This window comes from Ornithorhynchus anatinus, chromosome 17, assembly GCF_004115215.2.
Source record: "Ornithorhynchus anatinus isolate Pmale09 chromosome 17, mOrnAna1.pri.v4, whole genome shotgun sequence".
Classification (NCBI taxonomy): domain Eukaryota; kingdom Metazoa; phylum Chordata; class Mammalia; order Monotremata; family Ornithorhynchidae; genus Ornithorhynchus; species Ornithorhynchus anatinus.
The window spans coordinates 43,639,090-43,711,178 of record NC_041744.1 but is presented as its reverse complement, the minus strand read 5'-3'; the positions used below and the strand labels follow the sequence as shown (position 1 = coordinate 43,711,178).

Below are 72,089 nucleotides of genomic sequence, written 5' to 3'. Positions count from 1 at the left end.
CATTGATTCATTCAATTGTATTTATTGAGCACTTACTGTGTGCAGAACACTGTAGTAAGCGCTTGGAAAGTATATCTATGATTAATGATTAATGAATGAATGAATGAATCAGTCAATCGTATTTATAGAGCACTTACTGAGTGCAGAACACTGTACCAAGTGTTTGGTAGAGTATACCAAACTCTATTATAGAGTTGGTAGACACATCCTCTGCCTACAGTGAGCTTAAATTCTAGAAGGCTAGAAGACAAAAACAAATAAATTATGGATATGTACATAAATGTTGTGGGGCTGAGGGAGAGGTGAATAAAGGGAGCAAAATCCAAGGGCAAGCGTGAAACAGAACAGAGTGGGAGAAGAGGAAATGAGGGCTCAGTCAGGGAAGGCCTCTTGGAAGAGATGTACCTTCAATAAGGATCTGAAGGTGGGGAGACTGATCCCCTGTCAGATTTGAAGAGGAAGGATGTTTCAAGCCAGATGAAGAAGGTGGACGAGAAGTCGGCGGCGAGACAGACAAGATGGAGGTTAAGTTAGTAGACTGGCATTCGAGGAATGAACAGTGTGGGCTGAGTTGAAGTAAGAGAGCAGTGAGGTAAGGAAGGAGAGGGTAAGGTGATTGAGTGATTTCAAGCCAACTGTATGGTGATTCTGCTTGTAGTGGGTGCGGTTGGGCAACCACTGGAGGTGCTTGAGGGGTGGGGAGACGTACTGAATGCTTTTGTAGAAAAATGATCTGAGCAGCAGAATGAAGTATGGACAGGAGTGTGGAGAGACAAGGGGCAGGGAGGTCAGCGAGGAAGCAGGTGCAGTAGTCAATGCAGGATAGAATAAGTGCTTGGATTAACAAGAAAGTGGTTTGGATGGAGAGGAAAGGACAGATTTTAGCGATGTTGTGAAGTTGGAACTGAAAGGATTTCATGAGAGATTGAATATGTAGGTTGAACGAGGGAGATGAATAGAGGAAAATACCAAGGTTACATTTAAACTCCTACATTACAAATTCATTGAATAAATGAATGACAGTGATGATATTTGTTAAGCACTTAGTTTGTGCCAAGCACTGTTCTAAGCACTGGGGTAGATACAAGATAATCAGGTTGTCCCATGTGGGGCTCACAGTCGTAATCCCCATTTTACAGCTGAGGTAATTCAGGCACAGAGAAGTTAAATGACTTGCCCAAAGTCACACAGCCGGCAAGCGGCAGAGCAGGATTAGAACCCATGACCTCTGACTCTCAAGCCTGTGCTTTTCCCACTAAGCGACGCTGCCTAGCGCATAGAGATGACTACATTGATGCTTGGAAACTCTGAGGGTATTTTTAAATTCCTAATGAAGCCATGGTCAGTAGGAGTGGTAATCATATTTATTAAGTGTGCAGAGCACTGTTCTAAGCACTGGTCATGCAAAAGGATTGAGTCAAGGACAGCACGATGCAGCTAGAAACAGGTCACTGTGGCACAATCCATCCATCAGCTTTAGTATTTCCCACCTATCATAATGCTTAACCACTGCCTTCTGTCCATTTTTATACACTGTTCAGAATGTACTTTAAACAATAGAGAGGTTGTAAATGGAGAATTTAAGGTTTAGGAGGAGAGTAGACTCAAAATTAAAATCCAGGATTTGGTGACAACATAGAATGCACCCGGACACAACACGTACCTGTTCTATGATGGAGAGTCCAGCGATGGATGTGATGGATGGGTGAGATTGTGAAGGACACGGGTGCAGCTCAAAATCTCCGGATATTCCTTAAAAGGAATTCCCTGCCCAATCCTTTGTGAATCTCCAAGAGCAGGTAAATCCTGATGCCCACATCTATTTGCCCTCTGAACAGTTTGCAGGTTGAGCCATCAGTGGAAAAAAATTTATCACCCAGGAAACGATGACTTTGTTGCTGCTGTGACATCACTCCCCCTCCCAAGCACCATATCCTGGGGGAGCTTTGATCTCTCTGACTTTTAGGTGAAGTGTGAGGTGTCTGCTTATACATCTAAATGAGATGGTCTAAATGCAGATACTCGGGAAAGACAGGCTCTATTGGCCAAAACTCAACAAGAGAATGAGTCCACTGAGGACAGTCAATACAATTTCTCTCTCCAGGGGCATTTCTTCTTCTGTCTAGCCATGATCCCAGAGTTTCACTACCTGATCCTGGGCTGGGAGTAGGTTAGCCTTTCTTCTTTATGGTTCTAAGATGTCCACACTGGGGATGGAGTAGTGGATGTCATTTTTTTCCCAGAGAGTTCCCCATGTGGTGTCTATGGCACAGGCTTCTTGGTTCCTCACATATGACTGGAGGGAGCTAAAAGGGAATTGAACCTTTCCAAGATGAACATCACCAGCCTTGTCAAATCACAAGAAGCCAGACTGCATGACTGGCCATGGGGTTCTTCCCTTGGGAGCTGCCGAATTTTCATTTGGAGTGGAAAAGTGACAAGGGGACAGGGATTTTGTTGGGGGATGAGTATTGAGAGGGGACAGCCTTCAAAAGGGTAATGAGTCAGAAAGCCCCATTTTGCATGTTCGAGTCTTGGTTAAGGACTCTCAGATCTTATTAGAGACCTAGGATGAGCAAGTCTAGGAGCCTAGCTCAATCATTCCCATCTCCCCATGGATGGTTGCCTTTCATTCCCATCACACACACCCTCTTCACTAAAGGATTGGTTCTGACCACATTTGGGGGCTAGGGTGTGATTTGGGAGTATGGAGAGGAGAATTGGAGTTCCCTTCATCTCACAATGGCTCCACTAGGTCCTGTCCTGCAAGGGGGTCACCCCTTCATCTGGTGGTCCCTGAGAGAGCTGAGCTGGGCCTCAGGATAGCCTGGACATTCTGGTAAGCCATAGGGGAAGAGGTTGAGCTAGTCTGGGGACCCTTGAGAAGCACCAACCAACAAGATGGCTCAGGATAGTCTTTGGCTGGGAATAGCTGGGTTTCGGCTGCACCCCTCGAGATACTGTGGGAAGAAATGCCCAGCCCACTCCTCTGACCTATTACGTCAGACCACTTGGCCCCGCGACTGAGCTGGAGCAAGGGGTTGGCAGAAAGCGATGAGTCAATGACTTCCTCCCTACATTCAACTAAATGACAACTTTCCCATCAGTCCCTCTGTGTGCTCTGTTTCTCCCCCGTGGGAAAACAATTCTTAGAGAAGCACCTTGGCTAGTGGATAGAGTATAGGCCTGGAAGTCAGAAGGACCTGGGTTCTAATCCCGCCTTTGTCACTCACCTGCTGTGTAATCTTGGGCATGTCACTTAACTTCTCAATTCCTCAGTTGCTGCTCTGTAAAATGGGGATTAAGACTGAGAGTGCTGTGTGGGACAGAGACCTTGCTCAACCTAATTTGCACTTATTTACCCCAGGGCTTAGTACAGTATCGGGCACAGATTAAGAGTTCAAGAGATACCATAAATAAAACAAAATCTGCAGCTCAGCCAGTCAACAGGCATGTGAGTCACACAGTCTGAGACTTTTTTCACTGTACTAGATATAAGATGGAGCGGATGTCAGTGAACCACTGAACAACGAAAGCAGAAAGAAAGACGACATTAACTCCGAGGATATTCCTTCTTTATTATGGAATTATGTTCCAGAGGTACCAGAAGCTGAACCCGTACAGGAGCAAACAAACAATGCCACCATACAGCAGTTAAGATTGTAAGCTAACTGAAGACAGGACTGTCCCTACTTGCTGTATCATACTCTCCCAAGTGCTTAATACAGTGCTCTGCACACAGAAAACACCTAATAAAAACTATTAAAAATGAAATAGTTAAAAATTAAATCAAAACTAAGTAGTCTTATTGACAGATTGATTCAAGCATGGAGCAACTGGAGCAAATCTATGCTGCTGATGGAAGGATCTGAGGCAGTCAGAGAAAGAGCGATAGAGAGAGATCTTCCAGGCAGACCACAGATCTGCTATCACAGACAACTGCACCTGAAAGCCAGCAGCTGCTGGTTATGCTTTGGTTGCTTCTGTTTATGGGATGTGTTGCCAGGAGATCACTGTCCTTAGTTAGGGAGGTACAGACACTAAATCACTTGTAATTAACCCCACAACACAAAGATGTCCTGCAAATAAAGTTAGAATGTAGTGAACATTTCTCCCCGCACGTTTGGGCTGTATTACTGTGAATTTACTTTGCAGGAAGAAAACGTACACCTCACCAGTAAGGGATTCAGACTAAAGTGGTTGATAGAAAATATCAATTCTGGAGAATATGTGGGAAAAACCAGAGTGTAGAAGGAAATAGAACTTGTTTGCCCCAAAGTCTTCATTCCATTTCTGTACATCTCTGCTGATTGTCAGTTGCAGGTTCTCACGTAAAAGCGATGCAGACTGTCAGTACCTCAAGAGGTGGTAAGAGCTGAGCTCATGACCTGGCTGTTGCCGAACTGTTTTGTGGCTGGAAACAGCTAATTTAGTGGTGGGTGGGGGGTGTCAGTTTTGACTAATCTACAAATAGCTAGACGTACTACGTGCTTGATCAGCAACACAGAAAGCTCCCAAAGATCTCCCAACCTGAAGTTTAACATCTTTCCTGGAAACAAGGCGGAAATGAGCAATGGCAGGAACTTTCAGGATTCCCCCATGCTAAGCAGCAGCTTTACCAATCACAACTTTCTAACTACTGTACACAACCACAAAGCAGGCCTGGATAGCTAAGTGTGTCTGCCACGTATCCCCAACCCAAGATTATCCTGTGAGGCTGTTACATTAACTCAAGAGCCTAGAACTGTATTCACCAGATTCAGGGATACTCCCTACATACCTGAAATCATACCTGAAATCCAAACCCCTTAGGTCACCTTTTTAAAATGAAAAAAAATCCCTGTCGTCCATCCCCAACCTCGTTCCCATCCACAAATTGAACTCTATGGAATTCAACTATCAACTTTCTTGGCACAGGTTTGCTGACCCCAGGAGACTCTCTGGGTCCTCAGACCTTCACTGAGTCTGTGGTAATGTGGCTCTGTGCTATGGAGGCATCGGGGATAACTGTCATTATCCTTCTATAGCCTAGATCTATTTTTGCCTTAGGATGTTTTACGGGCGAAAGGAGAATCCCTAGCCATTTTCCCACAGCTGGCCGAGAAGTTGCTTTCTTTTTTAACCTCGGGGGAAATCATTTGATTTCCCCAGTAGATAACCATCTTAGGAAATAAGAGCTCCCAGAGAAGAATCCTTCTAGGGATCATGAGAGGAGGCAGTGACATTTAACCCACACCCTATTAGTGTAGCATAAGAGAAACTTGTTCACTGATAAGAGAGTTCAATTTCTCTGATTGTTATTTTCTGTACATTATGCATACCATCTGCTTGTCATTTAAGGGCTTCAGTCTACCTGACGTTTATCTTTTGCCTGTTCCCTGCATCCTGTGATTACAGCTGATATATTTCGAATCTGTCTCTCCATATTCATTTTGGAGAGATACGGATTTATATGGAGAGATATGTGTAAATATATATGATTCATTTTATTTATATGAATATTTATATAAATAAATAGAAAGCATAAACATGTAAATTAATATATAAATACATATAGAGTTTATAAATATATATTGATTATATATAGAATCTGTCTCCAAATTCAAGTATTTCTATATGTACGTGCATACATATATATATAATATATATATGTCTGTTTCTTGTTTATATTAAATGGGTATTCTAGAAGAGAATCGGGTGTTTTACATTCTACAGAGCCTCAGCACCCAGTGCTCAGGGGTAGGATCAGCTACCTGAACCCTAAATATTTACATGCCTTCTGAGGGTTCAGAATCTAAGTCATGTTGTGGGGGTGATAATAGTAGTGATGATAGTATTGGTTAAGTGCTTGTTATGTGCCAAACACTGTTCTAAGCACTGGGGTAGATACAAGATAATCAGGTTGTCCCACAAGGGGCTCACAGTCTTAATCCTCATTTTACAGAAGTAACTGAGGCACAAAGAAGTGAAGTGGCTTGCCCAGGGTCACACAACAGACATGTGGAGGAGCTGGGATTAGAACCCACGACTTCTGACTCTCAAACCCATGCTCTTTCCACTGAAACTCGTTGCTGTGGAGAAAATCTCAGAGCAAACAAGCCTGCACTTCCTATGAAGTACTGTTGTTGACAGTAAATAGGTCAGGTCGCTAGAACCCATGAGACTCCTGACAGTAAAATCCATTAAATTGGTAAAAGCTGGTGTCAGGTTCCAGCATGACTGGAGCATGGGACTGGGAGTCAGAAGGACCTGGGTTCTCATTTTACCTCCACCACTTGTCTGCTGTGTGGCCTTGGGAAAGTCACTTAGCTTCTCTGTGCCTCAGTTACCTCATCTGCAAAATGGGACTTAAGACTGTGAGCTTTAAATTGAATTCTGTTTATTTCTATTGATGCCATAGATGCCTGTTTACTTGTTTTGATATCTGTCTCCCAACCTTGTAGACTGTGAGCCCGCTGTGGGCAGGGATTGTCTCTCTTTGTCGCTGAATTGTCCTTTCCAAGCACATAGAACAGTGCTCACTAAGCGCTCAATAAATACCATTGAATGAATGAATGTGGGACAAGGACTGTGTCCAACCTGATTAGCTTGTATCTACCCCAATGCTTAGTACACTCTCTGACACATATTAAGTGCATAAATACCGTCAAAAATGCCATAGGGGACAGTGGAGACCCACTAACAGTCAACTCAGATGAGAGTCAGGAAATGACTACATGGACTGTAAACTTCTTGTAGGGCAGAAGAGCCCTCTCCAGGCACAGTGCTGTTCACCCAAACCAGTCAGCTGGTCACCCTCTGCAACACTAGGAAATAAATGAAGGAATCTCAGATTCCTGTTTCTGAAGCTGTTCTTACATGCTCAGACATTGACAACACTCTCAAGAAATGACCAGGGATCATGGCCAGAGAGAAATCACAAAATTGATGCTAACAGTCCTGAATGAGACAAAAATCTCTGAGTATCTTGGATCTACCCCAGTTCTTAATAGAGTGAATGGAACATTGCAAGTGGTTAAGAAATACCATCATCATCATCAATGATGACTTTGTTATTATTACCATGATTATTTTCCTTATTATGTAGCACACAGAATAAATTACTTATGTCCACAAATTTTTGGCCAGGAGGCCTCTTCCCTCTCCAAAACAAAACAGAAAAGATGTACTGAAGACCAATTGCCAAAATTGTTTCACAGGTGCTGCTGTTTGGGAGGCTGTGGAGTATGTCTGGCTGAGTCAGTGGAAAAGCCACAATCTTACCACATGGTGTCCATACAAAGAGTGTCTTTTCTTGTACTATCATATTTCTTGTGCTTCTGGTACATATCTTCACTTTTATCTCCTTTCATCATGACCTGTATGAAGTTTCCATTTGGAAAAATCTCCTCTTTTCTTGACCATAACACATCATTCTGATCCATTGGTGACAATTGTCTCCCAGGGTTCAGTTGAGATGCAGCATAATCTGAGGCTTGGTTCTCCATCTTCTCCTTGCTTTTAGTTTCCCAATCCTGCTCTCCATGGAGCAGTTGTTTAGATAGCCTTCTGTCATCCAGTCTCATCAAATGATTTGCCCAGGAGAGCCGTTCTGAAGTGAGCATATCTTCAATGCTGGTTGATTGATGTTTTTCCTAAGTGCCGGCCTTCTTGATTTGATTTTAATTATTTCTTATCATTGCATCATTAGCCAGAGGGTTGCCTCCGTAACATAATTCAGCTCTGTGTTTTAAGCGTAGATTCTTAATTTTATGTACAGCTTCTCTGGTGTGGACCACAGGGTTTTTTTTTTTTTTTTAGCTATATCATATGTCTGTATTGCTGGGCCGGTTTGGCTCCCGTGAATGGTAAGGGACTAAAAAAGTTGTCTGTCCATAGTTTCATGTATCCATGTTTGCTTTATGCATGCATTTTTGACCTCTCCAGTGATCAATTGCTTTACGATTGTCTCCCCATTAGAGTATACACTCCGTCCCTTGTGCCTGGTATAGGGAACTTGCACAGTGAAAGACAATTACCACCAATGTCTCTAGGACACAGTGTGTTATATAAAAACCGTCCTTTTACAACTTTTGATAATGCAGAGACAGTTGAATTGGAAGAGTTTACCAGAGGAGCAGAAAGACATTCTAACACCTGCATCCAAGACTCCTGCTGAATCCTCCAGCATGACTGCATAGAATAAATTCACACATACACAAGCAAGTGGAATTTGAAAAGAGAGACAGTGTCAGAAGGAATTAGAAAGAGAAAGAAATAAAGTGGAATTAAAAGAGAAACAAATGTACAAGCATGGAAGGGAGAATGTCAGGAACATAACATACCTTATTTTAGCTCTTTTTCTAGCACTTTCTGTCTTGATCTCTGTCCCTCCTTTAACATCTATTTTATTTTTCCTTTACTCCTATTTTTTTAAAAACATTAACTGCATTCCTAATAGCGCCAGAAACTATTTTAAGCTGCTCCTCGAAAACATCACTGTTGGAAATTTCTCCCATCAGTCCACCACCCATGTTCAGTCAATATCAGAAAAATCCATTTTCTTCTCTAACTCTATATTTTATCACAGTTCTTCCCTATCATCCTGTAACACATCAAACAATGCCCCATTTAACATCTTTCATGTTACTTCTCTAATCCGAATGTCCATTCCGTTAACAAGAGCAGCTATGGATGGAGGATACCCCTTCCGACAATGTGACATTCAAAAATGCTGTCTTCTCTGAACTTCCAATTTAATTCAGATAAAAATGATCCAATGAATGAGGAGTGGACCAGCTTGATATTAGCCTCCAGAGGACAGGAGTAGTTGCTTCTTCTTTCAGATGGCATTTTCTAACACTTATGTTTTGCCTGCAGTAGCTGGATGGACACAAGTAACACCATGAAGAGCACTCCCAGGGACACTGCAATGAGCTGCCAAGGGGAAAAAGGAGACTCTGAAAAGGAGAAAAACAAAGAACGATCCAGGCTGAGAGAAGTGTGGACATAGGCAGTGACCCAGCAGAATATGGGGAAACATGAAAGCTTTGTTCTCCCTTGGAAAGGCATTATCATCTAGTGGAAATGGCAGAGGACTAGGAATTGGGGACCTGCCCATGTCTCTTGTCAACTGTGTGTCCTTGGAGCAAGTCACCTAAGCTCTCTGTGCCCCAGAGTTTTTTATGTTTCCTCGTCTGTGAACTGGAGATGAAAAATCTGTTCTCAGTCCCCCTTAGATGCTTTGCTCCAAGAGGGACGAAGGACTGTGTAGATTTGATTATCTTTTAAATACCCCAGCTCTTATCCTAGTGTTCAGCACATAATAAATGCTTAAATAATGCTATTATCATTTATTTTCTTTGCAAGGTACCCCCATGAAGTGTGAGGACAGATTACCGAGATGTTGCAAGAAGCTAGCAGGATGATTTTGACTTCGAAGTCTTCATTCTTCCATCCATTTCAGTGGAGAAAAACATCAAACTCCAGCAGAAGGTCTCTGACTGCTTCACAAAAGCAGGGGGAGAATATGGGTAACTTAGACTGAAGGATTAGTACCTGGAGAACATATTTCTACAAAGTCCAGAATCCGAGATAAGTGGAAGCCAGTGACTCAGAGATGTGAGCTCCATGTAGATTTCTGCTCGTCCTCTCTCAATTGATTAATGATTTTTACTGAGCCCTTACTGTCTGCAGACCACTGTGCTAGACCTGGGAGAATACATTTTAACAGAGGTGGTAGACACATTCCCTGCACACCAGGAGCTTGCAATCTAGAGGGGGATCTCTTCTGCTATGGAATTGTATCATTGTGACCCTTTTTCCTCTGGATTTATCAGGTTGCTCCAACCATCATTTTCTCCACTATCCACCAATTCTCCCTTTTACATAGCTGCACTCTTCATTTCAGGCTCTCTTCTCCTCACAAGCTCACCTTCTTACCGTGCTCTGCATTCTCCTCTCCTGTCTCCAATCCATTCCTCATAACCTTTCTCCCGTTTAAATCACTTCAGATCTTCCAGAAAAAAAACTCTGCACAACTTCTAAGGCCTCCTGAAATTTCATATTATCTGAAATTGATTGCCCTCAATCCTACAATTCCAGATCAGGTCATCCCAACATCCACCTTAGCATTTACGCTCATGAAGCCATCCTTAGCTCTTGTGGATATATCCATCTAAATACTCTCCTTATCCATTCACTTTATTATTGCCCTTTGGCACCTTCATTATCCTTTATATCCAGTTGTATTTTTATCTTTCCTCTTACTCCCATTTACGGTTAATACTTTGTACCTCCACGTCTTCTCCATTAAACAGTCAACTCCTTGAGGTCATGCTGCGTCTTTTACCTCTGTTGTGCTGCTCAAATATTTACTACAATCTCTAGTTTACGGTAGTTTACAATATATAATGTTTACTGAACTGATTGACTGATAGAAATTCTGTCACAATTGGATTATGGAGGTTTCCAAATTTCTAAAAAGAACCTGTGGGGAAGGGACAGATACATGGAACTTTGAAGGTGAGAGAGGTCAGCAAGTGTTGGAAAGAATTAGGCTGAGATCAGGCAGACCGGAGGCTTTATATTTCATTTCCTAGGTGAGCGAGGTTCTAGGCTTGTGACCTCCTTGAAAAAGCATAGGTTTGGTAGTCAGAGGAAGTGGGTTCTAATTGTCTGCTATGTGATTTTGGGCGTGGCATTTAATTTCTCTGTAGCTCAATTCTCTCATCTGTAAAATAGAGGTTCTATTCGCCCATTGTGGGCAGAGATTGTCTCTCTTTTTGCTGAATTGTACTTTCCAAGTGCTTAGTACAATGCTCTGCACACAGTAAGCTCTCAATAAATGTGATTGAATGAATGAATGAATGAATGAATTCCCATTCTCCCTCCTACTTTTTGAGGCCCAGCTGGGACAGGGACTGTGACCAACCTGATAATCATGCGTTTTCTTCAGCGTTTAGTACAGAAGGTGGCACAAAGTAAGTGCTTAACAAATACCATATTTATTATGATTATTATTCTTTTGATCTTTATTAATTGGGGTTATTTATTCATTTATAGTAATGTCCATCTCCCCATTCTGGATTGTAAACTACATGTGGGCAGGGAACGTTTCTACAAACTCTGCTATACTGTACTCTCCAAGAGTGTAATACAGTACTCTGCACACAATAAGCGCTCAATAAATATGATTGACTGATTGGGTCTGAGCCAATGGCAATTTCCATAGAGTTAAAGAGCGACATTACAGTAGTTAAATTTCAATGCTAAGCAAACCTTTCTAGACAACAAATCGAGCACCAGCAAGTCTGCCAAGGGGTATCTGGAGCTTTGTTCTCTCTGAGAATCTGTCTGGCTCCCCAAATCTGCCTTAGAGGATGGCTAAGGCTGTAAGCTTCATTCTGGACTTCCAAAATCAGAGGGAACACAACTGTTTGCAAAGAGGTTGGAGAGCAGGAGGGTCTCCCTGGATATTCCTCTCCTATCAGCAGAAGTCTCCAATAAGTTTTTTTTAATCACTTTTTCAAGGCATTTTTTAAGCATTTACTATGTTCAGACATTGTACTAAACACTGGGGGAAGCTACATGCTAATCAGGTAGGACAGAGTCTACGTTCCTCATGGGGCTGACAGTCTAGATCCTCATTTTACAGCTGAGCTAACTGTAGCACAGAGAAGTGAAGTGACTTACGCAAGGTCACACAGCAGACAAGTGGCAGATCCAGGAGCAGAACACAGATTCTCTGACTCATAGGCCCGGGCTGGCTTAAGAGAGAGAGCACCGGCCTGGGAGTGTGAAGGTCATGGGTTCTAATCCCGGATCTGCCACCTGTCTGCTGTGTGACCTTGGGCAACTCACTTCACCTCTCTATGCCTCACTTCATCTGAAAATGGGGATTGAGACTGTGAACCTCATGTGAGACAGGAACTGAGTCCAATCCGATTTGCTTTTATCCTACCCAATGCTTAATACAGTGCTTCACACATAGTAAGCAATCAACAAATGCCAAAATTATCATCATTATTTATCCTCTAGGCAATGCTGCTTCCTGAGATTCAAACTGAGCATTTGGCAATTGGTTGAATCCAACATATTCCACAGAAGATTGCAGGAGGCTTACTCCCCCTGTTCCTAGAGCTCAAGCTTCATCACTTCCAACTCGTTGGACAACATTTCTTCTCATCATGATTCCCCTCCACTCAGAGACCCTAGGTGAGAAGCCGTATAGGCCAGTGGATAGAGCCGGGACCCTGGAGTCAGACGGCCCTGGTTTCTAATCCCAGTACTGCCACATGTCTGCAGTTTGTCCCTGGGCAAGTCACTTTATTTCTCCGGGCCTCAGTCCCCTCATCTATAAATTGGGGTTTAAGGCTGTGAAGCTCATGTGGGACACGGACTGCGTCCAACCTGATTAGCTTTCACTGTTTTCTTAATGGCATTTGTTAAGCTCTTACTCTGCGCCAGGCACTCTTTTAAGCACTTAACACCAAAAAAAAAACCTCATCCCACATGAGTAATAAATCTACGCTTTTTCTGCAATAGAGTGGGGAACTTTACCTTTGAACACCCTCATCACCCTGGCCTTTCAGTGAACTGCAGGGCTAAAGTATCGCAAGACATCATGGGAATTTCCTGTGTGGTTTCAACAAGGACATTGGGTAGTAAACACCTCATCTTCCCGGGACACATTTGCCCCATTTCTAAGAGTAATAGCAGTTTGTCTCTCTGTCTCTGGATTTACCAGGCCTTTCGAGACCCTCTCCAGAATGACGAGCCCTCTGAGTGAATATCCAAGCATCAGAACAGGTAAAGATGATTAAAGTGTCAGCACTGTCCATGGAAGAGTAGAAATTGGGTCTTTCATTGCTTTTGGCCAAAGATGCAGGAATTAATTAGAATCCCAGGACCCCAGGGCCAACTGTCATTAAGGGAAGGGATCAGGGAGTATTGCTGCAGGGGAAAACTATTTTGGCAAAGAGCAACAGGAATTGGAAAATGGTCAGTTTCCATTTTTTAATTGATAATCAATTCATATTGTCCTGAGAAAGTGCTCCTTGTGAGGAAGATTTAACATTAATTGAACTTTCTTCGTGTATTATTCAGGTTTTTGAAGTTTAAGATTAAGAGAAGCAGTTATCAGGTTATTGTTATTGTGCTCAGTGCCGGGAAACACTGCATTTCAAGACAGAGAGTTACTTTCTCTTAGGGTTGATAAGTGCTGAGAAAGAAGAAGCTGTTGATTTGGACCCCAGAGATACATTTCCAGTGTTTGAATTTAGCACAGAGTGGATCCAGGGCAGGTTCTGGAGGTGGGAGAGTAGGATTCAGGGACAATCTCAGAGGGTGACAGCTCAGATTCCCCGGGATGTCCAGTAACCAGGACCCAAGGGATGACTGTGATGAAGCTGGCTTGCCTGATAAATAAAGCCTGGAGAGATTCTTATTTCAGTCCACCAGAATTCAGGAAAAATGCCAGCAGCTCTTAAGTCCATGTATCTGTTCCTTCCCCACAGCTTTGTAGACCCCCAAAATCTAATTATGAAAGAACTGCCATCATTCAATCAATTAATGCACACTGTACGTACTGTATAACTACTATAAACTGAACACTATATTAAGTGTTTGAGCAAGTTCAGTAGTGGTAAAAGACACCAACCATGACCTCAAGGAGCTGACTGTCTAATGGAGAAGACATGGAGATGCACATTATTTACAGTAAATGGAAGGAAGCACTTCTTCTTCTAAAATACTACTGGTATACTGGTATAGTATAAAATACTACTGGTATATAAAGGTTAAGGAAGGTAGGAAGGGGTATAATATAATGAATAAATAAGGAGAATATTTAGACTGATAAATTACTTCATGATAAGGTTGTCTATGGATACATGTACCAGAACAACTTCATGACAGAAGATGTGACATTCTGAAGAAGACACGTCCATGGAGTCACTATGGGTTGAGAACGACTCAACGGCAATTGAAGAAGGATGTCTTCATGAGCATGAGAGATAAATTAATTGTTGGGGGTGACATGATCTGGGATTTTTTCACTAAATAATCTGTCAATTCCTGAGCATATTAAATTTCCAGAGAGTTTTGTAGTTGTGCAGAGGTTGTCTGTGGCAGATTGGAAGAGTTTCAGTCAGGGGAAAGAACATGAGGAAAGAGGTGGAGGCAGGAGATGGGAGTGTGGAGCACAGTGAGAAGGTGGACTTTGTGAGGACAGGAGATTCCTGAGGTGAGGAGCAGCTCTGTAAGAAGGGGAGGAATGCTGGAAAGCTTTGAAGCCGATCCATCAACCAATCAGTCACATTTGTAGAGTGCTTACTGTGTGCAGAACATTGCTTTAGGTCCTTGGGAGAATACAATATAACAGTATTACAGAGCTGGTGGACACATTCCTCGCCCACAGTGAATTTGGAGTTTAGAGGAATGGTCAGAAGTTTCTTCTGGTTGCAGAGGGAAATGGGTCATGATGGTACAAATCCATAGCAGGGAGTGGGGGCAAACAGAAATCTACACAGACCTCTGGGTCATGTTTTTTCTCCTCTTAGACTCTGTCTGGGATCTGCAGAAAGGACTTCTCTGGACACTAAACCTTCAGTCTAAGATTCCCCATATTCTCCATATATTGTTGCGAAGCAGTCAGTGAACCTTTGCCTGAGCCTGCTGCTTTCTCCCTGCCCAGAAACAGATGGAAGAAGGGAGGCTTTTATTATTACTATTATCATTATTACCATCATTATAATCTCAAAACTGTCTTGTTACCTTTTTGCAGCAGCTTGTTGTTCTCTGCCAACCTTCACTGGGGAAATCTTGAAAATTAAATCAATGATAATAAGGATAATAAATTATATTAGGGTCTTTTTTGTTGGTTTGCTTCTACTAAGCCCTGGCCTAAGCTCTGGTATATTTATAAGATAATTAGATCTGACACAGTTCCCTGTCCCTCACAATAATTATGGTATTGGTTAAGCAGCTACTCTGTGCCAAGCACTGTATTAAGTGCTGGGTGGATGCAAGCAACTAGGGTTGGATGCAGTCCCTGTCCCACGTAGGGCTCAGAATCAAATTCAGGTGAATGCCCTCTAAGGGGCACTGGTGAACGAATATTTAATCCTACCTTTACCACGACTATTATTGCCTCCACTAATAATAATAATAATTATATTAGTTAAGCGCTTGCTATGTGACAGGCACTTTACAAAGCACTGAGGTGGATACAAGCAAAGCATATGTAATGCCCATTTTACAATGAAGGAAACCCAGAAAACTCTGGGACACTGAGTAGTTAGGTGACTTGCCCCAAGTTCACCCAGAAGACAAGTGGTGCAGCCAGGATATCCAGGTTTCAAAATTCCCAGTCCTCTGCCCTTTCCACTAGATGCCACTACCTGTCCAAGAGGGATCAAGGGTTTCACGTGTCCCCACATTCTGCTGAGGCCCTGCCCTGTGTCAACATTTTACGCTGCCTGAATGACTCCCCATTTTCTTTCTCTCTCTTGTAGATTCTCCCCTGTTTCCGTGGCGGGTCATTGCGGTGACTCTGGGTGTGCTCTTTGTAATGCTACTTGTGTCCATCTGGCTACTGCAAGCAAAATGTAAGTGTTGGGAAAAACCATTAATAATCTGGAGCTTTTGATCATTCATCATTGGCTGAGGATTAATAAGGACAGTGAGCAAAACATTTGAAAGAAGAAGCAACAGCTCCTATCCTCTGGAGGTTAATGATAAACTGGTCCCTTTGACATTTTTTATGGTGCTGGTTAAGTGTTTATTATGTTCTAGGCACTGTTATAACCACTGGGTTAGATGCAAGATAATCAGGTTGGACATGTTCTCTGACTCACATGGGGATCACAGTTTTAATCCCTATTTCATGGCTGAGGTAACCAAAACACAGAGAAGTTAAGTGAGTTGCCCAGGGACACATAGCAAACAAATGGTTGAGCTGGGATTAGAATCCAGGTCCTCTGATTCCCAGGCCTAAGCTCTTTCCACTAGGACTCATTGATTCCCCAATTTTGGATCTCTTTCATCTTCTTTGAATTAGGGGCTCAGGAAAGACATCATTTTTGAGTGCACAGAAGATGGAAGGTGTACCCTCCACCCACAACTCCTAATCCATCAGTCAGAGGTATTCATTGAGTATGTACTGTGTGCAGAGTACTGTGCTAAGTGCTTGGAGAAGTATAATAAAATAGAATTGATAGATGGGATCCCAGCCCACAAGCCACTGCTCATGGGAAGGTTGTTTGGATTGGGAGGGGGACACGGTTGATCTGAGGGAAGTTAAGTGGTATATTGTTTGCTGCATAATGAGATGATAGGTAAGACCAGAAATGAGGTCCGGAATGTGAGGGGGAATTAAATTGTTCTGCTGTTGACTGAGCATGAGTTGGGGAGATTACCAACAGTGATTATTTTGAGGAGCAGTTTCAAACAACACCCAGGGCTAGCGAGAATGGCTTCAAGTATTAAGGAAATGAGAAAAAAGGGAAAGCAGGTGGTAGAGAGAGAAAGATTCCCAGAAACGAAGCACTGGAAAAAAGAATTAAAGCAAGGTATGTTTCAGGTTTTTCTATTCTCTCCTGCATCACTTATCTCTTTGTCTTTTAATTTCTGCTTTATTTTTCATTCCATCTCACTCTTTCTGACACTGTCTCTCCATTCTTAAGTGTATGTGAGTTTATTCATTGCAGTCATGCTGGAAGATGCAGCCAGAGACATGGGTGCAAATGTTACAATCTACTTCTGCTCCTCTAGTAAGCTCTTCCAACTCAACAGACATTGTACATTATCCAAAGTCCAAAAACAATTATTTTTATAAATGATAATAATAATGATAACTGTAGTAGTATTTGTTAAATGCTTACTATGTTCCAGGCACTGTACTGAGTACTGGGTTGGATACAAGCAAATTGGGTTGGACACTCAATCTCCCTGCCTCATGTGGGTTTCACAGTCTCAATATCTATTTCATCTCAATTTCCATTAACTGATGAGGTAACTGAGGTTTAGAGAACTGAAGTTCATTCATTCAGTCATATTTATTGAGCGCTTACTATATGCAAAACACTATACTCAGCACTTGAGAGAGTACAATAAAACAACAGACACATTTCAGCCCACAACGAGCTAACTACCTAGAAATGAGCTTAAAGTCTAGAGAAGTGAATCGCCCAAGGCCACGCAGCAGACAAGTGGTGTGTTGGGATTAGAACCCAGGACCTTCTAGCTCCCAGGCCTGTGCACTATCCACTGCTTCATGTTGCTTCCCCACAGAACTCTGACATAGTGATGTGGTGGCACTTGTCCTTCGAAGATGATGCTGCTCTTAGTGAGATTGCTCACAAGAGCGTGAGCATCTAGTAATAGTAATTTTAGTAATAGTAGTCATAACACTAGCAGTATAAATCAAATGCCTGCTTGTGCTGCTCCCTGTATTGGACACATGGGAAGTACAGAACAATGAAGGGACACCCTCCCTGCCCACAGGGAGTATATACTTTAATGGGAGAGAAACACAATGCTATTAACAACTATAAAGGAAAAAAATGCATGCAGAAAGCAGGCATGGACACATGCAAATATGGCCAGACAACTTTTTTGGTCCCTTACCATTCACAGGAGCCAAACCAGACCTGCAATACAGCCATATGATATGGCTGAAGAAAACCTGTGTATTATATCAGCTAGCACCAGAAAAGCTGTACACAAAGTTAAGAATCTGTGCTTAAACTCGGAACTGAATTATGTTACCCAGGTAGTTCACTGACCAACGATGCGATGATAGACAAGAAATTGTAATATCAAATCAAGAAGACCAACACTTAAAGAAAAATCAATCAACCACCCTTGAAATTATGCTCACTACAACACAGGTCTGCTGGGCGGAACACATGAGGAGAATGGAAAACAGAAGACTAAGTAAACTACTGCGCAGTGGAGAGCGTAGATTGGGAAACCAAAAGCAAGAAGTAGAGGGAAAACATTTTAAGGACCCAGGAAAATGAAGCTTCAGATTATACTGCATTTCAGCGGAAACCTGGAAGACATTTGTCACAGACAGACCAGTATGATGCATTGTGGTCAAGAGAAGAACACTTTTTCGAAGTAGAAGCTTCATGAATGTCATAATGAAAGGACACACAAATGAAGACAATACCAGCAGCACAAGAAATATGACAGCATGAGAAAGGACAGTCTTTGTATGGGCACCATGTGATAGGACTGTAAGTTTTCCACTAACCTTTTCAGCTACACATGTGTTACCAGCTCCCAAGCAGCAGTGACAGTGGAACACTTTTGCGATTCATCTTCAGTACATCTTTTCTGTTTTATGTCCAGAAAGGTAAGATGGCTCCTGGCCAAAGATGGTGGAAGGTGATTGGTGGATACAAGTGTGTTTTGTTTGTGCTAGGTATATTGTAAGTAATAATAATAATGGTAACATACTAATCGAGAAGCAGCATGGCTCAGTGGAAAGAGTATGGGCTTTGGAGTCAGAGATCATGGGTTCGAAACCTGGCTCTGCCACTTGTCAGCTGTGTGACTTTGGGCAAGTCACTTAACTTCTCTGTGACTCAGTTACCTCATCTGTAAAATGGGGATTAAGACTATAAGCCCCACGTGGGACAACCTGATTCCCTTGTGTCTGCCCCAGGGCTTAGAACAGTGCTCTGCACATAGCAAGCGCTTAACAAATACCAACATTATTATAATTTAATGATGATAAAAATTAAGCTGCTTTTTCTTTAACACTTATGTGTTCTGCTAAGTACAGTTGTAAATACAAGATAATTGCTCTCCTTTGTCTCTCTCATGACCACTATGATTGATGTCAAGATTGCATCCTGGCCAACATCACTGATCACTGTTTGGGACATTTGTCATTGTCAGAGTGCATACAAATATCCCAAGAAACAGGGATCAGAGATTTCTTCATTTATTTCCTACTCCTGAGGCGGATGATCAGCTGACTGTGGTTGGCCAGTATCTACAGTTTTGCAGAAGCCAGTAGTTTTAGGGATCATCTTGTCTTCCATCCCTGGATGTGGTGAGCAGATCTGTACCTGAAGAGGGCTTCTCTGCCCTGCCGAAAAGATACATTGATGTCACTGCTTCTGGTTTGACAATGAAGGGCAGGGAATGGGTCTGTTCACTGCTGAATTGTACTCTCCCAAGCAGTTAGTACAGTGCTCTACGAGAGCTCAGTAAATACAATTGACTGACTCACTGACTGATCTCACACCACCTCCCTCCTGCATACAGCGGGTGTTTGTGTTTAAGGACATATGGAAACTCTTTTGCTTGCCCCCGTATATGTTGGCCCATTGCCACATAATTTTGTCAGGAAGACTTTAGGGCCAAGAAGTTGGACAAAGCAAGAAGTTATAGTAAGGACAGTTTGTGCAGCAGCACTTACCCTCCTTTGCCCCCCACCTCCTCTCTCAAACCCCCATCAGTCCTGTTCCCTCAGGGGCACAGAGCACAACTAGTTAGAAGACAGGTAGATATGCCACTCAATGCTGATGCTGTTCCATAGGGCTAAGAACAGTCTCTGCAGTGTTCATCTCTTCTGTAAATCAGCTACTTTCAGGATATCCTTGATGTTTCTTCAGTCAAAAACCTTCACCAATGACAGCATAGGTCTAATCAGCTATTTCCCTGCAGCTAGTTTATTACCCCCGGCACACAGCCATGAGTAGGTGGGGTGGATGGTCTCTGTTGGATGGGAGCAGCTGGGGCAGAGAACTATCTTGAGTTGTTCTTCCATTTTTCTCCCAGTGGATACTTTCATCATCAACCCGGTTCAATGGGGAAGGCTCACCTTGCTTTCCTTCACATTATCAGGCCTTCCAGGGTCAACTTTAATTAGCTCCCTATGTTTCTTCCTCCAGTCTTGTATTAACTGAGGATGAAAAGGAAGGAAGGAATTACATGTGATTTATGGAGCAGAAGAAGGAATATGTGCAAGAATGGGATGCACTCCGAAGCAAATAGAATCTCACCACCAGAAGTGAATTCTTCACACCTAAACCAGAATATATATATTTAATATTTTTGAAGAGACAGATATATACATATTAAAAGACTTATCTGCAAGCACAGAGCTGTCATGTCTTTTTCAGTGGAAGCCAAAGAACACAAACCTTTTAACAAACACATTCAACAAGACTCATCGTCAATGGAGCTGAAGACATTTTTACTGTTTCCCAGTTTCCTGGGGGCAAGATGTTCATCTTAGATCATGACTAAAAGAAGAAACAGAAGGTGGGTGCTCAAGTGTTGGGGCTAAAGGGACCAGAACAAAGAACTGCAGATCCACCGGTGTCCACCATTCACCTGGACCATCATCAGTCCATCAGAGGTCCCTGAGAAAGGCTGGCGACATTGACCTAATTAAGAATTCATAAACAAAAAAAATTAGGGTCATGGAGCCCTAAAATCTTACCCATGAGAACACTGACAGACTCAACCCCAAGTGCTTCCTAATCTTTCATCCTCCTCACTAACTAGGTTCTCTCTTTGTTGGTCTGATAATAATGATGGCATTTGTTAAGTACTTACTATGAGCCAGGCAGTAAGTCATTCATTCAATAGTATTTATTGAGCACTTACTATATGCAGAGCACTGTACTGGGGTAGATGCAAAGTAATCAGGTTGTCCCACGTGGGGCTCACAGTCTTAATCCCCATTTTACAGATGAGGTAACTGAGGAACAGAGAAGTTATGTTACTTGCCCAAAGTCACATAGCTGACAAGCAACGGAGCTGAGATTAGAACCCATGACCTCTGACTCCCAAGCCTGTGCTCTTTCCATTACTCCACGTTGCTTCTCTATGATGAGAGATGTACCACTTCTTATCACTAGCTTTTTGCCAGTGTCATCAGCTAGCCAATTTTTAATCCATGGTCCAGATGGATCTTTAAAAAATGATGTCCCTTGAATATAAATGGAATGACTCTTATAGAGGATATATAACTAAAAATATTTATCTTTTCCAATTCTTCAAATGTTCATTAGCTAAAGGAAAACTGAGAGCAATGAAAACTGTTCCTGCATTTTTCCTGTATCTGATGGAACTGCAAAGATCATTTCAAAAGTTACCCCTGTTGTCTGAAATCTCTCATTTATTTGATCCCCTCAAAATATGTGTTCAGTGATATTTTTCAGTAGTCAATCCAGAGGATTCTTGTTAGAATGTGGTATGTTCTATGTTTTGTAGGGTCCTCAAAGATGGACCCTATAAAATGGACCCTATAAAACACAGAAATACAAGAAATACGACTGATGGGAGAATGTCTCTTTTGGAATAATATTGAAATATTGGTGCGATCTCTCCATGATACCTTTCTTGCCGGTGATGAGGTTGGATCCATCTTGATTCTCCAGAGGTGCTCCTCCTCCTCCTAATAATAATAATAATAGTAGTGATATTTATTAAGGACTTGCTTTGTGTTACAAAGCATCACATGACCTAGAGGCGGGGGAATGATGGGGCACCTCCAAAATACCTCCTACTTAGAATGTGAGCCCCACATGGGACAGGAACTTTGTCCAACCTGATTGACTTGTATCTAAGAACAGGTCTTAGAACAGTGCTTAACACATAGTTAATGCTTAACAAATATCATAAAAAATGCTTTACTAAGTGCTGGGTTAGATTCAAGGTAAAATAATTAGTTCGAACTCAGTCCCTGTCCTCCTTGGAACTCACAGTCCTTGTAGGAGGGAGGATAGATATTTATTCCCCTTTTTACAGATGAGGAAACTAAGGCACATCAAAGTTAAGTGACTTGTCCAAGATCATTCTGCAGACAAATGATAAGGCTGAGCTTAGAACCCAAGTCCTCTGACTCCCAGGCTCATGCTCATTCCTCTAGGCCAAGCTGCAATAGCATACGGAGCCATATACATTTGTTAAGCATGTGCAAAAATCCTTAGCTTAATCATGGTTAATAGAGCTTTGGATCTCTTCTACTTGGGTGTCCCAACACTGATCATGCTAAATCAACTAAATGTAACATCACACAGGTTTCAAAAACCCTCCTTTTACCTGAATCATGAGGTGTTGCCTACTATCATTGATCTATTACTGCAAATAGACTTTGTACATTCAGGGTAAGTGTCCATGACCCAATCTTGGTGACTTAGCTTGATGAATCCTAATGTCCTGACTGCTGCCTGGGAGGCTGCAATGTAGAAAAACGTCCATTTGCTGTTTATGCTGTAGATTGGGGTTTGAGTCCCTTTTTCCCAAAAGGCCTATCGCAAACTAAAATTGTTGCGGACTGTCGTGTTATTTTGGAACATGCACACATATGTAGGTTTGTGCTTCAGGTTCAAAGATGATACTATTAAATGGAAGGTTTTAATCAGTATGTATAGGTGCAGCTGATTAAACCACTGAGGAACTAAAAATCTCTTCTACATTAATTGCCTTTTAAAAGACAGCCCCTTGCTGACTTTTTCTATTTACAGCCTGTGGTGTCTTATGCGATAGTGGCTTTTTTCCCCATTTCATGGCACCCAAAATGGAAAAGTACAGGGAGGCAGAAACATCAATGTGTTTCAACTGTGACCTGAAATTCTGCTTTGTCTTGTTCCTCATTCATCTGGGCTCCTGGGGAGTACGAATTAGGCTGCTAGGAAAATGCTTGCTCTTAAGGAGCTGGGTAAGCCCAGAGAGAGAATACCTCTCTGCCCTGGTGGTCCCGAGTGGTTGTGGCAAACTGAAAAACAACAGCAGTGACAAGAGAGCTTCCTGTGCAGTGTCAGCTCGACCGTCAAAAGTAAGCAGCTGCTCCTCTCTCCGCTCCCATTGACAGTGGGGCTGAGCAGCAGTCTCTGGGCACACTGATCTGGATTTCTCTCTCTTGGGGTAAATGGTGCCATGGAAGGCTGAGACCTTCTGCTTGTCATTGGATTCCTGGGGTCCCTGTCCTGCTGGTTCCCTGCGGCCACAAGTCTGGGCCCCTGCTCCAATTTCCCCCAGAACGACTCCTCCAAACAGGTATTTGTCTGCTTTCTTTCTCCTCTCTAGACTCACCAAGAGTAACAGCCACCCTGAGATGTCATGTGTGTGTATCTGTGTGTGTGTGTGTCCATAGAATTTCAATTATTACACCAGAAAAAAATGCATTTTAATTCAAAAATAGAAGCAGCACACTTCCCGGCTCTGCCACTTGTCGGCTGTATGACTGTGGGCAAGTCACTCAACTTCTCTGTGCCTCAGTTACCTCATCTGTAAAATGGGGATTAAGACTGTGAGCCCCACATGGGAAAACCTGATTCCCCTGTGTCTACCCCAGCGCTTAGAACAGTGCTCTGCACATAGTAAGCGCTTAACAAATACCAACATTATTATTTTGACATTCTTTATATCCGATGTTCTCAGGAGCTAGAGGTAGTCTGTTCATTCACTCTATCGTATTCATTGAGTGCTTACTCTATGCAGAATACTATACTAAAGGTTTGGGGAAGTACATTACAGCAATAAAGAGAGACAATCCCTGCCCACACCGGGGTCAGAATCCTTCATCTTTCTATCGTTATTTCAGAGTCCTGGAGCTCATCCCCCAATCAAAGAAAACAGGTAAGGGGAACGTTTGTGATTTAGAGAAAGGTTTGCTGTTTCATATCTCTCAAATTATTTAAACATGGGATTCAGGCAGAGTAAAGAAAATCCTCCAACATAAATACAAATCAGATGGGGATCCTGGGTAAAAGGCCATTTAAAAAAAATTGGCAACCTGTACAAATAAATAAGAATACTGAAATGTGTACCATATAAAAGTTACTGTGGGTTATCTAACACGGGGGCAAGAAAATTTGGAACCAAATTCACCCAGCCATTGTGAGGCGTGAATAGCACTAAACCATACTAGTTCATTAAGTTTTCCTCCTGTGTTCCTGACTTTGGTCAGGCTATGACACCAGTCTTATTTCCAGGACTGGACTCAGGGAGGAGGACTAAGAGGCAGTGGAGCAAAAGAAGGTTTGGAGATGGATCTCATTTTAGTAGAACTGGAATTATTCGGCCACAAGAAAAGAAGGCTGAGAGGCAAGTTGCTCTGTTCTTCAAATTAGTGCCATTTTTTTGGTCTACAGTGAAAGAACAGCCAGTCCCCATCTCTACTGTGGCAGGGCTAGAAGAAATGTGTTTGTTGCTAGATAAGGGAGGTAGGTTAGACTTGAACAAGAATAAACTAACAGGGATGGATGATAAAGAGTGACAAGGGAACTGTCCCATCTCTAGGACAGAAGATTGGTCTGATCCAGTGATGATATTTCTATTGTTAGGAGAAGCAGCATGACCTAGTAAAGAGAGTGCAAGCCTGGGAGTCAGAGGCCCTGGATTCTAATCCTGGCTCCACCACTGCTCTGCTGGGTAACCTTGGGCAAGTCACTTGACTTCTCTGGGCCTCAGTTTATCTGCAAAATGGATATTCAATACCTGTTTTTCCTTTTACTTTGACTGTTAGCCCCAAGTGGGACCTGAACATGTCACTACCCCAGTGCTTAGTACAGTGCTTGAAGCATAGTAATAGCTTAACATATGTTACTATCATTATCACTACTATTATTATTATTACTATTATTCTCCTTCCTACCCGTGCATGAGGGTTTAAGAGTACTCTGGCCTCAGTATATGTGGATAGAACATGAGAGGTCTTTTCCAGCTCTGGGTTTGGAACGATGTTGACTCTTATTTGGAGTCAGAAAAAGGCCAGAACATCACGTTGAGGAGGGTCCTGCTGGCATGGCAGGTTGTTAAAAGCACACAGACTGCTCTTAGACATGGAGCAGGGGAGGAGGGGAAAGAGGAACAAAAAGTTAGACAACCTCCTTAGGGAACTATATCTCTCAGAAGACCAAAGACCTGAATTTTCAGACTCCTTCTAGATGAAGCCCCTGGCTATCTCCTTGGCCCACTAACTATCTTCCTAATATTACCGTTTGTGAACACTTGGGCCGATTTTCTCCTTTCCATGGACCTTGAGAAGATATGGTTTAGCATTTGTGAGCGAAATAGATTTGTGTTTGTATTTCCAAATGAACGTCTTTTGTAAAACGCCAGAGTGAAGCCTTTATAGTGGTGTTCCTCTAAATTCAGTATGTCTGCAATTTCCCCTTGCTTTTTCTCATAGGTCTGTAGATATTAATAATCTCATGAGACATTTTACAGGCCTCATGTCACCCAACATCAAGACATATTTTTGAGGATCAAGTCTATTCGGATGGAAGTCTGAGACACACCTTTTTCTCTTTTAGGCATTTTTCTTCCTCAAGGGTTACTGTTCATTCCTTGTACACTGGTTTGGCATGCATAAGAAAATTTCACAATCCTCCTGTGACTTAAATCACCCTCCTCCCCTACTCTGTGCCTGAATCCAGGAAGCCAAGGAGTCTCAAAAGTCCAATGAGGGAGAAGGAAGTTCCAGGTCCTTGTTTGCTTGTCATCTCATCATCTCTCTCAATGCAAAGGAAAAGCAATGTGGCCTAGAGGATAGAACACAGTCCTGGAAATCAGGAAGACCAGGGTTCTATTTGAGGATCTGCCACTTTTCTGCTGCATGATCTCGGCCAAATCACTTAACTTTTCTGAAACTCAATTTCCTCTTCTGTAAAATGGGGATTAAGACTGTGAGCACCATGTAGAATATAGTCGGGCTCCAACCTGATTAACTAAACTCTTAACAAATACCATATAAAGAGAAATGAGTTTGGTCTCTCTCTCTCTCCCTCTCTCTCGCTCCTCTCCCCTCCGCAGAGTCAAGTGAGCAACCAGTCTTCTGTACGAAGTAGAAACAAAAAAAGTCTTCTCAGTCCCAGTCCAAGGGCCCAAAGGCCAACAAGAGTAAAGACTCAGGAATGGAGCAAATATTGAACTACACTGAGTTGAAACTACATAGGCCTTCTCAACAGCAGAGCCATTTGGGGAGAGTCAATGGCAAAGGTATTCATTCATTCATTAATTCACATTTACTGAGCGCTTAAGGTGTGCAGAGCACCGTACTAAGCACTTGGAAAGTACAATTCAGCAATAAAGAGAGACAATCCTTGCCCACAATGGGCTTACAGTCTAGAAGAGGGGAGACAGGCATCTAAACAAGAAAACAGGCAACAATAGCATCAATATAAAGAGAATTAGAAATATCTTCACATCAAAACCAGTATGACATGCCACATGCAGCTGACTCAGCAGGGATAGACATTTCATCGGGCCCATTTCCCTAGGGATATCATGTTCTCTCAATAGTAGCCAGTCAGGGTGCGCCCAGACTCCAGATTGAGTGGCTCCATGTGGTTCCATAGGCTACAGCCTGGTCGTTACTTGGTTTGCCCTTTGCTTTCAGATGGCCCAGTTATCACTAATGCTACCTGAGCCCCTCAGTCCACCTCTCTCCTAAGAATCAGGAGAATGAACTGTCTTTTGCTCATGTTAGAATGTCCCAGAGATTAAAACTTTCCCTTTGCCCTCAAAAGGGGCTCATACCTCATCCTGGCCCGGGGGGCATGAATTTTCTGGTGATTCTGCCATTTATAAGGCTCAAGTGCTGTCCGGCTCTTCTCTGATCCCTTGTCAATGAGATGTCATTTGTCAATGGCATTGAAAGAGTCTGCAGAGTGACTGAGGGAAGAAGAGATCCTCAATAAAGTGGATGACCAAGAGGCCTGGTGGGAATTCCATCTCTAGAAATCTGTGAAACCAGACCAGAATCACATCCATCTTTTCAACCTGCTCTGGATGAAGTTCCCGGGTCTGATCATCTAGGACAGATCCAGCTCCTCATTGGAGCGACTGGGGAAATTCCCTTGGAGTTCAAGCAAAAGCCAACTATTCATAACAAGACTAAGCTCTGAGCTGTCTCTCAACTTGGGGGATGGGGAGCTGAAGTTTTCTTTGGAACCTCTTTCTGGGCCTTCTCTATCTTGGGGCTCACTTTACATCTCTTGTTGCTCTCACCTGGAACATGTGGAGGAGCCAAAAATGACAATAGGCCTTTCTTCGCTGCAGACCAGGACTCTTTCTGACCACGGGATTCTATGGTGTTGCTCAGGACTGAGAGAACTCCACTTAATAATAGGAAGGAGCTAGGACCCCACCAGTTGTCTCCATCCCCTCACTTCTCCTTCTGCTCAAAAGCACTGTCCTCTGAATGCTCTCTCCCATTCGCCTCCCCTCTGCAGAGATGAATGAGCAGCAGGTAACCAACTCAAAGCTAAATATGGAAAGGCTTGACCTGTGGTGGCGGGACCAAAAATCAAAGGGTGCGAAGGACAGAAGATCAGCGAGTGAGGAGTCAGTGACCTACACAGAGCTGAAACTGCATAATCAACCTCAACAGCGCGGCCCATCTGAGAATGTTCAGAGCAGAGGTACCACAGGCCTTCGGCTCCGGGCTCTCTCACTTGCATCGTTCCAACAGAGTGAGATATTTTGCTATCCTTAGTCAAAAGAATGCTGCAAATTGAATTTGATTACTTGAAGAATCGTCTTGGATAAATCTATTAAGCCCATTTTCCCCATATAATTACAGTTTTGCTCAGATTCAGATATTCCCAGTGAAGATCCCCTGTTTTCATAAGCAACGTTGACTTAACGGTGGTTGCCAAAGTGGATTTTTATCAGTTGTGTTCCTTCATCATGTGTCTCTGGCATTTTTTATGGTATTTCCTAAGTCCTTACTATGTGCCAGGCACTGTAGTAAATGCTAGGATAGATATACGCTAATTCAGGTTGGACACAGTCCATGTCCCACATTGAGCTCACAGTCATAATCCCCATTTTACAGAGGAGATAACTGAAGCATAGAGAATGTATGTGACTTGCCCAAGGTCACGAAGCAGCCAGGTGACAGAGTCAAGATTAGAACATGGGTCCTTATGACTCCCAGGCTCATGCTCTATCCACTAGGCCATGCTGCTTCCACTTGGGCTTGGATGTATTTGTCATTATTATTACTTCTGTTATTTTTGTTGTCATCATAATTGTTTGAGACCTTAATCAGGCCAGATTAGCCCAGGGGCACCCCAGGCCATTCCAATAGCTGACAAGCCTTATGTCCCATCCCCTCTCGAGTTGGTAAGGGGCTTTGATTGCCCAAGCATTTTGACACGGTTACCTCAAACAATCAGTCAATCCAACGTTCGTATTGAGCCCTCATTCTGTGCAGAGCACTGAGATAAGTGTTTGGGAGAGTACAACAGAATTAGTGGGCATGTTCTCTGCCCATAAGGAGCTTACCTTCTGGAGAGGGAGACAGATATTAATATGAATAATTAAAAATATATAATTTAAAGATACATACATCTCAATTTGATTCTGCTAGTTCTTCCACTCAGCATCTCCTTGGTCCTCTCTGATAGATTCCCGGTCCTCTGGATGGAGACTCATTGCTGGGATACTGGGGATACTGTGTCTTGGGCTGGTGGCTACAGTGACACCTCTGGCTTTCGAGAGTGAGTATCTGAAAAAAATATCACCCTACTGATAATGTTCCAGTGAATTGAAATGATTGACTCGGTTGACAAATATGTGTGCATCCCTGTTGGTGGAGTTTGAATGGGTTTGTCATTTAGTTGGAACTGGATCCCAGTGGGAACACACTGGCCTAGGTCAAGGGGACATTTTGAAAGCGCAAAAACCATGTTCTTAACTTGGCCCATTTTCAAGACAATTGTATGGATAGTAGTGATATTAGTAAGGGCAGCGATGCAGTATTTATTGAACTCCCACTCAGATTAATTGATTATATTGTCTTTGGTCAATAAAAACAAAAAAGTGACATGTCCCTTCACCAAAAGTAGCTTTTTTTTAAAATGGTAGCTGAAAAACACTTACTTCATGCCAGGCACCGTATTATGTGCCGGGTTGGATACAAGCAAATCGGGTTGGACACAGTCCATACCCCAGATAGGGCTCACATTCTCAATCCCCATTTTACAGATCAGGTTACTGAGGCACAGAGAAGTAAAGTGCCTTGCCAAAGGTTACAAAGCAGACAAGTGGTGGAATGGGATTAGAACCCAAGTCCTTCTGACTCCCAGGGCCGTGCTTTATCCGCTGGGCCACACTGCTTCCCTTATTCTCTAACAGCTATAAGAGGGGAGATAGATATAAAAATATTTGCAAATACAGTAAGAAAGAACAATGTTTGTATGCAGAATTAAATGAACAGCTTTTCAACATTCAGGGGAGGGGTAGAAATATCCATAAAAGCTAGAGATGTCTGAAGTGGAGTGAGGCAAGAGGTAAGCAGAGCTGAGCATAGAGAAGAAGTGAGTTCGCTTGGTCTGGAAGTGGATTCCTTGTCTGCTGGGTTGAAATCAACCCTGCTCAAACTCAAATTTGACTTGAATAAATCAGTCTGGGACAGAGGATGGCCCAGTCTTTAGGCTAGAGGGTAATATTTGCTTGTGACTATTTGATTTTTCCTTTATTCTCTAATAGTTCCTACCAGGTTCACTATTGTCAGAACTGTGACCTCTCTGTAATTCCTCTCTTTACCTCTAGCACTGTCCAACCAAGAACCGAACAATACTTCCTCATCCTATTCCAACACAACATCTCCGAATGGTATGTGAAATCTTCTTTGGAATTACTTTTCAACATTTTAGTACAGGTTTCATTGCTTTGCATGGGGTTACGTAATAATAATGTGGTATTTGTGAAGCACATGCTATGTGTCAAACACTGTACTAAGTATTGAAGTCGATTCAAGATAATCAGGTCCCAGTTGGGGTTCATATTCTAAGTAGGAGGGAAAAGAGGTATTTAATCCCCAGGGAATGAGACTGTTAAATTGTCATATTGTACTCTCCTAAATTCTTAGTACAGTGCTGAGCACACAGTGAACAATCAGTAGATACAATTGATTGATTTAGGAACGTGACAATTAAAAATCTCAGCATGTTGCTGAAAAGGGAAGGGAGAGTTCAAAACGGAGGATGAAAGGAGGAGGATGAGCTAAGGAAAGAGGAAACTGAAGACAATGTAACCACAAATCAGTGCTGTTCATTATTTCTTTATAGGCATCTTAAGTGCTCAAGAAATTCTACTGATAGATCGTTTGATTGATGGAATGCTATTTGGAGGTTTCCTTAGAGAAGTCTCCCTCACAGACATTTCCTGTCAAAACCTTTAATAAGGTTTCAAGGCCAGGGAAGCTGGTTGGATGTAGCTTTGAATATGGGTCACAGACAAGGCTGGAAATAGAACTTTACTAGTACTCCAGATCCAGAAGAAAAATGTCACAAAAGGATTTATCCTTGAGGAAGCTGGTCTTTCTGGTGGTATTTCAATGGGTTAGAGATGCTGTCAGTAAGGAATCAGTCTCCATTCCAAGTTAGAGGTATAGAAGCCTGAAGAGGAACATCTAGGTCCAGTTTCAACAGCACCCTCTAAAAACCCCTCTTTCAATAATAATAATAATAATAAAGTTGGTATTTGTTAAGTGCTTACTATGTGCAGAGAGCTGTTCTAAGCGTTGGGGTAGATATAGGATAATCGGGTTGTCCCATGTGAGGCTAATAGTCTTAATCCCCGTTTTTTAGATGAGGGAACTGAGGTGCAGAGAAGTTACGTGACTTGCCCACAGTCATACAGCTGACAAGTGGCAGATTCAGGATTCGAACCCGTGACCTCTGACACCAATTAAAGCTCTACAGTGCTCTATTCATAATAAGTGCTCAGTAAATACCATTGATTGACTGATTGATCGATCCTATCGCCATTCAGTAGATTTAGATAATTACTTTGGAAGTACTATTAATTTCTTACAATTCCCAAAGTATAGGGGAAAAAACAGAAGTAGTTATGGAAGCAAAAGATAAGGAGGGATTAGAGGTAGTGGGGAGAGAAGAAGTAAATCAAAGGAGGGAAAAGAAAGGGGGGTACAACTGATTGAAAAATAAATACATTTTATTCAGAACATTAGTAGATTTCACATTTACCTTTGAAAAAAAATTCCAAGATTACATAGAGATTCTTCCAACCAAAGGAAAAATAAATTCCCTTCAACGTACTCACCTGTTTTCTTTCTCTAGAATGTCACTGTGGTCCATGTCCAGTCAACTGGATGAACTATAGGAACACCTGTTATTTTGCTTCTGTAGAAAATAAAACTTGGCAAGACAGCCACAAGGCCTGTGTTTCTCTGAACTCCAGTCTCGTGAAGATCGACAGCAAGGAAGAGCTGGTAGGTTCTTCATTCCAACGTTGCCGTCTCTTTTGTCCAGGCCTGCAATGTCAGAGAGGAGTAGAAGCAGTGGGACAATTTCCCGAGAAATAGGAGGGGATCCCCGAAAAGCAAAATTCTTTCAGGAGTCAGGAACATGGAAATGAATGATATAATCGAATCGTCTTACCTGGGTAACACAGTGTCCCTCGTTCGACTGATCAACTGATTTGTAAGGGAGGGGGAGAAAAGCAAGGCGTTTCCCTTTATATAAATGATCCAAATTTGTGAATCTCTCTGAAAAACTGCATACAAGGGAACAAGTAAATGGGAAATGATGATGGTAGTGTTGATGATGATGAAAATCATAAGGGTGTCGATGATGATGATGTCAGTGATGCTTATGATGCTGATGGTGACGATTGATGAGGATCAATATCCTGCAAGGCCCAAGGATCCAAGGAAAGACAATGTGTTTTCCCAACACTCCATTTCCTTTCTCTACAGGACAATGAAGGTAGTTTTGACTCATATGTATGATCTGCACATGGCCTTATCCAGAACCAGAGGGAGAGTCTATGGGATTGTACCACTATCACCCCGGGAGGGGACCCTTGAATCAGTTTCTGCCGTACTGGCTTCTCTTTCCTGGTGCTAGAGTCTGTTTTCTGGGAGGAAGGGTAATAGGGGCTTTGGTGTCAGAAATACTTATTGCTCACAGCACAAATTCTGGCAGGTTACCAGCGTTCCAGCACGGCTTAATGGAAAGAGCAGCGTGAGTAAGGAGAACTGGGTTTGTGTGTCAGCTCTGCTCTTTGCCAGCAGTGTGGCCTCGAGCAAACCATTTTTTGAGCCAAGTTAACCATTCTGGCCTCGGTTTCCCCATCTGAAAAAATGGGTAATGAATAAGTGTTCTCATTCCCCCTTAGACTGGGATCCCAACATGGGACATAGAATATGCTCAATCTGGTTATCTAGCGCCTAACTGAGCATTTAGCTCATTACTTGACATACAGTTTGTTTTAAATAGGTTCTGTCATCAGTATTACTGAAGAGCAGAGCACACAATCGAACCCTGAAGGAGCAGCATGGCCTAGTGCATGGAGCACCAGATTTGGATTAGAAGCCTGAGTTCTAATCCCAGACTCTTTCAATTGTCTGTTATGGGGCTTTGGATTCTCTCTACCTCAGTTTGCCCATCTATAACACGGGGATTAAATAACTGTTATCCCTCCTATTTAGACTGGACTCCATTGGCCCGTGTCTGCAGCGTGGCACGGTGGATAGAGCACCAGCCTGGGAGTCAGAAGGTCACGGGTTCTAATCCTTGCTCTGCCGTTTATCTGCTGTGTGGCCTTGGGCAAGTCACTTCACCTCCCTGGGCCTCAGTCTCCCCATCTGTAAAACGGGGATTGATACTGTGGACCCCATATGGGACAAGGAATGTCCATTCTAATTTGCTTGTGTCCACCCCAGCGCTTAGTACAGTGTCTGGAACATAAGAAGCACTTGGCAAATACCAAAATTATCATTATTAGATTGGATTCCATCTGCTACCACTCCCTAAAGAAGCAGTGTGGCTCCGTGGCAAGAGCCCGGCCTTGGGAGTCAGAGGTCATGGGTTCTAATCCCGGCTCCGCCACTTATCAGCTGTGTGACTTTGGGCAAATCATTTAACTTCTCTGTGCCTCAGTTGCCTCATCTGGAAAATGGGGATTAAGACTGTGAGCCCCACGTGTGACAACCTGTCTACCTTGTATCTATCCAGCACTTAGAACAGTGCTTGGTGCATAGTAAGCACTTAATACCAAAATTATTATTATTAATTATAACATAGAAAGCACCCAAACAGCAGTGCTTGGTATATAAGTATGTGACACCATAATTAATGGACTCTCCCAAGCACTTAGCAAGGTGCTCTGTACACAGTTAATGCTCAATTAATATGATTGAATGACTGATAAGGAAAATGGTGTGCAGAGCGAAAGAGTGATGTGATCTGAGACCCAAGAGGCAGCTATTCAACTGAAAGAGGGATGTCTGACGAGTTGTGTGATTTCCAGGTCACAGAACCTCCTTCTCACATCACATTTATGATGTCTCTGCCCCTAGGAAAGGTTCAGGATGCGACATGATTTTCTGGTTTGGTTGTGTTTCAAATAGGATTTCTTCAATTCACTTTATCTCTACCACTGGATCGGACTCAATCGTTCCCAAAATGCTGGGTCCTGGCAGTGGACAGATGGCTCACTGCTCTCCTCTGGCCTGTAAGTGTCTGTGTTCCTAGGCAATGTCTGTCTGTTTCCTGACTCTTATTCTCCTTGAATCTGCCCTCTGGAGCCTTGTGATTTATCCCGATCCTCACTGCAGGTCCATCACCCTGGGCAGGGAGGGATTTGGGGCCGGAGGAAAAGCACTGACTCAGTCTCTAGTGTGGATTGATTCATGGTTGAAAGGGTGAATAGTCCTTCAGCATAGGTACCAACCTCCTGTTCACTGATTTAGGCACCAGAAGAGTCCCACTGAGTGGAGTCAGGAAGGAATGGGGTCAGAGTGGGGCTTTGAGTCTCAACCCAGAGGATAACAGTGAAAAGACACAAACAGCTTCATCTTCAAACAGACAGGAAAGTTTCTAGGGCCGCTGGGATGGTCCCGGACAGGATATTATTGCAAAAGTAGTGACGATCCCTGAAGGAGAGAAGTCCAGCCCCAAAGGTTTCTAACCTCTAACCACCGACTCGCCCCATCTTCAAAGCCATATTGAAGGTTCATCTCCTCGAAGGAGCCTTCCCTTACTCAGGCCTCATTTCCTTTTCTACCACTCCCTTCTGCGTTGCCCTTATTAGCTCCCTTGATTGACCCCTCCATTCTCAGGCCCACAACACTTTTGTACATATCTGTAATTTTTTTTAATTTTTATTAATGTCTGTCTCACCATCTATGCTGTAAGCTCTTCGTGGGCAGGGAATGCATCGGTTATATTGTTATACTGTACTATCCCAAATGCTGAATACAGTGTTCTACACACAGTAAACTCTCAATAAATGTAACTGATTGATTGATCAATCTGCAGGGATTTTTCAGTGCAGAAATTTACTTTTACGTACAGTTCAGGGCTAGCCACAGTCTGAGATCACCAGGAAGCTGTCACCTCTACCAAAGCAGCCCCACAGCTCTTGGTCTTATTTCATTACCAGGATCTAAGAAACAACAGTTACCTGTGTTACAATCCTCACATCGGTAGATGATGACCGTTTCCTTATCATCCTATTAAATGTTGCGATTCCAGAGGAACAAGGGTGTGTGGAAATGACCTGTTTGTTCCCTTCACAGGTTTGACATTAATCAGAAATCTTCTGGTGGGGACTGCATAGCATATGGTTCACGAACTTCAGGACACGCAGAAAACTGTACAACCGTGAAGAACTATATCTGTGAATCCAGGAGAAGGTAGTCATTTGCCAGGAATACTTGAAAAGCAGACTGAAGAGCATCCTGCGAGTCACAAGAAAGAGAATCCTTAAAACAATCTGGCTTCTCCACTTGACAGATTCCAGTGCCTCCTTTCACCAGTAATCAACCAATTAAGGGTATTTATTGAGCACTTAGTGGGTACAGAGTACTGTTCTAAGCTCTTGGAGGAATATAATGCAATAGAAGGGGTAGACATGATCCCTGCTCACGAGGGTCTTACAAACTAGAGGGCAACAGCAGCTCAGCTACAATCTTAAGTTCCCTTGGGTCTTGGATGGAAGAAGAGGAGGTGAAGATGCACTGTCCCCTAAAGAAGATAAATCCCCAACCAATTAATTGTGATTTGCTTTTCGTAACACTCATCATCAATCTTCTTCACTAACAGTTTGGACACAATGGTTCCTAGTTCTTTTGTGTAATTAAAATGCTGGCGTATATGTGCACCTAATCTCCAGCCTTTCATTTTAAACTATAATTTTAGTAAAGCAGTATGGTCTAGCGGACAGACCATGGGCCTGGGAGTCACAAGGTCATGGGTTCTAATCCCTGCTCCGCCACTTGTCTGCTGTGTGAGACTTGGGCAAGTCACTTCACTTCTCAGTGTCTCAGTTACCTCATCTGTAAAATGGGGAATGAGACTGCGAGTCCTACATGGGACAGGGACTGTGTCCAACCCGATTTGCTTGTATCCATCCCAGCGCTTAGTAATAATAATAATGTTGGTATTTGTTAAGCACTTACTATGTGCCAAGTACTGTTCTAAGCGCCGGACTAGATGCAAGGTAATCAGGTTGTCCCACATAGAGCTCACAGTCTTCATCCCCATTTTACAAAAGAGGTAACTGAGGCACAGAGAAATTAAGTGACTTGCTCAAGGTCACACAGCTGACACGCGAGGGATCCGGGATTAGAACCCATGACCTCTGACTCCCAAGCCCGTGCTCTTTCCACTAAGCCACACTACTTCTCTGTGCCAGGCACAGAGAACACTTAACAAATGCCATATAATAATGAATAATTAATACAGTGCTCTGCACACAATAAGTGCTCAGTTAATACTACTGAATGAAGGAATGAATACTGGACTTTCACTAGGCCTGTCAAATCGTGCCAGTCTGATGCTAGTCTTTATTCTTCATTTACCCTCCAAATAGGCTTTGCTTAACTAAAGCAGGGAAAGCATCCATTGGACTCAAATTCTGATAAATCTTAAGCACCGAGAATAAAAGCATATTGACTCCGCCTCACCTTTGCTGTACAAGATATGTGTGTTTATTGACATTAAGATTTGCATCTAAATGATTTTCTAGATTTACAATAAATTGCAATTATGTAAGAAGGAAGCAGAACAGAAGTTTCTACATTGAGGAAGAGTGGTAATAACAACACCAGATCTAGATAGGATATTCAACTGGCCAATCCACAAGCCCACTCAGCAACTCCTCCTTAAAATGGGACTGGAAAACCACCTGGACTTCAGATGGAATAACTCCCTTTCCAATGAAAGTTTTGATGTCAAAATCCGAATTTTCTGTTGCTGCAGCCTGAATTGTATCTTTTTTGGGGAGACTTCCATTTGCCTTAGGTTGCAAATCTTTCCCTGCCCCACCCCCAGTAATGAGCTGTAAATAATAAATAATACTATTAATTAATTAATTAATAATACTGTAAATAATAGGATTTCAAGCAGACAGGCCCATTTTATAAACTACAGATACATTTTTGAAGTAAAAATATGTGCCATGTACTCTTTTAACATTTTACATAATTTAGTTATATTAACAGAATTCATGTATAATTTATATAGGAATAATGTAATAAGAATAATGTTGGTATTTGTTAAGCGCTTACTCTGTGCAGAGCACTGTTCTAAGCGCTGGGGTAGATACAGGGTCATCAGGTTGTCCCACAAGAGGCTCACAGTCTTAATCCCCATTTTACAGATGAGGGAACTGAGGCACAGAGAAGTGAAGAGACTTGCCCACAGTCACACAGCTGACAAGTGGTGTAGCCAGAATTCGAACCCAAGACATCTGACTCCCAAGCCCGGGCTCTTTCCACTAAGCCATGCTGCTTGTCTATAACCATCTCCTGAGTCCAAGAGAGTATTGGAGACAGACTTTTCCTAGAACACTTGAGAAATTTACCTTGCAGGACTCTATATTTCTCAATTGAAAGAATTAATTGCCTCCCATTTTGTTCTTAAAAAAATTGGAACTTCTAATTCTTCATTATTTTTATTAGTTATTCTCCTCTCATCACAACTATTTTCCTTTGTCAATATTTTGTGGGGGATTTATAGGCACCTCTGTGGATGGCTCAAGAACTGAGTGAACTAAACCCATAGGCATTAGATTTTTTTTCTTCATTACAATATTACTATCATGCATTTTCTTTTACTGCTATTTTGCATGGAGCCTTTTAAATGCCCCTGTCTTGATAACAAAGGTAAAATTTTATATCTTCCCACAAGGAATTCCTGGGTCTTAATGAGCTAGAAAGGTGTGGGGAGGGGTGATGGTCACTGTCCAAGTCACAGTTGTTAATGCCCTAGGGAGCATATTACCCAAGAGAAAGATTTCCTGTCACAGGACAAGATATGAGTCAAAAAAAAGTTTCCATCATCATCATAACCACCATCTCCATCATTATCAATGGTACTTATAGTATTTACTGAGTGTTTACTTTGTGTATATTTCAGATAATAGGAGAATCTTGGCCTAGGGGAAACAACCTGGACCTGGGAATCAGAGGACCTGAGTTCTAATCCCATTTCCACCACTCACCCCCTCGGTGACCTTGGGCAGGTCACTTAACTTCTCTGTGCCTCAGTTTTGTCATCTGTGAAATGGGAATCCTCCTTCCTCCAACCTAGGCTCTAAGCCCCTTGTGGAATAGCAACTGTGTCGAACCTGATTAATACACATATAAAGCACTTAAAAAAGCCCTGGTCAAAAAACAAAATAATAAAGATCAAAAACCCAATTAAAAATAAAAGAAATAACTACATGAATAAAGATGAGAATAACTGCTTACCATATATGAGGAAAGCAAAAACAATCTAGGGAAGGGTCACAAAGTAGCAGAGCAGTTCAGCAGCATACAGCTGTGATCCTGGGTTGCATATGTAGGAATAAAGACAAATCATCCTTCCGCTCTGCATAAACCTTCATTACTGAAGTTCTGCACAAAGTCCTGGAGGGAGGAGAAACTGGGGATGGCTTAGAGGACAACCACTTCAGATACTTAAAAGGTTCGGAAATAAGATTGAGTTGGAAAGACTAAAGAAAGTCAAATTATTCATCCTGTAGATGAAACAGTGAGTAATAGCCTCACAACAGCCTCCTAAACCAGGAAGCAGCATGGTCTAGTTGAAATGACCCAGGTCGGGGATGGTAAGAAACCTAGGTTCTAGTCTCAGCTCTGTCACTTGCCTGCTCTGTGACCTTGGACAAGTTATTTAACTTCTCTGTGACTCCGTTTCCTCATCTATAAAACGTCGATTTTTAGACTGTGATCTTTGAGTAGGACATGGACTTTATCTTACCCGATTAGGCGGTATCTACCTTAGTGTAATTACTGTGCTTGACACATAGTAAGCTTTTAACAACCTTACTTGTAAGGTTACTTGTTACTTACTTGTAACAACATCACAGTTATTACTCTGAAGAGCACACAAAGAGAGGAGGAAGAAGAGGTATTATTTATGACAAGGTAGGAAGAACCAAAGAATGTGGACTCAAGCCATCCCACCCTAAAGGACCTATCCTGTTTGTCAAGATCTCCGGAGACAAGCGAACTAGTTTCCTCAGGGGGCTGAAGATAGGGAGGTAACTTGAATGAGACAGTATCCTCTGGAACAACAGTAGGTCGAAGCGTATCCAGGACCTCTGCTAGACTGTCTCCATCATGACCTTGTCTTCATGGCCTAGGGATCTTGCCAGCCTCTCACTGCAGGGACATATGATTTGGTTGGCTTTCTGTTCTTTCTTATATGAAGTAGCTAATGACACTTTCTTTCCCTAATACCCCCCACTTGCTCTCCCTTCTGTGTCACCTCTGCATTTAGATCTGTACCCTTTCATCCCTTGATTGTCACCCCATCCTCCCCATCCTAGCACTTATAGGCATATCCCCAAACCTTGCCATTTCCGCTGTCAGCAATTTAACTTCTTCAATGTCTATCTTCCCCTTTAGACTACAAGATCCTTTTGGGTGGGGATCATGTCCACCAACTTGGTTGTATCATACTCTCCCAAGCATTTATTTCAGTGCTCTGCACGCAGTAATAAATACCACTGATAGATTGAATGATGCATTCTTTCAATTCTAATGAAGGAGGAGAGCCAGAAACAACATCAACAGCTAACTTGGGAAAAATGAGAAGAACGTGCTTTGATGAGTGTCTTGACATTACAGCCAGGAAAATCTAATCTAGCCCCAGCTGAGGTTCAGAGACAGTACAACTTTGGTAAGGGCAGCTATTGATGAGGAATAAATGTGAAGAGATAGCCCAGAGGACAAGTACTGGATGGGAAAAGGGCCTTGGTCACACGCTGAGTTCTGTCCCATAGAAATGGCTACAGAGGATGTGTTCAGATAATCTCAGGCTCAGCTAAAATGGTTTCAATACCACTGAGGACCAGAGAGATCACAGCCTTCTGGTCAGAGAGTGTTCAGGAGGTGGAGTTAACTCCACCCCAGCAGCTAACGTCAGCATTTCCTGGGTGGTGTCTTCCAGAGTACTAAACTGGTGAATGTATTTCCATTGGTGGCTCAGTGTTCACTGCTCACAGGACAGTTAAATGGGGACTCCTGGCTTTGCTTTCTCTTTGGTAGACTTTCCTGCAGGATCTACAGGTATTTTCGCTGAAAGGACAATTCCAAAATTCTGAGATTCCCCAGGGGAGAATCGCAGCGTACACACTCACCGATCAGAAAGAAAAGGTCCACAACCCCCCTTCTCAAAACAGGTACCTGCTATTTCATTTTACATTCTATGTGAGTTCAGTTAAGATAATCTCAGATAATAATACGGGGATAAAGAGATAAGTAGTCACCCGATTCGCTGCTTCCTAAAAGCATTCTTGTGTATATGTTTGTAATTGGTTGCTACCCCCTCATACCTGTAATTGATTTAAATGTTTTTCTCCACTCCCCAGTAGATGGTAAACTCCTTGAAGGCAGGGATTATGTCTACTTACTCTTTGTACTCTCCTCTTGTACTCTGTGGACTTACTCTGGACACAATCCATTCTGAGTAAATGCTCAATAAATACCATTGATGGAATGGGCTGTATTCCTTCAGCCTTTTCCTCTGATCCCAAATACATATTCATCGTAGCTCTTTTCTGCATTTTCCAAGGATCTAGATTGCAGAGGTAGATTGTCTATGGTGGACCTTGGTGCGTTTTGACATTTTTCTTAAGATCTTGCATTATCACGAGTAAGAGAAGGTTAGAATTATGCTGATACAAAAGGAGAAGAAAGCTGAAAATGGAGGGGTTCAAAATGCTGTGGAAAATATAGAGATGATATCAGCAGTAGCTTTTTAGCTAGAGTTGAATCCTTTAGCGATAATAGCATTTTGAAAAGGTTTTAGGTTCCAAATTTTGAGAAGCAACATGGTCTAGTGGATAGAGCTGAGGCCTGGGAATCAGAAGGGCCTGGGTTCCAATCTTGGTTCTGCCAATTCTTGGGAAAGTCACTTCACTTCTCTGTGCCTCAGTTACATCATCTGTAAAATGGGGATGTAAGACTGTGAGCCCTATGTGGGGCAGGAGCTTTGTCTTACCCGATAATCTTGTATCTATCCCAGTGCTTAGTAGGGTGGCTGGAATATAGTAAGCACTTAAATACCACAGGCTTATTGTTATTACGATTATTATATTAGATGTAACAATTATGAAAAGCAACAGGAACTTCAGGATTCAAAGAATTTGAGATGTTGTCGACACCAACGTCTACTCCACCAAACTATCCCTGCTTGTCTTTCAAAAACTTGCCAAAATTCACCCATCCACCCAGAAGCCTTCCAGATTCACTCTACCTGGCTTCAGCCACTTTGACCAACCTACTCATTCTTTAAAACTTAGGCATAGATGTGTAAATTTACTCCTTTAACTTCTCTTTGAGGTTCTTAAGGTTTTCTTCATGTTCAAATGTTTCAGTTTCATCTATTTTTATGCTTCTGGTTGTACAGCAGTTCTGTCTCCCCTTCATTTTACTGAAAACCCCGTTAGGACAAGGGCCTGTTTCTTCTACTTCTCTTCTTCCTACTGTGCTTAAAGTATTATCCAGCTCACAGTGCATAATCATGGGTTCTACTTACTAGTGATGCATTCGTACAGGATCTTGTTAAGTGAAGCATTTCTAAATCAAACCTCAAATGGAACAGAGAATATCTACATCTAATTAGCTCCTTCTGCTATAAGAAGTGAGTTCTTTTTAACCATTCACATGTCTAATAGAACATCTCTAACCAGATCGACTCCCCCATTCTCTCGGCACGTGGAGATAAGAGGGCAGCCAGCCCTGAGTTTGGAATTCTGAGGAATAACCCACTCCAGCCTCCTCAGCTGCAAAATCAGAATTAAAGCTATGAGCCCCATGTGGGACCTGAACTGGGTCCGACTGGATTATCTTGTAGCTACCCTAGCCCTTAGTCCAGTATCCGGGCCATAGTAAGTGCTTAACAAATACCACAACAAAAAAGGATTTCCGGTCAGAACCAGCAATGTGTCAGTGGGTGACACTGTTATTGTAAATAATAATAATAATGTTGCTTTTGTTAAGTGCCTACTATGTGCAGACCACTGTTCTAAGTGCTGGGGTAGGTACAGGTTGTGAATATCCTTCCCTGTCCCCAAACACCTCGTACTGGAGCACATGGTTTCTACTACTAAGAGAGTGGTGGGGCAGATTAATCAGTTAATCAGTCATTATAATTTCCTGAGTGCCGACTGACTACTGTACTAAGCCCTTGGAAGAGTACAACTGACCTACCATCCTTTCCTCTCAGATTCACTCTGAGAACCTGAACTCTATCTCTTCTATCCCTTAGAGATGGAAAAAAAACAAGTCACCTACTCAGAGTTGATTGTTCGCAACTCATCCCAGCAGCCAGATGGGAGACCTCAGATGCACAAGAATAAAGATGCTACCACTGAACAGGAGGTGACCTATGCAGAGATGAAAAATTCTAAGTCTTCTCAGCAGCAGCAGCACAGAAAATCTAAGAACATTCTGAACAGCGGACCAGAGCAGCAGGCGACCTACACAGAGGTGAAAAATGCAAAGCCATCTCAGCATCGACAACACAGAAGATATAAGGACGCCCAGAACACAGGTCTTGAGAGTGGTCTGCAAGTGACCTACACAGATCTAAAACTGCCTGGTCATCCTCAGCCCCAAGGCAGGTGTGAGATTGGACAGAGTAAAGGTATGACAGGTTACCCACTGTTTCTCCCAAAGGATTCTACTCTTCTCCTTGTCGTGTCCAAGGACATTCAGCCAATCAGTCAGTCAGTTGTATTTCTTGAATATTTATTGTGTGCTTAACACTGTACTGTTTGGGCGAGTACAATACAACAAAAAACATGCACATTCCCTGGCCATCAAAAGCTTACAGTATGGTGCGGGAGGCAGACATTAGTACAAATGAATTAATATAATTAAAAATATTTACATAAGTGCTGTGGTCTGGGAGGGGGGATAAACAAAGGGTGCAAGTCAAGATGATGCCAAAGGGAGTGGGAGAAGTGGGAATGTGGCTTTGAAAGAGAACGCTTCCTGGAGGAGATATGTCTTCAATAAGGATTGAAGATGGGGAGAGTAATTTTCTGTCAGATATGAAGAGGGAGGGCACTCCAGGTGAGAGGCAGGTCATGGGTGAGAGGTCAGTGGTGAGATAGATGAGAACTGAGTACAGTAGATTGGCATTAGAGGAGTGAGATGTGTGGGCTGTGTTGCTGTAAGAGATTGATGAGGTGAGGTAGAAGGTGGAATGTTTTGTAAAAAAATGATCCAGGCAGCAGAGTGAAGTATAGACTGGGTGGGGAGAGACAGGAGGCAGGGATGTCAGCAAGCAGGCTGATAGAGTAATAGGTTAAGTGTTTGGATTAACATGGTAGCCGTCTGGATGGAGAACAAAGGGAGGATTTTATACGTTGCTGTGAAGGATGGATCCATAGGATTTAATGATGAAATGAATATGTGGGTTGAATGAGAGAGAGGAGTCAAGGAAAATGTCAAAGTTGCAAGCTTGTGAGACAGGAAGGATAGTGGTGCTTTCTACGGTGATGGGCAAGTCAGGGAAAGGACAGGGTTTGGGTAGGAAGATAAGGACTTCTGTCTCTGACATGTTAAGTTTGAGGTGTCGGCAGGACATCCAAGTAGAGATGCTTTGAGGTCAGGAAGAAATGTGAGAATGCTGAGAGGGGAGAGAGATCAGGGCAGGAAATGTAGGTTTGAGAATCATCTTCCCCTTTGCACAAATGTGTGAATGAATCAATGATGCAAAATAAAGTATCTTCAAGTAGAAAAATGATTGGTGCTGTCAATGAAAGCCTAGAGGACTTGTTTTTGGAAACTCATGGAATAGCTGTCTTCCCCCGTGACCCTCACAGGGGGAAAATTATTGTCTTGTTCTGGCGCAGGTTTCTCAATCTTGACTAGGGGAATTGGGACTTATTTTATCCATATCCCATTCTTGTTGTTTCTTCTGCTCATCCTTCTGCTGATTATCTCCTTGTCCCTGTCAGATTCCCCGTTCCCTCCATGGAGGCTCATCGCTGGGATTCTGGGGATCCTGTGCCTTGGGCTGGTGACCACCGTGGCAATTATGGCTCTACGGATTTTCTGGAGTGAGTACTTGGAGATGAAATAATTTGTTGGATAGTGATCTGACTTTGAAGTTTTTCAATGAAATCAGTTTTACTTGTGTGGCCTGAAAGAAGTAAAACTCATCTCAGTGGCAGAATCACATCTTTACCGTTGAAGAAGGAAAACTGTCCTCTTTATGAAATCTTCCAGAAAAGGCAATGGGACAGGCATTTCCTCCGGACTGTAAGCACACTGTGGGCAGTGAACATGTTTACCAACTCTGCTAATAATAATGATCATGGTATTTGTTAAATGCCTATTATGTGCCAAGCACTATTCTAAGCACTAGGGTAGATGAAAGTAATCATGTTCTCCCCATTGGGGGTCACAATCTTAATCCCCATTTTACAGATGAGGTGACTGAAGCACAGAGAAGTGAAGTGGCTTTCCCAAGGTCACACAGCAGACAAATGGAGGAGTAGGGATTCGAACCCATGTCCTCTGGCTCCCAAGCCCTTGCTCTTTCCACTAAACCACACTTCTGGGATGGGATGGGATGGAATGGGAGGGACGGTGAGCAATTCTGGAAAGCTGGGCTCTGGACCCGGACCACTGGATCCCCGGCCCACCAGCAGGCAGTAGAACAAGAGAAGAGGCCGCCCGGCCACCCCCGCCTTCCCACACGCCTCCAGTTCCCCTGAGGAAGCAATGCCCGGGCCTACCCACAGCCCCCAATGCTGGCTCTGAACAACTTTGCCCATACTTTATCCAGTTTTTGGCTTTGAAAATTGCGCACGCACTGGGTGTCCAGAGCCCTCAGCCTCTCTACACCAGCCCTCTGCAATCTGGCCACCATCATCCCATGTAATAATAATAATCATAATTATGGTATTTGTTAAGCACTTACTCTGTGCCAAGCACCCTTCTAAGCACTGGCATAGATGCAAGGTAATCATGTTGGGGTACATAAAAGATGGTCGGGTTGAACTTGGTCCCTGTCCCATGATTTTACTTCCTCTATTTTCCCAGTTTTGGTTCCTCTGTGGCATCCTAATTATCTGGTATCTAAAACAGGTTGGCACATAGTAAGTGTGTAACAAATACTCTTATTGTTATTATCAGTCGTAGTTGAATGGTAATTATTCTAATTGTTTTTGTCATTATTATTACCTCGTTGCTCAAAGCATTTTTAACCATATTTAACATCAAAGTTTATAACCATTTTAATAATCATTTCCAAAGCATCATCCAATCAAGGAGCTCAAAACACTTCTTTATTGCCCACAACAGACTCCAGTACAGGTAAGTTCTGTCTTTCAACAACCTTACTCTTTATTTTTATTAAGAAAGTGTTGCTCAAAGCAATTTTTAGTTGTTCACCATATTTAACCACAGCAAAAAAGAATAACCATTCTAATAATAATTTCCATAGTAGTGTCCAGTCACGAAGCTCAAAACACTCCTTCATTGCCAACAACAGGCTCCAGGACAGGTAGGTCCTTTCAGTGACCCTAATATTTGTCCTGGGATAGCCCAAATTTAGAGACCTTCCCTGGGTTAAGACACATAGGACAAAGACAGAGTTGTGGTGACAGGCCAGAATCCAGGATTTTTCCATTCCAGCCCATGTCTCAGATTCATTCCTAATCTTTCTATATGACCATTCAACTCATTCTTCATGCCTTCCTCCTTGCTAGGGTGGAGGTGGAGAGGGTAAGATCCATAAGGACCAGTAAAATGTCACTCATTGCCCTACCCTTGCTTATCCCGTGACCCATTTCTCTGCCAGAATTTCAGAGGATGTTGGTTCTGAATTCTTCCCAGAACAAGGGTGAATTGGGCTGGAACAGTGTTAGGATGATGTACTTCTCTCCTCAAAAATTGATATAATTTCTCATTTAGACTGTTCCTGCTCTCCATGCCCAGGGAACTGGGTTCAGTTCAACATGAGCTGTTACCGCTACTCTGCTGAACTGAAACTTTGGAAGGAGAGTCAGCAGGCCTGCAAGTCCCAGAACTCCAGTCTCCTGCACATAAACAACACGGGAGAGATGGTATGTAGCCATAAATTATTAGTTTATATCAATGTCTGTCTTCCCAAATGTATTGTAAGCTCACCGTGGGCTGGGCATATGCCTACCAACTCCCCTAAGCACTTAGTAGAGAGTAACCACTCAATAAATACCATTGATTGATTAAGTATTCACTTTTCCTGGATTGGTCTGTTTTAACTATAGCAACTGGAGGGAAACTGCTCTGGTTGAAGTAGGAAGAATGTGACTGTCCAGATGAGGGTATGATCCAGATGGTCATTGACGGGACCAATTAAAAAAGGAGATTAGCTTGTGCCTTTCCATGGTGGAGAATTTATTACCTTTGTGCTTCTGATTTTCTACAGGATTTCTTTAGATTATTCAGACTTTCTTGTTGGGTTGGACTGTCCCGTAAAGGACCTACCAGTCCTTGGCAGTGGGAAGATGGAATGACTTACTACAGTAAAAAGTAAGTCTCTCCTCAGGAGTGTCCTCCAGGGCAGTATCCTTGACTTGCCTTACGGAGCTGCCAAAATCCTTAGGCTCTGGGAGAACGAGAAGCTTTGGGGTCTGAGCCCTAGGATGGGGTGATGATGGGACAAGCATTAAAGTTATTGTTTACCCGCATAGCCAGGTGTGTCTTCAGCTACCCAAGGAACAATATCCTTAATACTAGACAGTTCTATGGGGATTTTCTTAAATTTTCTGAGTCTCATTCACTTTCCGGGTCTAGAGATGGATTCAATCATATTTATTGAGCCCTTCTGTGGGCAGAGCACTCTACTAAGTGTTTGGGAGAGTACATTACAACAAATAAACAGAGAGACCAAAGTAATGACCAGCAACTCTGCAGTGCAGGGTCCTAAACAATATACACCCAGGGCACAATCCTAACCAAAACTCAAACTGAATTCCTCTGTACATTCTCTAAATGGAACTATCTGTATACTCTCTCTCACATCCCCTACTCCAGTGAATCCCCAGTTTAAATGTGACATAGCATTACTTTGAAACTGGAACATTTATTCTGATAGTCCCTTGAAGCTTCTCCTACTTGGATGCCTCATTTTTCAGAGATTAACTGAAGGGTGGCCCACAGCAAGGGTGGACAGGGAGTCACAACCTTTTTCTTTTGTGAAAAATTAACACTTCATTATAAGGTGTTTGCCAAGTGCTTTCAATGGGCCAAGTATTATACTAAGTACTGTGGTAGGTAGAAGTTGATTGGGTCCAGTAAAATCCATTTTTCACATGGGGTTCACAGTCTAGAAAAGAGGAAAAAAAGGTACAGAATCCCCATTTCTCAGTCGAGGAAACTGAGCCACAGAGAAGTCTAAGTGACTTGCCCAAAGTCACGCAGCAGGCAAGTGGCAGAGTTGGGATTGGAACCCACATCTTCTGACTTCTCAATTTGTCATCTTTTAGCGATTATTTTTTCTTGCAATTCTGTCTCCCAGTGGAAGGTCTTTCTGAGAAATGCTCCATTACTTAACTTCTGGAATTCCATTTATAAAACCAGGATTCCTAATTCTCGTGGTCTATCGTTTATAGGTCTATGGATATTTTACTCTGAAATTTGGACTTTGGCTGATTTGGCAGAAGGAAAGAGAATGTACCTATCCACCAGTTGGTCTAATGAGTTAGGCACCAGTCAGGGAGGCTGGGGCCATTAAGGGAATTATTGGGTACTCAGTGATTTCATCCTAACAGGGGAAATATGGAACTTGATTTCCAAGTGATTTTAGCCCTTTATTACATTTTTTCTGTTTGCAGATGCATGTGACTGAAGTTCCTATACATTTTCTTCCCCTATAGTCTCGACACCTACGAAGGAAAGGGTAGAGACTGTGCATTATTTTCAAGCCAAAGATCAATACATATTGAAAATTGTGCATCAGCCAGATGTTACATCTGTGAGCACAAGTTTGCATAATCTCTTTCTCTTGGACTCAAGGACCCACCACCACCTGGAGCATTCACTGCACGGAGACTTGGTGAAATAGTCACCAGCTCCTCATCGGCTCAGTCTTCAGACACTATTTCTAGTCATATTTTTTTTGGTCTTCCCTTTCTGGCATCACTGAAAACATCGGCACAGCAGCTGAAAGGGATGAAGGAGAGCAGACTAAGGAGATAGAGAGACAGAAACACTGATGCCCACATCTCCTTGAGCTGTTCATCATTCCTTGAACATTCCCCCTATCACGGACCTAAGTTCAAAAAAAATGTGTAAAGAAAAAAAATTTCTCAGTGATGGATTAATAAACGCTTTGCTGTTGTTGCAAATAAGATAACAGAAATGTGCCCATTTCCTTGGCCTCCTATCCCTCTTCCCTCCTGCTACTTCAGACACACATAGGTCGAGATTCTCAACCTCAGGGCTGAGCTAGAACTAGAAATGGTGCAAACTATAAACCCCTCCACCTCTGTTCATCTATCCACTAATTATCAGATCTTCCATCAGCTATTCTGTGGGCTGTCCTTTTCTCCCCCAGTGTGAGGACAGAGTCTCAGCATTTATAGCTGCACCATGACTTGACAAGAGACATCGTAGTTTCACACATCATGACTCACATCACTGGACCGGATAATGTAAGGGAGTGTGTGTCACTGGGTGACAGAATATGAAAGTGGAGAAATAACTGTACTTAGAGAGAAATTAACTGTAGGTACAGTGGTATTTTTCCTGGATCTCAGGTCTGTGACATCCACAGCTGTGCCAGGGAAGGAGCGAAGCACACTGCTGGTCAGTCATCAAGATGGGGGAGAGTTTAGCTGACCAGATACACACTTCAAAATGAGATAGAAGTGGCTAGCAGACCAGAGTTCTTTGATAATGGACAAAAGTGGCCGTGGGGAAGAGGTTGTTGACTATCCTCTGGTGTGGCTCTTCCCTGGAAATAATCACCACTTTGGACGAGGTTAATACCATCAAGGTTATTAACTCCAAGGCACAGAAACACCTGGTCTGGGAAGTTACAGTGTAGATGACTCTGCTGCCTTTAATATCTGGCTATTGAACTCTGAATATATTTTGCAAGAAGGGGGCATATACCTCCCGGGTGAGGGCCTCAGAACAAGAGCTGGTGAGAGAATAGACTGAATCTCTCTTGGAGAAACTGGTGGAGGCCTCCAAGGTGGGGAGGAGGGGGGAAGCAAAGAGATGTTTTTCTAAAAGCACAGAATCCTTTACTGTACATATGTACTGTTTACTCTGAAATAGCAGTAGCGCAGAGTGATAACACCTTAGGATGTGATAAGAAGTCAGGTCATGACTGCTGCTTCTGTAACTGTTCTGTGGCTGTTCACTCGGTGGTGGGTGGGACTGTCAGTTCTGAGTAAATCTACCAACAGCCATGGCCGGATGGAGGTCGGTGGCTCGTCGACAACACACAAAAGACCATCAGGAAGTTCTGAAATGACTCCCAAAATACTTCTTAACCATCTTTGGTAGAAACTCTTCACAAGGGAGGAAATAACCCAGGTCAGGCTCTTCTGGGGTTTCCACATGATCAGCGGTAACTGGAACAATCACAACTTTCACTTGCACGCAACCACAAGAACCACCCAGGATAGTTTAGGATGTCAGCCACACAGGCCAACCCAGGATTATCCAGGTGAAGCTGTTATGTTAGCTTCCCTGTGACTCCCTCTTTCAGGAATGTGGAACAAAATCTCTGGATTTGTGGACATTCCTGTTTCCTCTCTGACCTCTCACCACCCTGAAGGGCTAGAGAATTGCACAGTGTCACGGGAATTTCCTGTGGGGTTTCAACAAGAGCATTGAATAGTAAATGATTTCTCTTCCCTGGACTCATTCATCCAACTCCAAACAGAAATAGCATTTTGTCTCTCTGTCTCTGGATTTACCAGTCTTTTCAAGGCCATCTCCAGTATGACAAGCCCTCTGAGTGGACATTCAGGCAACGGAACAGGATCCCGTAAACAAGGGGAAGACTTGGGGAGATTTGTACTAATGGAATATGTAACTACATAGTGCAGAAAGATTTGGGAAATGGTCATGTTCCATTTTTAATTGCTGGTCAAGGAATTTTAGACAGAGAAGGTGTCCTTTATGATGAGGGTTTATCATATATTGAACTTTTCCCTATGTATGTTATTAGATTTTTAAAATTTAAGATTGAGAAGCAATTATCACCAGGCTATCATTATTTTCTTCAAGTCTGAGGAATAGTACAATGTGAGACAGTGGGAGACTTTATATGGAGTTGAAAAATAGTGAGAAAAACAGGCTGGGGATTGGCACCTCAATGTTCAATCCCAGAAATTTAAATTAGTTCCTATTATCACAGAGGGGGGTTCTGGAAAAAGAAGGGGGGGGACCTGGGGGCAACGTGAGAGGATGAGAGCTCAGATTCCCCAGGATATACAGTAACCAGGACCTGAGGAACGATTCTGGTGGAGCTGGTGTGCCCGGTCAGTAAAGCCTGGAGAAAATCTCAATTCAATCCAACTGAGTTTTTGTGGCAAAGAAAAATCTCAGAAGCTCCTAGCTGCCATATAATCGTTCCTTCCCCAAAGTTTAATAGAAATGTCAATCCTCAAACAATGCAATTATAAAAGAATCATCATCAAAAAGTAAATTAATCAATCATCATTATTAATTGTGCACCTAGTCTTAGCTGAGAACTGATACAAGTGTTGGAACAAGAACAAAAGAGGTTAATGACACAGTTCCTGATCCCATGAAGCTGAGTGTTTAACAGGGGAGACATGCAGATGCAAATTATTTAAAGCAAATCCAAGGCAAATGACAAAAATATAACTAGGATATACAATGTAAGGAAGTACAGTGTCTTGAACTTTGTAAACACTTAACAAATGTCATAAAAAGGAAGGAAATGGCAAAAATTAAGTCAATCGTTAGGGAAATCAAGTACATAGATTAAAAAATAAGCGCTAACTGTTGGCTGTGTGAGCAGTGCTAAGTTGGATGTTAGGGTGATGTGAAGTGGGATTGCAGAACCAGGATAGTTTAGGATGTCAGCCACACAGGCCAACCCAGGATTATCCAAGTGAAGCTGTTTTGTTAGCTTCCCTGTGACTCCCTCTTTCAGAAATGTGGAACAAAGTCTCTGGATTTGTGGACATTCCTGTTTCCTCCTCATACAAATGAAATCCATACCCTTAGACAAGGTTTTAAAGTGGAACCAACCTAATCACCTATCCCCCAACAACTTTCCATCACAGATGGCACTCGATGGAGTCTCATTGTCGACACTGCCTGTGTCAGGCTCACTGACCCCCACAGATGCTCTGTCTCCTCAGTTTTTCTGAGTCTGTGGTAATGTGGATCTGTGCTACAGAGGCAACAGAAATTACTGTAATTTTTCTACCACCTAGGACTATTTTGGCATTAGGAGGTGGTCTCTGTCAAAGATCTTTCCCCCCTACCCTATCTGGCTGACCTCAGTCTAAGTCTTTTCTGCCCCTGCTGACATGGGGCCTAAGCCCAAGGAGTAAATCCCTGTAGAGGTGGCTGCTGAGTCAACTTGGCCTTGGGTCATTCAACTGCATGTAGGGTCAGAAGTTTATTCTCATCTTATTTGTTTCCTTTGGTTAATTTGGAAATACAGAGTATTAAAGCTCTTCCTTGACAACGAAAAGCAAAATCAGTTCACTGTTTTCCTCTGGTTTGTGTCAATGGAGACTTCATCAGTAGGGGCAAGGGGATGCCTTTTGAGGGACTGTATAAGATGCAAAAATAAGGTTGTGGCCTAGGGGAAACAGCACAGGTTTGAGAATCAAAAGAATCCAGGTCCTGAATCCCAATTCCACCATTACCATTTGTCTGTTTTGTGGCCTTTGGTACATCCTTTCTCTGTGTCTCCTTGTCTTCATTTGTAAAATGGGGATGTAGTAGTGATTCTCCCTCCCACTTCGACAGTGAGCTTCACTAAGACAGGGAGTGTGTCCAACCTGATCACCATACATCTACCCCAGTGCTTAGCACAGTGCTTGACATGATAATAGGCACCTAACAAATACAACAGGACAAATATCACTGTCATCAAGTATTGCTGAGTCAGCCTATTAGGTTCTGGGTTAAATATCGTTCCTTTCTCTCTTCAGATGTTACAATCATTTATACCCAGATTTAGTTACAGAATTCACTAGACAAATGGGTGCAGTTTTTTAGCCGTGTTTTTGTTGTAAGAGCACCTTCTGCTCCATGCAACTTTTTCACAGAATATTGGTCTTAGAAAATCTTTTTTTTAGTTGTCAAAGACAACTATTCTTGAAGATTTGTCAGAAAGTAACAGTGTCATCCTCACATTCTTTCCTGTGACAGTCCAGGACCATGGCTGTCATGAAGGGTGTAGAAACTGTATATGTACAGTATCCAGCCTCACTCATGTGAACTGTGTAAAAAATATTTGAGAATGATTAAGTGCTTATTATGTGCCAAGCACTGTACTAAGCTGTGGAGTAGATTGACTGACTGACTGACAAATACTCTTTGACTCAGTTACCTTAACTATAAAATAGGGGTATGCAGCAGGGCATAGTGGATGGAGCATGGGAGTGGGACTTAGAAGGTTGTGGGTCCTAATCCTCACTCCAATACTTGTCCGCTCTATGGCCTTGAGCAAGTCACTTCACTTCTCTGTGCCTCAGTTACCTCATCTGCATAATGGGGATTAAGACTGGGATTGCCCACGTGGGACAACATGATTATCTTGTATCTACCCCAGCGCTTAGAACAGTCTTCAGCACATAGTAAGCGCTTAACAAATACCAAGATTACTATTACTATTATAGCAAGTGCTTAAATACCAGTTACGCTGACCATTATTACCAGCATCTGGACTGATGGTGAATTCCAGAGAATTAAACAGTGAAGCTGCAACAGCCGATAAATTTCAGTGGTACCCAGCATTATCAGACAGCAAATCGAACGTTGGCAAATCTGCAAAGGGACACCTGGAGCTTTGTGTTCTCTGAAAACCTGCCTCCCTCAGTCTGCCTTAGAGAATGCTCGAGGCTGCAAGCATCAGGCTCAAGCAGCTGAGTGAGAACAACAGTTTGCAAAGATTCTGGCAAGTAGAAGATCCTTCGGGGCTATTCCTCTCCTACCAGCGGATGGCCCTCCCAAGGTTTAAACTCTAGTGGACAGATCTTCCCTTAGGAGAACTCAATTTCAACCTTTGCTGCAATAGAGAGGAAAAATTTAAACCATTACAGTCCCACCCTCATCAGTCTGACCTCTCACCGACCTGAAGGGCTAGAGAATCGCACAGCTTCACGGGAACTTCCTGTGTGGTTTCAACAAGAGCATTGAATAGTAAATGATTTCTCTTCCCTGGACTCATTCATCCAACTCCTAACAGAAATAGCAGTTTGTCTCTCTGTCTCTGGATTTAACAGTCTTTTCAAGGCCATCTCCAGTATGACAAGCCCTCTGAGTGGACGTTCAGGCATCGGAACAGGTAGCTGTGCTTAAAGTCTCACTGCTCTCCTTGTGAGAATAGAAAATGGATCTGTTATTGCTTTTGGTAGAGATTATGGCAATGTGATTAAATCCCCAGGATCCCGTAAACAAGGGGAAGACTTGGGGAGATTTGTACTAAATGAATATATAACTGCATAGAGCAGAAGGATTTGGGAAACGGTCATGTTCCATTTTTAATTGCTGGTCAAGGAATTTTAGACTGAAGGTGTTCTGTATGATGAGGGTTTATCATATATTGAAGCTTTCCCTATGTATGTTATTAGATTTTTAAAATTTAAGATTGAGAAGCAATTATCACCAGGCTATCATTATTTTCTTCAAGTCTGAGGAATAGTACAATGTGAGACAGTGGGAGACTTTCTATGGAGTTGAAAAGTAGTGAGGAAAACAGGCTGGTGATTGGGACCTCAATGTTCAATCCCAGAATTTTAAATAAATTCCTATAATCACAGAGGGCAGGTTCTGGAAGAAGAAGGGGGAGGACCCGGGGGGCAATGTGAGAGGATGAGAGCTCAGATTCCCCAGGATATACAGTAACCAGGACCTGAGGAATGATTTTGGTGGAGTTGGCGTGCCCGGTCAGTAAATCCTGGAGAAATCTCAATTCAATCCAACTGAGTTTTTGTGGCAAAGAAAAATCCCAGAAGTTCCTAGCTGCCATATATTTGTTCCTTCCCCAAAGTTTAATAGAAATGTCAATCCTCGAACTATGCAATTATAAAAGAATCACCATCAAAAAGTAAATTAATCAATCATCATTATTAATTGTGCACCTAGTCTAAGCTGAGCATTGATATAAGTGATAGAGCAAGAACAAAAGAGGTTAATGACACAGTTCCCGATCCCATGAAGCTGAGTGTTTAACAGGGGAGACATGCAGATGCAAATTATTTAAAGCAAATTCAAGGTAAATGACAAAAATATAACTAGGATGTAAAATGTAAGGAAGTACAGTGTCTTCAACTTTGTAAGCGCTTAACAAATGTCATTAAAAGGAAGGAAATGGCAAAAATTAAGTGAATCATCAAGAAAGTCGAGTACATAGACTGAAAAATAAGCATTAACGGTTGGCTGCGTGAGCAGTGCTAAATTGGATGTTGGGGTGATGTGAAGTGGGATTGCAGAATTTTAGAGGCAATCAATTCCAAAGCATATGGGATTTCTGAAGGGCTTCGAAAGTGTGCAGGGTTTGCTCTGGAGGAACTGAAGAGATTCCAACAGGGGAAAGGGTGTGAGGAATGGGTAGGGGGAAAGAATGGAGAATACAGAGCACAGTAAGGAGGACAACTGGTGAGGAAAGGAGCTCCAGAGACGAAATGTGCAGCTTTGTAAGAGGGGGAAAATTGGAGGACGGGGGAGACACCGATGGACAAGGCATCGAGCTGAATGCTGTGAAAATGGGTCACAGTGGTGCAACTCCGTAGCAGGAGAGCTTCCCTTCTAGACGGTAAGGTCTTTTTAGGCAGGGAATGTGTCTCCCAACTCAGTGAAATTATACTCCCCCAAGGGTTTAGGACAGTGCTCTGCACATACTAAACACTTAGTAAATATGATTGATTGATTGATTGATTGAGGGGACCAGCTGAAATCTACCCAGACCTCATGTCTGTGTCAAGACCTTTTCTCATCTCAGACTCTTTCTGAACTCTGCAGAAGGGTTTTCTCTGGGCACTAATCCTCAGTCTTAGATTACTCATATTTCCCAACTGTTATTCAGAGACCCTTTGCCTGAGGCTGCTGTTTTCTCGTCCCCAGTGCCGCTGGATGAAGGGAGACAGCAACGTCAAACATAACATTTCTCCGTCTTGCAAAAGCTTGTTATTTTCTCCCCGCTCTTCACGGGGAAAGCCCTGCAAAGAAAATGATGGATAGTGGTGCTTTTACTTGCTTACCATAGGCCAAATATTGGACTAAGTGCTTGGGTAGATACTAGAAAATCAGATCTGATGCAGGTTCTGTCCCAGTTGGGGCATGCTGTCTGAAGGTGAGGGAGAACAGTTATTTCCTCTCTTTTTACAGATGAGCAAACACAGAAAATTCTGCGACATGGGGAATTTGGGTGACTTGCCCCATGCCAAGGTCACACGACACCACCAAGATTAGAATTCGGGTGTCCAAATTCCCAGTCCTCTGTCCTTGGGTGAGTCACTTCACTTCTGTGCACCTCAGTTCCTTCATCTGTAAAATAGAGATTTAGACTGTGAGCCCCCAAGTGGGACATGGATTATGTCCAGTTGGAGAATTGTACTTTCCAAGCGCTTAGTACAGTGCTCTGCATACAGTAAGTGCTCAATAAATATGATTGAATGAATGATCTTTTTATGAGATCGTGCTACCTCTGCAAGAGAGATTAAAAATTCCATGTGTCCACACTGTCTGCCAGGTCACGTCGCTAAGTCAACACTTCACTCAGCCTGGATCATTCTTTGTTTCTCTCCCTTTCAGACTTTCCATTTTCCCCATGGCGGTTCTTAGCAGTGACTCTGGGGTTGCTCTTCATGGTGTTACTTGTGTCCATCCAGCTACTTCAAGCTAAATGTAAGTGTTGGGGAAGAACCATTAATAATCTTGGGACGTTCAGCATTTAACCATTTGTTGATGAACAATGAGGACAGTGAGCCACGCATTTGAAAGAAGCCACCCCTCCTGCCCTTCAGAGATCAATTACAAGATTATCCCTTCCTCGTTCCTTGGATATATTTTAACTTATGTTGGGGAATCAGGACAGAGGGCATATTTGAATATCACAAACTGTTGGAAGGGCTATCCACCATCCACACCTCCTACTGCTCCCAGAATGGTTGTCTGGATTATTGAAGGGGTGTAGCATGAATGAGGTTAAATGGGACATTAACAGATTATGTGATGATGGGAAAAGAACTGCAGTGAAGTCTGGAATTTCTAGAAGGAAATTACTTTTACTGATATTTTCTGAGTCTGGGTGTTGGGCTCATGGGGGAAGTTACCAGTGTGATGATTTGGGGGAGCAGCTTCAGACAAATGTTGGATCTAGTGGGAAACCAGCTGATGATTTTGAAGATCAGGGATTGAGGATAAAGGGCTAACGTGGCAAGAGAGGGGACAGAGATCACGATAGAAAGTGCTGGAAAATTAGCAAAAACAAGCTATGTGTTCTAGTTTTTATTTTCTTTTTACTGTCTCCTGCACACCTGTACCTCCGTTTCTTTCTTTGCCTTTCAATTTCCACTTTATTTCTCTTTATCACTCTTTTGGACACTGTGTCTCTCAATTTTTCTCCTTAACTGTATGTATGTGAGTTTATTCTATGCAGCCATGATGGAGAATGCACCAAACGGTGCTTATGCTCCTCTGGGAAACTTTTCCATCTCAACCGACTCTGTGATTTATGCAAAATCTTAGGAACAGTCAATGGTCTACACATAGCTCTGTCCTAGAAATGGAGTGATAGTGGAACTTCACTTCAAAAATGCTGCTGCTCACCGTGCGATTGCATATGTGAGTACGGGCATCTTGGAGAGACAGTCAGTCTCCTGTGCATTTCTAAACTGTGTCCATGAGTAATAGTAGAACTAGTAGAACTTGTAATAGTTAGCATTTTTTGAGAATCCATTTTGCATAGTGTACTTTATTGGGCACATTTATTAGGAATGAGGTGATACCTTCCCAGTCAACAAGGAGGCTACACTCTAATGCAGAGACAAAAGTAGAGAAGCAGCATGGCTCAGTGGAAAGAGCACGGGCTTTGGAGTCAGAGTTCATGGGTTCGAATCCCGGCTCGGCCACTTGTCAGCTGTGTGACTTTGGGCAAGTCACTTAACTTCTCTGTGCCTCAGTTACCTCATCTGTAAAATGGGGATTAAGACTGTGAGCCCCACGTGGGACAACCTGATTCCCCTGTGTCTACCCCAGTGCTTAGAACAGTGCTCGGCACATAGTAAGCGCTTAACAAATACCAACATTATTAAACCAAAGTGATCAAAAATAAATGACTGAAGCAGATATGTATAAATAAGAATGAGTCGGAAAATGTTTAAGGCCCTTGTCATTAATCTGAGCCTGATGAGTCTGGCATTGGAGACAGAAGGAACGCCTAAAGAAGAACAAAATACTATGTCAGCTCACACCAGAGAAACTGTGCACATAATTAAGATTCAAGTCTTGGGAAACAGAACTGAATTACGACACTTAAACAGACCAGTTACCAATGATGCAACTCTAGACAAGAAAACATACGATCAAATCAAGAAGGCCAATACCTATTAGAAAAAGTGAATCTCCTTCCACTGAACACTTCAACACGGGTTTGCTGGGTTGGACATGGGAGTAGAATGGATGACAGATGGATAGCCAAGCAACTGCTATGGAGCATGCTGGAAGAAAATACCAAAAGCAATCCCAAAAGCAAGGAAAAGAGAGAAAAAAAATAAAGTGTAAAGTAAAACAAAACCACATATTATACAGCATCTTATCTGAACAGTGAGAGAAAAACTTTATGGATAGACCAGCACTGTTCATTGTGCTGAAGAAATGAGCAATATTTTCCAACAGAAGCTTTATAAATGCCATGAGCAAGGGAAACACCAGTGAAAGCAGCATGAAGAATACAACCAATATGGCAGCACAACTAAGGACAGTCTTTGTTTGGGGTCACTGTGGTAAGACTTTGGGTTTTCTATTGATCTTTTTTAACCACACATGCACAAATAGCTATAGTTTTCATCAGTAGAGTTTTCTTTGAGCACTAAGACTATATATGCATATATACATGTGTGTGAATATACATATATACACATGCATGTGAATATATATACCCACACATATGTATACTCTTTTCTCTTTTGTCTAATAGTCATATATCATATACATTTTTTCAAGAAGGGTAAAGCGTATCTGTTGAGGGAAACAAATGAGAAACAGAAAGTGAAATGATTCAGGAAGCAAGAGACAAAGGAGAGACAATGAGAAGTGGATTAAGGAAAAGGAAAAAATAATCCTCTTCTCATCGAAAAGAATGGATTTTAGGAGTTCACTTGGAATCCAGGCCTGCCTTAGTTTCCGAATAATACATTGTAGTTAAGTTCATAATTTTTTTATTGTTCTTCATATCATTAAAATCTCATTGGGATGACCAGCAATTTACTGTTTTCATGTCTAGTTACACTCTACTGGGAGAAAGGATCAGTTGGGATTCTCATCCAGTACCAAAGTTTCCCATGAACACTAGTTTATTTCTGAGCAATGACATCAACACTACAATCATCTACCTCTGCTGATCCTCTCTTCTTATTAATGTTGAGACAAGGAGCTTCTCTAAACACTTGGGAGCTGGCTGGCAGCCATCCTGGAGGAGCTCAGAATCAGAGATGGAAACGGCTTTGTCTGACAAAAGAGTACACCATAAGTTGGGGACAGAACTTAGAGCTCAAGTGCTGAACTCCATCCACTTTCCTCCCTGCAAGATCTTTCCTGCCCGTGGCTTTCAGTCAGCTGGATTGATTTAAATCATAATAATAATGAATAATCATGGTATTTGTTGAGCGCTCAATATGCGCCAGACACTGTACTAAGCACTGTCCCATTAGGTTTGCTCTGTGAGCCAGCCTATCTTCATGGGACCAGGTACTCTTCCACAATCCCCTTTTTCACATTATTGAATGGGTCTGGTACAAGATGGGGAACTGAGAGCCTGGTCTGTGAATGACGTGAGCTGTCTCTAGCAGGGAGTTATTTCGAGCAGATTTGACCTACTTCTTTGTGCTGGTCTGGGCTCAATCTGTTCCATCCTGCTATTGGAAGGAGAGGAGACAAAGCCAGAGCCAGGCTGAGTTTCAGCATTTAGGCATGTGTGAAAATGAGTTTTGATCCTCTGATCAAATAAATTCCATTAACTGATGCCAATTTTGTGCAGATCAATATGCTAAGCACTTTGGAAAGAATACAGAAGCAAATAGTCTTTGCCCTCAAATGGAGCCATGCAGACGAAGATTATTCCCACATAACTGTTGACAAATTATTCACAAATAATTCACCTGAAACAGCTTAGCCCCAATGTGGAGCATAGGCCTGGAAGTCAGAGGAACTGGGGTCTAATTCTGGCTCTGCCATTTACCTCTGGGGGATCTTGGTTAAATCATGTAACTTCACTTTGCCTCAGTTTCTTCATCTGTGATATGGGGATTCAGCACCTGTTCTTCCTTCTCAAGACTGTGGGCCCCATATGGGGCAGACACAGTGTCTGACCTGATCATCTTCTATCTACTACAGTAGTAGGCATGTAGTAAGTGCTTAGCAAATACCAACGTTATCATTATTAAATTTAGGGACATTCCAGGAGGAAGAATAAAGATAGAATTGCAATAACAAGAAAATGGAGCCTAGAATTAGGTGAGCAAATGAGTGAATAAATGAGAAAAGTATGATGAAGATAAGTATATTTCGGAATTGTTCTTTGATGTGCCTTGAGTGAGTTGTGTACAGAAGTCAAAAGGGTGAGACACACGGCCAACCCCACACCATGCACCTCACTGGTTATTGTGTGTCTCTCAAAACCACGTTTCGCCGAGCAAGTTTCTCCTTTGCTGTAGCTTTGTGTTTGCCTGCTAAAGAGTGACTAGCTGATCTGACACCAAGATGATCTGCCCAATCTCCCAAGATCAAGCACTGATGGAACACAACTTTAATACATCTTTTCTGTTTGTTTTAGGAAGGGTAAGAGGTCTCCTGGCCTAATACAATTTTAAGCTATTAGTGATTTAGAAATGTTCTTCTGTGCGTATTGTAATGATCATAATTTTAAAAATAACCTAGTAATTATGACAATAATGATGACTGTAGCATTTCTTAAGTAATTACTATGTGCCAAGCACTCTACTAAGAACTGGGGGAGATCCAAGATGATCAGGCATCTCTGTCTCACTCAGGACCATTCACGTCATTGTCATGACGGCTCTCTGGCCGTGAACATTGGTCACTGCTTGAGACAGTTGTCACTGTCTGAGTGTATGAACATCCCACAGAGCAGGAATAGTTATTTTTTCTTTGAATTCCTAGTGCTGAAGTGGATGACCAGCTGGTTGTGGCTAGCCAGCATCAACAACATTGCAAAAACGAACAGTGAAAACTATTTTTTCTTATTTTCTTTCCTTTCTCTGGATGGGGTGAGCAGAACTACTTTGCCCTGCCTGAAGGATCTATTAATGATGCATCTGCTGGGCAACTATAAAGTACATCAACTTTGTGGAGACTTAAAATCTTACTCATGAGACCACTGACAGACTCAAATTCAAATCTTTCTGCTCTTTCATCCTACTCACTGACTAGGTGCTCGCTCTGAGAACAGCTTGATGAATATGTTTCACTAATTGTCATTTAGCCATTGGCCACTGACATCTGTTTTACCAACTTTTCATTCATAGTTTCAGGTGGAACTTAAAAGTATGGTGTACAACTTGTGTTTCTTCCACTCCCAAGTCCCATGAAAAGAAAATAAATGACTCATAGATAATATATAACTGAATATATCTTTTCATTTACAAATTCTTCAAATATTTACTAACTAAAGGAAAATGGAGATCCATGAAAAGGTTCTGCAGTTTACCTGTATGGGATGTACTGAAAAGATCATTCTTATTGAAATCACCCTGTTCTCAGACGTCTCTATTTGTGTTCAATGACATTTTTTCAATAGCCAGTCTGGAAAGACTCTGCTTAGGATGTGGTAGGTTTCAATGTACTGAAGGGTCAATCTCTGATGGGAAACTGACTGATTAGGATATCAGTGAAATATTGCTGCCACCTTGGCAAGATTCCTTCCCTCCTTTCCTGTGCTGAGGCAAGAAGCATCTTTACTCTCTAGAGGTGCCAAGACTACTGAAGGCTATATATATTGCTCAAGAAAGTGCAGAAATCATTCGCTCGATGGTGGTCTGTAATGCATTGGATCTCTTCCAAATTAGCCATGCTAAATTACCTAAATTTGCCATCGTTTAGCTTCCCTTGTCTGAATCATGATATAATTGATTTATTAATTTCATTCCTGCCCACAGACCTATCTCAGAGTAATTGTTCTTGATCCAATCTTGGTGACCCCCTGTTCAATCCCATTACCCTGACTGCTGCCTAGTAGCCTGGATCACAGAAAAATGTCCATCCGCTATTTCATGGTTGGTCGAGGTAAGAGTGCCTTCATCTGAAAGGCCTAGTGCAAATTATTGCTGATGCAGACTGTACTGTTGTTATGGAAAATTTGCTATAGGTTCAAAGATGACACTATTGAGTGGAGATTTTTATCAGCATGTGTGGGTGCAGCTGATAAAACCAGTGAGGAGCTAACAAAGCCTTCCACAGTGGTTGTCTATAAACACAGCCCCTTGCTGACCTGTTGCATTTACTGCCCATGGTGACTGATTTTCAGTATTTCATAGGAGCCAGAAGAGGAAAACATAGGAAGCCAAAATCACTGGCCTATTCCATCTGTGTCCTGGAAGTTGGCTATGATCTTCCCTATAGATATTGCTCCTCATTCACCTGGGCGCCCAGGAAAGAGAAGTGAAGTTTTTCATAATAAATAAGGCCAGAGAGATCATGTTCCCCTGCCCTGGTGGTCCCCGGTGGGTGGGGCAAACTACAAATCAGCAGCAGCGAGAGAGCTTCCTGTGCAGTGTCAGCTGGACCGTCTTACAGTAAGCAACTGCTCCTCTGTCGGCTCCCAGGATGGTTGGGCAGAGCAGCAGAAGGTCTCTGGGCTCATTGGTCTGGATTTCTTTCTCTTGGGGGATTTGATGCCATGGATGGCTGAGATCTTCTACTGCTCATTGGAGTTCCTGGCTTCCCAGTCCTGCTGGTCTCCCAAACCCAGGCCCCTGGACAAATTGTCCCTAGAACACCTCCTTCAAACAGGTATTTTTTTTGCTTTTTTCCCCCTGTCCAGACTGACCTGGAGCATCAGCCACTCCATGTGTGCATTAGTGTGTGTTTGTGTATGAAAGAATGTCTAATTATTCTGTTAAAATAATTTCCCATCAATTCAGAAATAGAAGTTGCCCATTATGAGATTCTTTATTTCTAATGTTCACAGGTACTTCAGATAATACGTTCAACTAGAAACCTCTTTCTATCTTTAATTCATAGTCTATTCACTCATCACCCAGTCAATGAGAGCAGAAAATGGGAAAGGTTGGGAACGAGGAATTGTATTTCTGTTTCAGATCACAAATTAATATTTTAACATGTGACTCAGGGAAAGGGGAAGAAAATTCTCATAACATAATTACAAAGCAGAAGGCAGTGAATTGAACAGCTATTTTTTAAATGTTCAAATGTCTATAAATAGATCAATATGAATTTGGAAATGCATACCATACGAAGTTTACTGTGGGTTACTTTATGCAGCGCAAGACGATTTTAAGCATAATTTACCCAGCTGTTGAGAGACATGAATAACACTTAAACGTACCAGGCTGAGAAGTTTTTCTCCTACTTTCCTGGCAATTGTCAGACCTTGATGACACTCCTTGATCCATTATTGGCCTCTCCAGGGGTCAAAATAAGGGAGAGAGAGAAGGAGAGCTATAGTGCCAGAGAAGGTTATTGAAAAAGGTCTCAGTTCAGAGGAGCTGGAATTATTCAGCCAGTAGAAAAGAAGGCTGAAGGATAAGGTGATAGGATCTTTAGGTTTATGATACTATGTCATCTGCAGATAATGATCAGCTATTCTCCATCTATCCTGGGACAGAAGAAGAAGACATGAGTTTGCTGCAAAATTAGTTGTGTCACTTGTATTGCAGCTAAAAAAACTGGCAGCAATAAATATGTGAAAACAGTGACTGAGAGAGGGATATGTCCGTGATTTTCTCTGGAATAAAATATTGGTCTGATCCAGTGATGACATTTATTTTGTTCCTATTCTGTCTTGATTACTTTTTCCTCTGGATATGAAGGTTTAAGAGTGCTCCTGCCTCAGTATGTGTGGATGGAGCAGATGAGAGTGTGAGGTCTTTGCCAGCTCTGGGATTAAAATAACCCCTAAAATCTCTTGGGAGGCAGCAAAAGGCCTGAACACCTTGACTTGTCCCTCTCGTTCACCCCACACATCCTATCCGTTACCAAGACCTGCCGGTTTCACCTCTACAATATCGCCAAGATCCGCCCTTTCCTCTCCACCCAAACAGCTACCTTACTATTACGGGCTCTCGTTATATCCCGGCTAGACTACTGTGTCAGCCTTCTCTCTGACCTTCCTTCCTCCTCTCTCGCCCCGCTCCGGTCTATTCTTCACTCCGCTGCCCGGCTCATCTTCCTGCAGAAACGATCTGGGCATGTCACTCCCCTTCTTAAACAACTCCAGTGGTTGCCTATCGACCTCCGCTCCAAACAAAAACTCCTCACTCTAGGCTTCAAGGCTCTCCATCACCTTGCCCCTTCCTACCTCTCCTCCCTTCTCTCTTTCTACCGCCCACCCCGCACACTCCGCTCCTCTGCCGCCCACCTCCTCACCGTCCCTCGGTCTCGCCTATCCCGCCGTCGACCCCTGGGTCACGTCCTCCCGCGGTCCTGGAACGCCCTCCCTCCTCACCTCCGCCAAACTGATTCTCTTTCCCTCTTCAAAACCCTACTTAAAAATCACCTCCTCCAAGAGGCGTTCCCAGACTGAGCTCCTCTTCCCCCTCTACTCCCTCTGCCATCCCCCCTTTACCTCTCCGCAGCTAAAGCCTCATTTTCCCCTTTTCCCTCTGCTCCTCCACCTCTCCCTTCCCATCCCCACAGCACTGTACTCGTCCGCTCAACTGTATATATTTTCGTTACCCTATTTATTTTGTATCGCCTTGATTCTATTTAGTTGCCATTGTTTTTACGAGATGTTCTTCCCCTTGACGCTGTTTATTGCCATTGTTCTTGTCTGTCCGTCTTCCCCGATTAGACTGTAAGGCCGTCAAACGGCAGGGACTGTCTCTATCTGTTGCCGACTTGTTCATCCCAAGCGCTTAGTACAGTGCTCTGTACATAGTAAGCACTCAATAAATACTATTGAATGAATGAATGAATGAATGAAATTGATGATGGGCGTGATGTGATGGCTGGTTGTGAAAAGTCCACAAGCTGATTTTAGAAATAGAGCAGGGGAATGAGGGGAAATAGGAACAGGAAGTTAGAAACATGAAGAAACTACATCTACCAGAAGACCAAACTGTATATTTGCAGGATATACAGTTGAAGTCCCCTGGCTATCACCTTCCTATTCCTGCTTCTGAACCCTTGGTCTGGCTTTCCCCTTCCCACCTAACTGGATAATACCTGCTTTAGTGATTTGTTAAGCTAGAAAGTGTTCATTTTTCCAAATAAATCTCTTTTGTGAGGTGATAGGGACTGGACTGTTCAGATTGGGGTTCCTATAACAGAGATTTATTTGTGAGTTTCCACCAACCTTTTTATGGTATTTGTGAAGGGCTTACTATGTGCCAGACACTGTACTAAACAATGGGATAGATACAATTTAATCATGTTGGACATGGTGCATGCTCCTCATTGGGACCCACAGCCTTAATCCCCATTTTGCAAAAGGGGTAACTGAGGCACAGAGAAGTTAAAGGACTTGCCCAAAGTCATATAGCAGACAAACGGTGGAGCTGGGTTTAGAACACGGGTCTTTCTGAAGCTCAGGCCTGTGATCTATCACCACATTATGCTGCTTCTCATACCTTTTACTCATGTGTCCGTGGATACTAATTTTCCCCTGAAACATTTTTACATAGAGACATCTTTTTGAGGTACAATTCTATTTTGATAGAAACTTGACGTATAATTTCTTCTCTTTGAAATCTCTTAAAACGTCCCCTTCTTCCATGCTGTATACTTCCCCTTCTGTAATTTATGTTAATGTCTGTCTCCCCCTGTAGACTGTCAGTTCCTCGCGGGCAGGGATCACATCTGACAACTCTCTTGCATTGTACTATCCCAGTAACTTAGTACAGTACTCTGAACATAGGAAGTACGCAATAAATTTTATTGATTGATTAGTTATTGCTTATGGCTAGTACACTGGTTTGCTACATATAGAGGGGATGGAGATCGTAAGAGAATCTCAAAGTCCCTCCCACTGTTCTGGGACCTGACTCACCCATATCCCCTGTGATGCACTTGAATCCTAGAGAAGGATTCTTACACATCCACTAGGGATGAGGAAGGCTGTACCAGATCCTGAAAGTTGCTCCTGGCTCCTGCTTGCTTTTCACCTCATCATCTCTCCCCACACAAATGGAATCTGTACTTTCTGTCTCTCATTCATCTCCCCTCTGCAGAGATGAGTGAACAGCAAGTTTTCTACACAGAGTTGAACAAAAAAAACCTCTCTCAGTCCCAGCACAATAGACCAAACAACAACAGGAGCAAAAAGTCAGGAGAGGAGGAGGAATTGAACTACACTGAGTTGAAACCGCATAGGTCTTCCGAACAGAAGAGCAAACCAGAGAGACTCAGTGGCAAAGGTATGGCATACCACCTACAGTTGACCTAGTGGGGTTAGACTTTTTCTTGGCCTTAGTTCCAGCAGACACTGGAATGGGTTCTGGGAAGACAGGTTTAAAGGGCCCGATTGGCTAATTCTCACAACGCTGGGCTCCTCCCTTAACATTCCTTGCTCTTGGGCATTCCTGTGGAGCTCCCATTTTCTGGGAACATCACTTTCTCTCAATAAGGGCCTGCTCCCAGACTCCAGGCTCAATGGCTCTTTGTGATACTGACTGTTAATGATTATGCTCCCTGCTCTCGGAAGGCCCCTTTATCACCGATGCTACCAGAGTCCCTGAGCCCAGCTCTGTCCTGGGAATCAGGAGAATTCCACTCATGTTGGAACATTCCCAAAGACTAAAGCTTTCCCCTGGCCCTCAGTGGCTCATGCTTCTTCCTGGCCTGGGGGGGTGGGTGTGGCAGGGTTTGATTGTTGGTGATTCTGCCTATGATGAGTCTCAAGTGCTGCCCTGCTCCTCTCTATCCCTTGTCAATGAGATGTCATTTGTCAATGCCATTCATAAAGTCTGCAAAATGCCTGAGGAAAGAAGAGACTGTCAGTGAAGTGGATGACTGAGGGGCCTGGTGGGAATTCCAAAAATGAAGTCTATGAATCCAGGCTAGATTCACATTTCTCAGTGGAACCTGGCTCAGGATCCTGTGTCTGATCATCTGTTACACTCCCAGTTCCTCAGTGAAGTGATTGGGGAAATTGCCTTGTGGTTCATGTAAAAGCCAACTATTCAAATCAAGGCTGAACTCTGAGCTGTCTCTTGGCTTGACGGGGACAGCTGAAGTTTTCTTTGGAACCTCTTTCTTGGCCTTCGTTACCTTGGGGCTCATTTTGCATTTCTTGTTCCCCATTTGGAGCATGTGGAGGATCTAGAAATGACAACGGGCCTTACTCAACCCCAGAACAGAGCTCTTTCTGACAAAGGGATTCTCTGGCGTCACCCAGTACTAGAGAGACTCTCATGCAATAATGCACAGGGGCTAGGACTACCCCTGCTATTTCTGGCCCCTCAGCTCTCCTTCTGCACAAACGCATTGGCCTTCAAACTCTCTCTCCTGTTCATCTCCCCTCTGCAGGGACACGTGAGCAGCAGGTAACTTATTCAGAACTGAACAAAGCAAGTCTTGATCTGCCATGGAAGGACCAAAAATCAAAAGGCACGAAGGGCAGAAGATCAGTGAGTGAGCAGTCAGTGACCTACATAGAGCTGAAACTGCATAATCAACCACAGCTGTGCAGCCCATCTGAGAATGCCAAAGCCAAGGTACCACAGGCCACCCGCTCTGGGATTAGTCATTCATATTATTCCAACAGATTTTGATATTTTACTATTCTTAGCCAACTGGACCCTGCAAGTTGAAATTGAGAAGCAGCGTGGCTCAGTGGAAAGAGCATGGGCTTTGGAGTCAGGGCTCATGAGTTCGAATCCCAGCTCTGCCACTTGTCAGCTGTGTGACTGTGGGCAAGTCACTTAACTTCTCTGTGCCTCAGTTCCCTCATCTGTAAAATGGGGATTAAGACTGTGAGCCCCACGTGGGACAAGCTGATTCCCCTCTGTCTATCCCAGCGCTTAGAACAGTGCTTGGCACATAGTAAGCGCTTAACAAATACCAACATTATTATTATTGAAATTGAATTTTTGAAAAATCCTCTTGGAGAAATCCACTAAACCCCATTTCCCCTATAATTACAATTTTGCTCATTTTCAGATATTTCCAGCAAAGGTACCCTCTTGGTGTAAGCAGCACTGACTCACTGGTGGTTCCCAAAGTGGATTTTTATCAGTTGTACTCTTTCAGAACTGTCTCTGGAATTTCCTAATAGACTTGCATGGATATGTCCTTACTACTATTTATCTTGTTATCTGATACCTTTATTGAGCCAAATCAGCCCAGGGGCACCCCAAAGCCACTCCAGTGGCTGACAAAGCTGGTTTCTATTGCCTCTCTAATTAGTAAGGAGCCTTCCTCACCTGGAGGAAACCGTAGCTTGTAGGAGACCCGAGAGGATGTGGCTGCTGTGAAGAACTAGAGACCAGCCAGTCAAGTTGCCCTGTTCTTGGTCTTCCTCTCTCCCCACACAATGGCAGTTTCAGCACCAGCAGGATCAGGGAGAGGAGCATCTGGGGAGCTCAGTATCCCCAAGCAGACCGTGGAGGGAAGGTATAAGGGGGTTACAGGCTATCACAAACTGATGAGAGGAAAATGATACTCCCAAGTCACGGTCATAATTACACGATGCATATTTTATTCCGATAGGACACTCACATCCCAAGCTGTGTAGGGAGACCTGACGGTGACTGGGGAGCTGGGGGAGGTGTCTCTTGGCCAGTCCCCCAACATAGTAGGGGCTTAAAAAATACTATAAATATTATTATTATTGTACAATATAAAGGAAACAAGCCTATATAGCACATCGTGACATTGGTATGAGGGAAGTGCATAGCAACCCAATCTATACACAACTCAAAGCCGACAACCCTTCCTGGGGCTTCCAGCTTCAGCATCTCCCTACTCCTGGCAGCTGGTACATTTGACCCTCATCGCCGGAAAGTCCTCTTGGAAACTGGTATGGGGACAAACACAAGCACCTAACCTCCTCACCATTCTTCAGCTCTCCCTATCCCATAAGAGAAGGTAACTGATGATTCACCCTCCTACTCACAGCAGACTCACAGTGGGCATCTGCCATCTGTTTCCACTCCCTTAACAACTTCTTCCCCTGCCTCAGAGTGAGCAAATGGTGTTGGTATAAGTTGTGGATTCCAAGTGGCAACCTTAAAAAGTTCAAAGATTGACAGGTTTTCAAACTGAGGATCACACAGTGGGTTTTTTTGAGTAATTCAGCAAAGAAATAAAGAAACCTCAAACCACAACACAGCCGGCACGCAGTGGAGTTTATTATAATATGGCAGCTACAAGTACCGCTCTCCTACAGTCCCACACACCCCCTCTCTTTCGTCAGGATCTACCTTCAACCTTATGACATCGCTGTGCAGCTATATTCACACCTAGATACTTTGAAGCCTTACAGAATTTACCCTCTCAAGAGCAGGGTCAGTGTTTACCATCTCCGTCTTCCTCTCCCTTGTGTTCTACACACTCTAAGACATTGCTTCCCGCCTCTGTTTTATTCCCCTTCAGATTTTTCCATGACTTCCCAACAATTTGCACTCCCACTACTCTGAAATAAAGACTAGGTTTGGGAACATATTTAGATTATAAAAATGGCTCATTTTAAGAGTAGCATCACTCAGTTGTAGTCAATCCCTGCTTCTCCACCCACCCTGTCCCCTCCTCCAGATCATTAAATCCTGGAGTTCATGTCTACTTTCTGTACTCTCTCGAGTGTATTGTGCAGTGCTGTGCACGAAGGGCTCAGTAAATACCACTGTTTGATTAATGTTTCCTCCTTTCCAATTCTCATAAACATATGATCCAGAAGAAGACGTAGGTCAGATCAGAAACTTTGATAGTGTGCACAAAATGAAGGTCTGTTTTCTTTGGATTTTAATGTTTTTCCTGGGGTCTGTGAACCTCTTCAGCCCTTTCTGATCTCTCCCTCTTTGACTCTTTCTCTTTTATATTACTCTTGACCTCTGACTATATTTCTCTCTTCATGTAGTACCTTTCTCTATTTCTTTCTTAGCCTATATGTGTCTTGTTTGTGAGTCAAAATAAGAAATTGAGGTTCAGTTAAAGAAAAAAAAGAAAACGTAAAAGGAAGGCAGTCTAACGGTCAGACTTCAGGAAAGATAACTGAGCTAATAGCGGAGACGAGGTAAAAGGTGAATGGAGAAATGATTTCACTTGGTGGCGTCAGGGTTTAGGGAATGAATTAACATTTTGGGGTATTTTGGGGGTTTGAGCATTGGAATATTTTTTCTGTTAAAAGGTTTATCATTGATTGCATTATTATCACTACTAGTAGGTTCACAAAGTAAACTCTGGAAGGTCACTGCACTGAGTCTGGGGATCTTCTGCCTTGTGTTACTGGTCACAGCAGGTTTCTTGGCTGCCCAAGGTAAATAACTTTACTGTCAGTCCTAAAATAGTGAACAGATTCCCCCTTATAAATGACTCATATTGAGGAAATAATCTAAATAGTGCAGTCCTGATAACACTGCTCATCTGATTTCTACAGTGACCCAGCAGCAAGGAGTTTCTACAAACCCCTTTCCAAACACCATCAATGAGACAGGTAGGTGCTAGCACTATGCAGCCTCAATAACCATCCTAGAGCAGCTCAAACAGAGATTGAAACTGCTTTGTCTGAGGTTGCAGGGCGGGGGGGTGGGGGAGAGTGGGGTCAGAACTCAGGGCCCAGGAGCTGTTGTGCTCAGTTCACATCCCTCCCTGAAAGAATGTTAATGGAGTTGATGAATTCTCAGTTTATTGTGCTTTAATATGATAAGTCCCTGTTGGGGGTAGAGTGGTTATATTTATTTTCCTCAGTTCCCCAACTATTGGTTATTGGGAGTGGAAGGAGGAGGTATTAGAAGAGAGGCCACTCCCATCTGAGGAGCTCTGAGCCGTGGAACCAAAGTCTTTCTGTGCATGAGAGAAAGAGGTGGTAGAAACATCGACAACCAATGCTCAGGAAACATCTGATTCTGCGCATGACTCTTAACCCATTACTTGTTACCTAGGATGTGACTGGGGCCCTTGTCCAGGGGACTGGATTGGGTTCAGAGACAGCTGTTACCTCTTCTCTAATGACAGAAAGAACTGGAGAGACAGCAAGTCAGCCTGTGCAGCTCGGAATTCCAGCTTGCTGTGGATAGACAACCAAGAAGAGCAGGTAAGTTACTCTTCTATCTAATTTACAAGCTTTCACTTGAAGGGATTGTCTCTATTGCTGAATTGTACTTTCCAAGCACACACAGTAAGCACTCAATAAAACAATTGAATGAAAAAGGCCAAATGTTGGGTCAGGATGGCACATGGACAGGCTCCTTGTGCTATGGAGCTCTAGAGCTCTAGTCTTAACTCTGCTCAGAAGCTGTTGAGTCATGTTGGGCTGGTCATTCAGTCTCCCTGGTCTTCATCTTTTCCATTTGTCATTCATTCAGTAGTATTTATTGAGTACTTAGTATGTGCAGAGGACTGTACTAAGTGCTTGGAATGTAAAATTTGGCAACCATTAGAGAGACAGTTGGAGGGACGAGCTCCTGCCATTTCATTGCACTGTGAGGCCCTGTGAGATAATATGTTTTGGATTCTCCAGGTGAAGTGTGACTCAATCACAGAACTTTGTTCAACTCTCTTTGACAGCTGCAGGGTGTCCATTAACAAGCATACATTTAGTATGAGACTTTTTAACTTCAAATTGTGCACAGCCTGAGCCCTGCCTCCTAGCTGCCTCAGATAGACATGGGAATATTTACCTAGGCCACAATTGCAGTATGAAACTATAGTTAGAGCCCCAGTGAAAGTCATTCAATCAGTGGTATTTATCTAACAGTTAATGGAGGTAATTGTAGAAAGTGTTTGGGAGAATACAATAGCATAAAGTAGTCATGATTCCTGACTTACTCTCTGGAAGGGGACTGATTGAGTCAATGTCAGGGTGACAGAAGGGTGGAGTATCAGGATTCAGGCTTTCGGAGCCTTGAGACAAGATATTCTCTCATCTCCATCTCTTGCAGGAGAACCAAGGCTGGGCTTGCTATGGTGGGACATAATAACAATAATGTTGGTATTTGTTAAGCGCTTACTATGTGCACAGCACTCTTCTAAGCACTGGGTAGATAGAGGATAATCAGGTTGTCCCATGTGAGGCTCACAGTCTTAATCCCCATTTTCCAGATGAGGGAACTGAGGCACAGAGAAGTTAAGTGACTTGCCCACAGTCACACAGCTACCAAGTGGCAGAGCTGGGATTCGAACCCATAACCTCTGACTCCCAAGCCTGGGCTCTTTCCACTGAGCCATGCTGCTTCTCTATGGCAGGTGCTGGTCTCCAAGGAGGGAAAGACTCAATTTTCAAGCCAGTGACCTATGTCAGAGTCTCAAATTCCTAATAAGAGTAATAATAGCATTCACTGAACACCCACTGTTCTAAGTGTTCCTGACCCCATATTCTGCCTAAGGAAGAGGGGCTAGAAGGTGAGGAGAGAAAGACAAATGGAGACAATGACTGTGCCCTGGACTCAAACAGACTTGGAACAAGGTGGAATGGGTTAGGAGATTTTGTTTTCTCTCAGCTTGGAGGCTGGGAATCATGGATATTATTGAGGGATTGGGATCCCCATGCCTCTCTGAGAAAGCTTTATGCCTTTTTGGTCTTCTTGTAATTCCCCATAGGTTTTCCTGGAATTCTTTTCCCTCTATGCATGGATTGGATTGTCTCGTAATGAACCTGGTAATTCCTGGAAGTGGGAAGATGGCACAGATTTCTCCAATCATCAGTAAGTCTCGGTCTCTGAAAGACTGTCTTTTCCACCAAGGGACTGTCTCTTAGCTCCCCTTCTGTGCCCACTCCCAAGGTTCCTGGATGCAGGGAGGTGCCTGGTGTCTGGGACTTGAGTTTGGGTAATGGAGTTGGGCAGCTCAGTCTAGTATGGCTCCAGCACCAGAAGGAACCGTGTCTCTGGGGTAATCCAGCTCC

General features: G+C 42.9%; 2 protein-coding genes across 3 annotated transcripts; both read left to right on the top strand.

Annotated features, from left to right (window-relative positions):
* Nucleotides 1-16,450: 16,450 nt before the first annotated feature.
* Nucleotides 16,451-35,182, top strand: LOC103170740 (killer cell lectin-like receptor subfamily B member 1B allele A). Its single transcript, XM_039914444.1, has 10 exons — nucleotides 16,451-16,550; nucleotides 17,617-17,669; nucleotides 18,247-18,340; nucleotides 22,228-22,321; nucleotides 22,823-23,007; nucleotides 28,368-28,460; nucleotides 29,515-29,577; nucleotides 31,047-31,198; nucleotides 33,341-33,444; nucleotides 34,511-35,182. Exons 1-10 carry the CDS (start codon nucleotides 16,451-16,453, stop codon nucleotides 34,629-34,631), a joined length of 1,059 nt encoding a protein of 352 aa, XP_039770378.1. The 3' UTR covers nucleotides 34,632-35,182.
* Nucleotides 35,183-39,466: 4,284 nt separating this feature from the next.
* On the top strand, nucleotides 39,467-46,227 carry LOC114817789 (killer cell lectin-like receptor subfamily I member 1). Of its 2 annotated transcripts, XM_039914513.1 has the most exons (6): nucleotides 39,467-39,624; nucleotides 41,715-42,092; nucleotides 43,414-43,515; nucleotides 44,717-44,776; nucleotides 44,907-45,528; nucleotides 45,873-46,227. In XM_039914513.1, exons 2-5 carry the CDS (start codon nucleotides 41,717-41,719, stop codon nucleotides 44,981-44,983), a joined length of 615 nt encoding a protein of 204 aa, XP_039770447.1. In that variant the 5' UTR covers nucleotides 39,467-39,624; nucleotides 41,715-41,716; the 3' UTR covers nucleotides 44,984-45,528; nucleotides 45,873-46,227. The 2 variants fall into 2 exon arrangements, with proteins under 2 accessions (XP_039770447.1, XP_039770446.1); XM_039914512.1 differs by having other exon boundaries at nucleotides 44,717-45,528.
* The last annotated feature ends 25,862 nt before the right edge of the window (nucleotides 46,228-72,089 follow it).

Excerpts from the sequence above, each read along its gene's own strand:
- LOC103170740 (XM_039914444.1), top strand. The coding sequence starts at position 16,451 with ATGGCTTCAAGTATTAAGGAAATGAGAAAAAAGGGAAAGCAGGTGGTA. Across the intron at positions 18,341-22,227 it reads TCTGTTTTATGTCCAGAAAG|ATTGGGGTTTGAGTCCCTTT; the intron begins GTAAGATGGCTC and ends TTTATGCTGTAG. Across the intron at positions 22,322-22,822 it reads GAACATGCACACATATGTAG|TGGGGCTGAGCAGCAGTCTC; the intron begins GTTTGTGCTTCA and ends TCCCATTGACAG.
- LOC114817789 (XM_039914512.1), top strand. The coding sequence starts at position 41,717 with ATGGAAAAAAAACAAGTCACCTACTCAGAGTTGATTGTTCGCAACTCA. Across the intron at positions 42,093-43,413 it reads TGAGATTGGACAGAGTAAAG|ATTCCCCGTTCCCTCCATGG; the intron begins GTATGACAGGTT and ends TGTCCCTGTCAG. Across the intron at positions 43,516-44,716 it reads GGCTCTACGGATTTTCTGGA|CATCATCCAATCAAGGAGCT; the intron begins GTGAGTACTTGG and ends TCATTTCCAAAG.